Here is a 72,089-nt window from a genome sequence, read left to right on the forward strand (position 1 = left end):
TCGTTTAGTGCACCTTCTGGGCGCTCAGCGCACTTCCTCTTGGTTGGAATTGGGCTTAGCGCAGCTTCGGGCCGCTTAGCGCAATTCCCCTCGGTTGGAATTGCGCTTAGCATGCCATTCTTGCTTAGTGGGAGACCAAAAGTTATTATTTTCAAGATCCCAACGGTCAGACTGTAGAAAAATGTCTTAGGGATATCTAGACAAAATTTGATGACGATCCAACGATTAGCGAATCCGATATCGCAATTTTATTGAACTAGGTTTTGGTAAAATCTAAAATCTCATACTTTCAACTTAGCTCAACATCTATATCAAGAAATTCACACATGACTAGTTCAAGGCATACTTCAACTCATTCAAGTCTATCATGTAGTCAAATAACACAAAATCAAATATAATTACTAATAATATATATATATATATATATATATATATATATATATATATATATATATATATATATCAGGGTGTTACATTATATGTATATATAACCTATCCCAAGACTTGCTAAGGAACTAACCCAAGACTTTCAAAGAAAAAAAATTTAACTTGCTAAGGAACTGACCCAAAACTTCCCAAGAGATGTACTATTTTACCAAAAGCAACACCTGTGAGTTCAAAGATTAAAGATGGACATTTAGACAAATTCTTCCCATTAGAAGTATTGATAACTTTCACTTGAATTTCATCCAATTGCTCTAACCTTGATTCCTTGACACCTAACCCACATAAATAGAAACTCATAATTAGTGATAATAGCAACATTTGTTGCATCTTTCATAAAAAGAAAATTTCACACTAAAACCATCATGACTTGTTTCTGCTATAAATCATAATGGAATTTGGGTGAGACATTTTGTCAAACACCTCATAAGCAAAATAGATTTCAACATTTCTTGAACATTTCATCAATGTTGTTCAACAATATCCATATGCTTAGATGGTGTACGGGAGCTTGCAATTTTTTTGGTCTATCAATCAATGGTCATTGTTGCTTTTGTAACCTAAGACTTCTAGAAATCATAATGGAATTTGGGTGAAGCATTTAGTTAAACACCTCATAAGAAAAACAGATTTCAACAATTTTAAGTAGAATTTGTTTTTATGATATAAGAAGCAAAAACAAGACTAAAAAAACATCAGCAAAAAATTGGAACGTATATCAAATAAAAAGTCCATATGTAATGAGAAGAAAGAAGCAACTTCAAACTTGATTTGTCACATTGAAATACCTGTGAGTGCGGCGCGATAGTGGTGGTGCAACAATGCTGTTTGGTGGTAGTTGGAGTTTGGTCATGGTGGATGAAGGGTGGAGAATGGTTCTGGTGGAAGATGATGCGGTACGACGATGTTGGTGGGTAATGCTATTTGTGTGAAATGAGTGGAGAATAGTTTCAAAATTCAAAATGAGGGCAAAGTTGTGCACATCTATTCAACAATATCCAAATGGTGCAAGAGGGAGAGGATTTTGAAATTCAAAAAGCTGGAAAAAAAAAGAGTGGATTGACAAAAATGGCTTCCAATTGGACAAGTATCAATTTGTTTAGGGAGTTGCTAGGTGCACCCAGCAATATTGCTGGTGCACCCAGCAATTTATTGAAAGGTCAATTTTGCCCTTCATTTAAAAACACAAAAAACTTTATCCCTCTTTCGGAAGCATTCTGTCTTCTCTCTTCCGCGAAAAAGCTTTTCTCCTCTCTTCTCTCTTCCGCGAAAAAGCATTCTGTCTTCTTCTCTTCTTCTCCGCGAGGCTTCTCCGGCTTCATCTTCTCCGCGAGGCTTGTCTTCCATTTGCATTCGAGGTAGGTGGCCTTCTTCTTAGCTTTCCTTTTGTTTTGCACTGTATGTGTAGCATTTAGGGTAGGTTAGTTGAACCTTAGGGTAGATGAACCTTAGGGTAAAGGACGCCGGAAAAAATGGCGGAAGCTTGGTGACGGTGAGCCTTCCGGAAGACCCGTTAGGGGTTCTTTCGGAACTTCCGGAAGAAGATCTTCCGGAAGATTTCCGGAAGAAGGGTTCTTCCGTAGGTAATGAAACGACTTCCGGAAGAACAGATCTTCCGAAAAACTCTCGGAACACCTCTTCCGGAATGTTTCCGGAAGATGTACTTGTTCCGGAAACATTCCGGAAGAGGGTTCTTCCGGATGACCTTTCAGAGGTTCCGGAAGCACTTTCCGGAAGAGCCTTCTTCCGGAATTGTTCCGGAAGAAGTACTTCTTCCGGAAGTAGTTTTTAAATTTTTTTTTTAAAAAAAAAATATTTTTTTTGTTAATTGTTTTTGTTAATTGTTTTAGTTTATTTTTTATATCATTTTAGTTGACTAATTTTCTAATTATTTAATTTAAAATTACTTATGTATTATTTTATAAATGAAGTAGTTTATTTGTATAAATAAAGTTGTGTATGTTTGGAAATATTTTGAAAGTAGTTGTTTTTTTTGTCTATAAATAATTTTTTTTATTTTATTATCAATAAAGTTGTTTATTTGATTATAAATGAAGTTGTTTAATTTTTTTTTAAAATTAAGTTGTGGATGTTTAGTAATGAATTATTTTTATATTAGTTGTGTTTTTTTTTATAAATGAAGTTGTTTATTTTTTTTTAAAAAAATTAACTTGTGGATGTTTACTAAGTAATTTAGTTGTGTTTTTTTTAGAAATGAAGTTTCTTATTTTTTTTTAAATTAAGAGTTGGATGTTTACTAATTAATTTTTTTTTACATTAGTTTTGTTTTTTTTATAAATGAAGTTTGTTTAATTTTTTTTTAAATTAAGTTGTGGATGTTTAGTAATGAATTATTTTTATATTAGTTGTGTTTTTTTTATAAATAATTGAAGTTGTTTATTTTTTTTAAAAAAAATTAACGTGTGGATGTTTACTAAGTAATTTAGTTGTGTTTTTTTTAGAAATGAAGTTTCTTATTTTTTTTTAAATTAAGAGTTGGATGTTTACTAATTAATTTTTTTTACATTAGTTGTGTTTTTTTTTTATAAATGAAGTTTGTTTAATTTTTTTTTAAAATTAAGTTGTGGATGTTTAGTAATGAATTATTTTTATATTAGTTGATTTTTTATAAAGAAAATTGTGTATATTTTGACCGAAAAAAATACGTGTTCGACATGATTTACAGATCATGGCCAGAACACGAGGTTTTAGGTCGTGCCATAGGTAGAGTTGTAGGCAGAGATAGAGCTGCTGACGAGGATGCTGGCGATGTTCCCGAGAGGCGTAGGCCTACTGCCTCAGCCCGTAGGCTACGCGTTCATCAGATGACTACGGAGGGACGTGATATGGCTGAGGACGTCGCTGACATGACTGATGATGTCCTTGAGTAGCCTACGGAGGCACCTGAGATGCGTGCGGACGCACAGGGTGCTGATAGTGGTGAGGGGTCAGATGGTGATGATGCTGCAGAGGGATTCCCTGGTGGTCCACGTGACCCGTCAGTGCTCACATCATTTGCCGAGCATGTTGCACATGCCGTGTGGAGTGGACAGGTATTTTAATTTGTTAATTATTTGTCATTGTTTATTTATTTGTTTATGATTAATTTTTTTTAATAATTGTATAATTTGTACTTCAAATCAGGAACGTCCTGATTTGAAGTTAGTGTCACATGGGAGGAAGCTGACACTGATTGGGAGGCCAGTGCCTGAGATTGAAGGCCTGGTGGCTGCCACAGGATTAAGTCCACTGATAGATTGTTCAGTTATTACTGGCGATCCTGGACTTATATCCGCATTTGTGGAGAGGTGGCATAGTGAGACTAGCACCTTCCACCTTCCAGTAGGAGAGCTGATGATCACATTGGATGATGTGTCGTCCATTCTACATTTGCCCATCACTGGCGCCTTGCACAGTTTCCACGCTCTTTCTACGGAGGAGGCCAGATTCTTGCTCACGGAGTTGCTGGAAGTGTCTGCGGAGGAGGCCAGAGCCGAGACAGCACTCACACGTGGAGCATATGTACGATTAGGATGGGTTCGTGACATTTATGAGACCAGATGTCAGGCCCGGCGGTGGATTGTCGCAGCTCGCGCTTATTTGCTGCACCTTGTCGGTTGCACTCTTTTTGCTAATAAGAGTGCAACATACGTGCATGTGGTCCACCTTGACGCTTTCCGGGACCTCGCTCATAGTGGTGGTTACGCTTGGGGGGTTGCCGCGCTGGTTCATATGTACGACCAGTTAGATGAGGCTTGTAGGACCACCACCCGACAGCTTGCGGGGTACTTGACGCTATTTCAGGTAAATTTTGTGTTTATTAATATGTTAGGTTCGATTATGATTTAAACATGTTTTTATGTTATGTTAACCTCAATTATTGTGTAGTGCTGGATCTATGAGCACTTCCCTAGTGTGCATCAGTGCGTGACTGACGATACATACCAGGAGACGTCCCCACGTGCTTCCCGGTGGTTGACGTCGAAGGCGCACATGAAGGGCATCACAGGAGCACCCTACAGGGCACGTTGTGATGGTTTGACCGTCACAGATGTGTCCTGGTTGTCGTACACGGAGCATCGGGGTGTTAGGGCGTTTCAGGAGATTTCATCGTTCCAGGGTCAGCTCAGATGGGGTCCTATGATCGTCGCAGTTCGACCGGAGTGGGTGGTACGCCAGTTCGGTTACATCCAGAGCATCCCTCCGCCGCCTGTTAGTGCACGATTGTCACAGGATCAGATAGATGACAGGTGGATGGAGTTTGCGGATCACTTACTACCTGCGGGTCAGCCTTGTTTAGTGCCTGGGCAGGTATCTGCGGATTACATTGAGTGGTTTTTCCGCATATCTCACCCTTTCATGACACCGACCCAGGCAGCTGACCAGCAGAGGGATGCACCAGCTGCAGACCCTGAGGACTACATACAGCCGCCCAGCCCCCAGGTTCCAGTGGCATTTGACCCCCCTCCATATGTGGTAAGATTATTTGCGCGTTTAATGTTTTATGAGTTGTTGTTTATTTTGAATTTCATAATAAATGTTTTTACTGACTTTGACAGGATGATTACGAGGGATATGAGGCGATTGCACAGAGGTTGGAGCGTGTGCTCAACCTTAGGATAATCACTGCAGGCACAGAGTTATATGACATTATGCAGGACTGCCTGACGATCGCAAGAGGGGGACCCAGTGCTGATGGGACGGTCAGGGCTCGTCAGAGACGCCGCACGGACCATTGATCATTGTATTTATTTTGTTGTGTTGTAGTTGACATGAATATTTGTAATTATTACAGTTTTTGTTTAATATAGTTGACGTGTTTTGCACAGTTTATTATTTTATAATATAGTTTGTTATTCCGATTGTTTGTGGTCCTTAAGCGAAGTTTACGGTTGTTTTAAATTTATTTTTAAAAAAAGGGAACCTAGAATCATGAGTTTTGTTTGTAAGAATTACATAAAAAATAAAAGTTTTTAAAATGATTAATAATTCATAAGTGAACCCTTTTTCCATGTTCAAGTACCCATGTTTGTAAGAATTACATAAATGAACCCTTTTTCCATGTTTGTAAGAATTACATAAAAAACATAAGTTTTTAGAATCATGAGTTTTGTTTGTAAGAATTACATAAATGAATCTTTTTTCCATGTTCAAGTACCCATGTTTGGGATTTTTTTGCGTGGGTGTGTCTGTGCCCTGAGACAATGGAGGGCAGCCATTTCTCATGTTTGGACGTCAAAGAATCCAAAAAAAATAGTCCCGTTCCCCAGTTCCGTCAACTAACACGTCAAAACAAAGCCTCAAAATCCAAAAAAATAGGAAATGAACCCTTTTTCCATGTTCAAGTACCCATGTTTGGGATTTTTTTGCGTGGGTGTGTCTGTGCCCTGAGACAATGGAGGGCGGCCATTTCTCATGTTTGGACGTCAAAGAATCCAAAAAAAATAGTCCCGTTCCCCAGTTCCGTCAACTAACACGTCAAAACAAAGCCTCAAAATCCAAAAAAATAGGAAATGAACCCTTTTTCCATGTTCAAGTACCCATGTTTGGGATTTTTTTGCGTGGGTGTGCCTGTGCCCTGAGACAATGGAGGGCGGCCATTTCTCATGTTTGGACGTCAAAGAATCCAAAAAAAATAGTCCCGTTCCATGGTTCCGTCAACTAACACGTCAAAACAAAGCCTCAAAATCCAAAAAAATAGGAAATGAACCCTTTTTCCATGTTCAAGTACCCATGTTTGGGATTTTTTTGCATGGGTGTGCCTGTGCCCTGAGACAATGGAGGGCGGCCATTTCTCATGTTTGGACGTCAAAGAATCCAAAAAAAATAGTCCCGTTCCATGGTTCCGTCAACTAACACGTCAAAACAAAGCCTCAAAATCCAAAAAAATAGGAAATGAACCCTTTTTCCATGTTCAAGTACCCATGTTTGGGATTTTTTTGCGTGGGTGTGCCTGTGCCCTGAGACAATGGAGGGCGGCCATTTCTCATGTTTGGACGTCAAAGAATCCAAAAAAAATAGTCCCGTTCCATGGTTCCGTCAACTAACACGTCAAAACAAAGCCTCAAAATCCAAAAAAATAGGAAATGAACCCTTTTTCCATGTTCAAGTACCCATGTTTGGGATTTTTTTGCGTGGGTGTGCCTGTGCCCTGAGACAATGGAGGGCGGCCATTTCTCATGTTTGGACGTCAAAGAATCCAAAAAAAATAGTCCCGTTCCCCAGTTCCGTCAACTAACACGTCAAAACAAAGTCTCAAAATCCAAAAAACTACGAAATGAACCCTTTTAACAATTAAATTTTTGGACCACTGAAACAACGCATTCAACTTTATTATGGGAATTAAACACGCCGTAAACATATAAAGGTTACATCAACAAAAAAACAAAAAATTAAACATGACATTCAGTTGTTTAGCGACGTCCCACTGACCTCGTCTTCAACATATTTAGTAAAGACAGCTAAAATTTCTATTGGTCCATATTTTTTCCAGTAGTTAGATTGTACTAACACCTTCAGCAGTTCTTCGTTGGTGATCAGCTCATTTATTTCATATTTTATAACCGTATCTGAATACTCAAACCGAGCTGGTTGGCGGAAAAACAATCGTCTTACCGTTTGTGATTCGTGAATTCCAAGAGGGGGGATCCCTTTAGGTGCAACTTGCTTGATTAAATTCTTTAGTTCATCGATGGTACATGTTGAAGGAATTTGAAATTTCTTAGGATTTTTTCCTGTGAACGCGCAACCAACAAATTTGTTCTGCGGTGGCATGTTCCATTTGCCGTTGTAATACAGGATCGCGTCATGAATACGAGGCATAGTGCGTTCAAGTAAGTTTATTATTCCATCTGGTGTTCTTCCAACGGTGCATAATAACTCAATCGGACCAACACAAGAAAATTGATCATTACACATTAACATTGTGTTGACATCGTCATCATTTATCAATTTGATACACTCAAAGCGAATTTGGTTACCTGTATCGGTTAATGGCTTCCGGTAGTGAATTTCATCCAAAAATTGTTTGTCGGATAGCTGAAGGGTATTGTGTATTCTGGTTTTTAGGCTTGCAAAATCACACCTATTTGGTACTCGAATGGGCACCGGAGTTGAAGTTTGGAAGTAAACCCCAGTATCATTGTGAATAATCGATCCATTTGGATAAATGAAAGCCAACCTTGAGTTGACAATCGTCTGACTGCTAGTTTCTCCTAGAAATGCCATAGTTTGTGTATCAGTTGGGAGATTATTTGAAAGCAAGATAATGTGTGATTTAGTAGCCTAGTCTGCCATATATATAGATGGTTGTGACCAAGCCTTTGTTTAACTTTGTTTACAAAAAAATAGACACGCGTAAATGTGTAGTCAAGTCAGCCAATGTGTTGTCGCTAATGTGTAGTCAAGTCAACCAATGTGTTGTTGAGCGACTGCTAGTTTCAAAATGTGTACTGAAGTCAACCAATGTGTTGTCACGCTCAAACTGTAACACGCATGCATGTCATTATGTGTTGTCAATTATGACAATGATGTATGCTGTACGCGTAAATGATTTTTGTTGGACCAACAATTTCCTTGCTTAACCAAACGAGTAGTTGATAATATTAATTGGTTAGTGACGGGTTACAACGAATTATATCGCATAATGAATACAAATAAATAAACAATGAATGTTTAGTCTTCATTTAGGTCTACATAGTGTGTTTTGATTGACATCAAGCTTGTGTATTCCTGCATTCTACTAATATATGGAATTGCCCATTGCTTTGCCTGAGAATAACAATTGGTTGACCACAACAGCGCTGGGGGCGGCAACGGACAATGGTCTTTCAAATAAACCTGTTGTACATGAACAAACATTATATCATGCGCTGACCGTGCCAAACGAACAAGCGAAGTCATTGCATAATTGTTACACTAACTATATTCAATGTACCTGAACAAAATGATTTCCAAACACGTGACCGACACATATGATGCGGTGGCCAGAAGAGTCAGGTGGTGGTTGACTTCTAAGAGGGAAAAATGTCATGCTTTGTTGTTGGGACAACGATACAAGGATTACGTTATACCGTGAAGCAATCACATATCCCATGTCTGTTATATCCATCCACTTGTCCACACTAACCTGAATGAACCAAACATACACATGTAAGTAATTTAAACATTGTTATTAAAAAAAATTAACCTAAAAACATACCTTTGAAAATCCATCAACAAGTAGGGACAACTTTAATTGTTCAAATCTCTCTGTGCCACCGAAGAGGTTCATGTACTCATGCGACCACCTGCCAAGTTCTTTAAGCAATTCATTACGCACTAACGGCCACGAATCTTCCCCTATACCTAATAAAGCGCCAATGGACCGATATCCACAGTTACCGTCCGCTTTCACATCCACAACGTCACGAATGAAACCTTGAAAGAATGACGCAAATTGATCCAACATCGGGATGATCCTTGTTGGCTGACGCGGTTGAGAACATGATGCACTTCGTTTCACTGGAGAGTTGCTGCTTTGAACAGAATGAAAAGCATCAACATACTCCCAGTAAGACGGATCACGCTTTGTGGATGTTTGACTTCTTTTCATCGGTTTCTTCGGTGCACCTTTAGTGTTCACCTTTGATGGAGGAGGGCACATAGAGTTATGATCAGGGTATGCGATTTCTCGAAGTTTACTCTTCAGATTTACTTTGCCAGCCACATCAAGTTCATCAAACCTTTTAGATATGACCTCTATTTCTTCCTTGATGGTGACTTCCGTCTCACATAACCCTTGGTCTGAAAAGCAAAGTCTCCTCCAAAAAAGATGGACTGACTCCAATGGGATGCTGCTAGCAGTATACCTAGAAAGCTCACATGCACAAGGAAGCCCGTGCGTGCTTCTCATCACACAACCACAAGAAGAGAGATTGTTGCCGAGATAACGTAGACGGTCAATCTCAGAAGCAATCTGATTTAAAGCATCCCTCGAAACCATCCCAAGAAGCCTCTTGTATAAGGTTTTTTTATATACATGGCCAACCACATGCGTACTGGTTTCAAAGGATGCTTTAATTTCGACGTGTTGCAGCGTGATCATGTTGTTCATGGCATCCCAAACACTACATAGGTCTCCAACGCTATTTTGTAGTACTCTTTTGAGAGCCCAATGAGCTGATTCAACCCTACATTTAAAATACACAACAAACATGAAAATATACAACAATTAAATACCATTTAATATTAATCGTTACTAACAAATAAAATCAGTTGTTAATACCTGTTTGTTGTTGTGTTGCCTAGGTGCATGACCTTATTCGTCCATGCTGTAATAAATTTTTCCTTGTGGGGGATAATCCATGTGTCGTTAACATAGTCAACGAACATCGGCCAAGGCGAACAAGCAACTTGAAACTTCTGATATGACTCATGGAACTCGTATTCGGACGGACAATCAACCAAAGTACCCCAGTTATCCATTACATAGTCCCACGCATTATTTTCCCCGATTAAAGATTTGCACTTCGCCTTCACATTCTTATCGATATGAAACCTGCACAACAAATTAGTAGACTCGGGAAACACAGTTTTCACTGCATTCATCAGTGCTAGGTCTCTGTCAGTGACAATAACAAGAGGGAGGCGATCGTGTCTTAAAAATAGGCCTCGAAATCGTTCCAAAGCCCATACAATATTATTAACACGCTCAGCCTCCAGATATGCAAACCCAGCAGAGAATGTCATCGCCGTTGGTGTCACTCCAACAAAGTCAAGTAGTGGGAGTCTGCACCTGTTTGTTTTGTAGGTACTGTCTATAAAAAACACCAGATGACATGCATTGCATAACTTTACTGCATCTGGGTGACACCAAAACAGATCACGCACCACAACTTCATCCTTCAATCTATGCCAATGAATGTATTGATCACGTTCGAGAAGCTTCATCAGATGCTGCATTTCGGTATCAGCTCCTCTTATTGAAGAACGATATGCACTTCTTGCATTGTAAATTTGCTTTATCGTGGTGTAACTGTCGGCATTGTGTTCCTTCAACGTTAGCAAGATGTTTTTCGGTTTCACCATCGACTTTGTCATATCAGCAATAATTTTCTTTTCTTCCTTAGTCAATCGCCCGGCGTATGGATGTCCAACTAAGGACTTCGCCAATTCATGATTATGAATCCCACAGATCAACTTCACCATCCAACCTTCCCCTCCACGCACTGGTTTCCCACGAAGCCTGAAGGGACAACCACATTTCCTACTCCCGGTGTCTTTTCTAACGAATTCTTTATTTCTACACTTGTACGTACCACTCCTTTCACACCCAATTAACACAAATGAACTTCTTCCTCTGCTACCGGTCTCTGTGTCAGATCTCATAATCACTGCAACAAATCCATTTTCATGGGCAACTGTTCGAGCCCATTGCAAAACATCATCTCGAGTAGCGAATACCTACAACGCAACCCTAACACATTAATTTTCATACAAACCATCAATTCAACCAATGACTCAAATTATCTATGATTACCTGAGATGTATTAAAAGCATTTGAACAATCGACATGTGGTTCATTCACTCCACATTCTTCTTGATTATCATAATCATAATCCATATGAACTTCTTGTGACATCGCAAAGTCATACCTCCATTGATCTTCGTCCATCTTAAGGACATATGCATCATACACAAGTACATTCAAATTATCATATAACCACATCCAAAAATTTACTACACCTTAAATAACAAACATATTAATAGGACATATGCATCATACACGACTATATTAAAATTATCACTATATTCTAAATTTATAACTACATTATTTACTTAAACTAAACTTATCACTATAATAAACAACTAATAAAACATTTTTGTACCATTATACATTTAAGTTACCTAAATCATTTAATATTATACCATTATACCTAATTAAATTATCCACAACATATATAAAACAGAAATACAAAAAATTATAAAACAGAAATATATATATATATATATATATATATATATATATATATATATATATATATATATATATATATCATTATAAAACAAAAAAATTATTAAATGAATTTTATTGTTATAAATTTTAATGTCCACAATATATACCATTATACCTAATTAAACAAATAATCCATTATTAAACAAATATATATATATAAATTATAAAACATAAATAAAAAAAAATCTAATAATTTAACATTCCGGAAGACCTTCTTCCGGAAGTTACTGAGGCCTATTCTGGAAGAAGTGGTTCCGGAAGTGTCTTCCGGAAGCACTTCTTCCGGAAAAGGCGTTAGTGCCTAAAATTTCTTCCGGATACACATTTTTTTTACTACTTTTCTTCTCTAAAAAGTAGCCGGAAAAGAAAAAAAATACCCATAAAAGCGTACCTCCGACAAAATAGGAAGAACAACCACTAACAAAACTTCAAATACCGAACACGGGACCACCGAATCTCTAAATACTTCACGGGACCACCACCAAAATAGCGAAAGCGCAACCGGAAGAAACAAAGCAACCGGAAGAAACAAAGCAGAAGAAAGCGAAAGGCAGTAAAAAGAAGCGAAGAAAGCGAAAGCGCAGTAGAAAGAAGCGTTTACGCGTTAATTTAAAGAAAATTACACAAGGGCAAAATCGTCATTACATACGCATTAAATATTATTTTATTTTTACTTATTATTATAAAATGAAAATTCTTATTTCGTTACATACGTTCACTAATTATTTAATTATTTATGTATAATAATATTAATTATTTTATAATTTAGTTTATCCATTAAAAGTAAATTATATTATCAAATATTTTTTTTTTTAAAAAAAGTTCAGTTCCGGAAGAAGGTTCTTCCGGAAGTTTCCGGAAGAACCTTCTTCCGGAAGTTTCCGGAAGAACCTTCTTCCGGAAACTTCCGGATGACGATCTTCCGGACGAAGTTTGTGACTACTTCCGGAATTCCCAAATTCTTTTTCCGGAAGAAGTCTTTTTCCGGAAACTTTCCGGAAAAGCTTGTTCCGAAAAGTTTACGGAAATACTTCTTCCGGAAGAAGAATTATTGAAGGGCAATTTTGCCACTTCACTGTTTGCTGGGTGCCCCAGCAATAATGCTGGGTGCACGTAGCAACTCCCATTTGTTTAGGTTGTTCAATTTTATAAAATAACCGTCTATTATTTGCTTATAATAAAAGTAGATTTGAACAAATTTTTGGATCTGCTAGGTAAAAAATAAACTCGTCACCCCGAGTACGGAAGAACCGAACAGAGAAAAATATTATTCAAACAAGTAGACAAAATATAAAAAAGCACCAATATGAATATGGAAAAATATGATAAAAACAAAAAGTAAAAACGACAAAGCAATAGTCGTTTCATTCATTTCCCTTGACTAGTAGATGCACCAAGAAGTAATAGACCCCACCACCGACCCCTTGCCGCATTTGTACGGCACTCCGGCAGAAGCCATAGTTTAATAAAAAGGCAGCAAAAAGCACGCACTGTAACCGCTCCTCCACCTGAAGAGTGAAGACCAAACCCACCATGGACAGCAGAAACGTCGTCGTTTGCGACAACGGAACCGGCGTACTTCTCATCTCTCTCTCTCTCTCTCACACACACACACACACACACACCCCTTTGCATTGCAACGGATCTTGCAAAATCCGTCAAATTAGTACATCCTTTACTTCCCCGGATCCGAACGGTGTTATATTTTTGATGTTGTAATATTTATTCTTATTATTTGTGAATTGTGAATGCAGTATGTGAAGTGTGGTTTTGCTGGGGAGAATTTCCCCACATCGGTTTTTCCCTGTGTGGTGGGAAGGCCAATGCTCCGTTACGAAGAATCGCTCACCGAGCAAGCGCTTAAGGTATATCCCAAACCCAATAATTCACTATTAAACCATATTATAAGAAGTGGTTGTTATTATTGTGATTATTATTATTATTGTGACTTTGATTATGATATGAACTTAGATTGGTTCTTTGTGTTGTGTTGTGTTGTGTTTAGGATATTGTTGTTGGTGAAGGGTGTGCAGACTTGCGGCATCAGCTTGATATATCTTATCCTGTGAACAATGGCATTGTGCAAAACTGGGATGATATGTGTCATGTTTGGGATCACGCGTTTTTCAATGAATTGAAGGTGACTTTCTGAATGTTCTTTCAAGTGTTGCTTTGTCAGTTGGTAAAATGGTTATTTTTTGACAGGTTAATCCACCAGACTGTAAGATTTTACTCACTGATCCGCCTCTTAATCCTTCCAAGAATCGCGAAAAAATGGTTTGTTTACTGATTCTGTTGCCTTTGTTTTAGCAAATAAAAGAGCTAATATATCCTATATTAGTTATTGAATTTAGTTAGAATGCATTCATAATGTAAAGTTTTTTACATTGTGATCTAATCATAGATTGCCATATAGGTTAAGATTGTTGACTTTTGTAATAATTACTTTAAAAATCATATATAAGGTGATTTCCGTTTAGTTGATAGTATAGAAGTTTTTATAATGATGGTGTGTGAAAATTAAACTCTTAATTACTTTAAATATTATTGTTTTATGTGATTTGGCTTCACAGGTTGAGACAATGTTTGAGAAGTACAATTTTGCTGGAGTGTTTATCCAAATTCAAGCTGTTCTAACATTATATGCTCAAGGTGCTTATAGAGATGAGTGAAGGTTGATGTTTTGTTTTTCTTTATAATCTCACCCTGATTGTAATTTACTCCCCATAACTCTTATTACCCATTTTTGGAAATACTGACTCTAATTATAACATGTAGTTGTTTATAAACTGTAGTTTTATACTCTGTTATAGTCTTACACAACATATCTGGTCAAATTACGTGTCATAATTTGCAAAGATTTGTTTGTAAAATAGGGAGTTTCGCTTTGTGCCTTCTATCAACTTGCACTTTAACATTTCTTTACTTGTCTCAGGTTTGCTGACTGGATTAGTTATTGACTCAGGCGATGGTGTCACTCATGTGGTAATTAATTAGCTTCTGTGCCACTTAATTATTATGCTGACCACTATAATAACACTAGGTTTTATCTTTTTTTTTTTAAATCTCTGTTTTTGATTTCTTTGAATGACATTTGGTACAGTCAATATTTACTTCATGTCAGTTGTATATAACAACACTTAGATGAATTGGGTAATGTAACTAAATCAAACATTTGACAATGTCACATATCTTTCTAAATATTTTATGTTATTCTTAACAAGTAATCAAATATTGATACAGAAATACTATGTTGTGCGGCAATCTATATTGGAAAGTTGGTAATGGATGAGCTTGCTGGATTCTAAACTGTTGGATGCTCATTAGTTAACTATCACCCTTGCATTTTATGTGAATTTCATATTTTCCTTCTTTCAGTTCGGTGCATGAACATCATCATTAGTTTGTTTAGCATTGTTCATATTTAAGGATTGGATTGCTAATTTATTTGTTATCAATATTATAGCAGTGTTTTACTGTAATGTTGTGTGTCAATGTAGATCACACCTCATGCTATTTATAATATGGAAAAGGAAATCAACATTGATTACAAGATCAATCAATTACTGATTAATTACTCCCCTCAAGCTGGAGCATATGTGAGATATGAACCAAGCTTGTTACAAATGTGGTAAACCCGATAGAAACTAAAGGTAGTTCGAGTTGTGTGGTTGGGCCAGATAAACATGGCTCGGTGGCAGCCAACGAAGGCTCGCAATGACGATGGAGACCAATGTGACGCTCGCCGGATATGGTCACGCATTGTGTGCGTGAACTTCATGCGCTCGGGCCCTGCGTGAGGCTGCGTGCAGTGGTGTTTTTGAGTTGGCTGCACATGTGGACGACATGGTGGTCTTTGGCGATGACGACGGGTACTGCTCACCCGTGAAAAAGCAGAAAGGTCCGCTGGGGACACCTTGAGGCAGAGGGAGAGAAGATAAGTGTGATGCTGGCTGGAGATGTGTCATGCGTCGTGTGCATGAACTTCACGCGCCAGGGCCCTGCCTGGGGTCGTGGCGGTGGTGTTTTAGTTGGCAGCGCACATGGATGATGAGACGATCTGCGGAGAGGTTGCTGAAAAAGGTTAAACAGGTTGCTGGAAAGAGACGAAGCACGATAGTTCGGTCGCTGGATTGTGGATCAGCCAAACAACGACAAAACAGAGGCAAATAACAGCCAAATGGGCCCAAACAAAGGCCAAACAGGTTCGTCAAAGGAGAAGGAGGATGGTGAGGAGGTCATCGGAGAAAGGGTTGTGCAAAAACAATGCCACGTGCCAGAAAGGGGATCGCGGGTGAGCGTCACGCGCTGAGCGTGGCAGTGTGTGCAGCGGTAGAAGTGGTCATGGTCGACGGTGTTGGATTCGCTGGAGAGAAGGGCTTCTAATCGGAGGGTCACACCGGCGAGATGGCAGCGCTGTGATAGTGTAAGGGTGCTCGCAGTGTGTGTGCTACTGTTCACATGAAAGGAATGCTGTGGCGAAAAGGGGAAAAATTGTTGGAAAGAGGGACGTTAGCAGAGAGGTCCACTGGAATGCAGAAACAGTCACCGCAAGACGTAGACAAGCAGAAAACCATTGGGGACCAAGTGGAAACAGGTCGTCGGAAGGCGAACAAAGCAGAGAGGTCCACCGGGATGTGGAAATAGGTCGCTGAAATAGGACTACTAGTAGAGAGGTCCATCGAGGACCTACTGTCCTTGGTGGAGAACAACTTTCGTTATTCCTCTGTCAAGAATAACCTAAGCTTTGATACCATATAACAGTGTTTTATTGTAATGTTGTGTGTCAATGTAGAACATACCTCATGCTATTTTTAATATGGAAAAGGGAATCAATATCGATTACAAGATCAATCCATTACTGATTAATAGGAAATAGAATATTCTAATAATAATATAATATCAGGAATAATATCAAAACATAATCTCTCAAATGTATTATATATAATTTTATAAAAATGATTTGTTCGATGAAAGCTTTAAATTCCATGGTGGATTTGTGAGCTTGTACATTAACATTTAAATAATTTTTAAAGAGTGTTAAACTTACTTTTACACTGGTGTTAGTTGATTTGAATTCTAAATATATGTATATTGGTGTTATAACAATCAACTTGTCGGCACAAATTAGAAATAGTGTTACAATTCCTCTGTCACCCGCAATGCCTTCATTGTTGATATTAACCCAACTTCCTTCAGTCTGAATGCATAATGTTTCTTTTTTCTTTCATGTATATGGGTCAGCAGCTATCAGTATACCAAGTGTCTAAGCCATACACTAGTCTGAAAGTGAAATGTTGTGACTTGTGATTCTTTATTTCCATTTATTGAGAATGGGGACCCCTCTATTATATTTCCTTTTTTCTGAATGTTTATGAAGCATAATTTATGAATGAAACACTAACTGTTCGCCAATCACGCACACAAGTGTTATGTTGTACAACCCATGGTTTAAGAGAGCAAAAGGTGGTTAACAAGTTCAGTATGTTGGCATTACAGTGTTACCTAATTATTATTTAAAGTATACATTCCAAAGCTGTTAATAATGAAAGTTTTTTTTTCCAGGTTCCAGTTGTTGATGGCTATTCTTTCCCTCATCTAACTAAACGAATGAATGTTGCTGGTCGACATATAACCTCCTATCTTGTTGATTTGCTTTCAAGGAGGGGGTAGGGGCTAACTCCTTTCATTTCAGTTGTAATATCTTATGTCTGCTTCAATTCTAACTGGAACATAATTTTCTTTCCTTAAGGTATGCATTAAATAGGACTGCTGATTTTGAGACTGTCAGGGAAATCAAAGAGAAGCTATGCTATATTAGGTTGGCTTCAAATCTCAAGCCACCTTTGATTTCCTGTGTCCTTTAATCTTTCCTTAACAGGTACAACTATTTTCCTGCAGTTATGACTACAAGAGGGAATATCAGTTGGGGCTTGAGACCACTATCCTTGTTAAGAATTATACTGTAAGTTGATATCCTGGATTTCTTGAAATCTTTATGTGACTAGTTCCGTGTAAATAATTATTGATTTAGTTGGCAATTCTGGTTAAAATGGCTTGCCTGAAGATAGAGGGACAGGAGACTCATGTTTTGCTGTTCCTTTAATCTGTTCTTTGATGTATTTCTTTTCATATGCTTTTCAAGACTTTCTGTAACTACATTCATATTTCTTGTGCCATAACGCATGCATGTAATATATAGGATTTATTATTTTATTACTATTGTTGTTGTCCACTCACTAGTAGTGCATTTGGTTTAAAGGATGGAAGGAGAGGGTTCCCTTGTTTGGTTTGGTCCAAGAGAAGTGGAGGGGAGGGAAAATATGAGTAATATATTGTTAACCCTTATAAGCATTAGTGAAGGGGATGGGGGGTAAAATAAAATCTTATCATAATTCAGTCAGCATAGTAAAAAAATTATAAACCACTTCCCCTCCCCTTCAAATCCCCCTAATATTGGAAGGGAGGAAAAAATAGAAGAGGAGAGATATGGCCTCCTCATTCCCCGTTCCTCGCTTCTTAATTTCTGAACTAAACGAGGTAGGATTTAAAAAATCTCTCCCCTCCCTTCCAAATTTCACGTATGCATAAGGTAATTATCATTAATATTGTTAGAATATATGAAAAATATCTAATATTATTCTTTTCTCAGAATCTTAGATTATCCTTTAGGATTAATTTCCCTTTATCCTCATTATCTCTTAGAATTGGTTACCATATTTTCTTATCTCATTATTTGTTTCCTACATAGTTAGGATCATGATTAGTACAATTAAGGGTTAGTGCTCTAGGTTTTATGACCACATCATCACATCATATCAACTCAATATCAATCTGATAATAGTCTTTCCTTTTCTTCCCTTTATACATATTGATTTACCCCTCTGAATCAGCTTCCAGATGGAAGGGTCATTAAAGTAGGCACTGAAAGGTTCCAGGCTCCCGAGGCTCTTTTCACTCCGGTAGGTATTTGGTGCCCATTTGACTTATGTTTTCTATTGTTAAAGTCACATATAGATATATTCTTTATTTTCTGTCTCTTTAATTGACAACTCTTCAAAGTTCAAAATTCAAATCCTATCAGAATCATTATGGCAATTTTTTTTAAACATAGCTAAAGTATTTTCATGATGTGCTTGTGCAATTCTAGCAAGTGTATAAGTGTATATTAGAGTATGATAAGGAGCTGCAGTTATTCAACTGCAGTCTCATCTAGCTTCTAGTAGAAGTTAGTTAGTTATTAGTAGTTAGTTAGTCAGTCAATTCTGTTAACAGAATTGACTATATATACTCTTTGTAAATCTGAAATTACTTGGGTTAGTAAATGATATTTTACTTCTTCATTTCTCCTTTCTCTCTCTCTCTCTCTCTTTCTCTCTCAGACTAGAAACTTTATGATGGTATCCAGAGCTTAGTTGATCATCAATGATGACAAACTCTATCTCTTCTTCTTCCACTTCCGCTTTTCCAAATTTGATCTCACAGAAGCTTGATGATTTGGATTTCTTACTATGGCGACAGAAAATTGAACTTGTCATCAAGTCACACGAACGTCAAAGGTTCATCGCGAATCAGCAAATTCCCTTATGATTCCTTACTGAAGTGGATCGTGATGCAGGAGTTGAGAATCCTGCATACGAGGCGTGGGAACAGCAAGACCAGGTTCTTCTTGCCTGGTTGCAATCGACTCTGTCCACGTCGTTCCTATCTCGGATCATTGGATGCGTCCATTCCTATGAGGTTTGGGAATGGATCCATGATTATTTCCACAAACAGATGCAAGCCAGAGCAAGGCAACTTCGAACTGAGTTGCTTGCAATGATCCTTGAAGATAAGTCCATGTGCGAGTTTCTGCTCAGGATCAAAGCAATTTCCGATGCACTTGTGTTACGAACCAGAAACAGAGAACTAAATGTAACAGTGAAAAAAAAAGAAGATCACAGGGCTTTATTGATTGTAATAAAAAGATGAAGACAATTACAGAAAGTGGAATAACAATTCCTGGATTTCTGACTCAGAGCTAGGCCCCGTTTAGGAAGTTAACACTTCCTAACCATTCTAGTGACTTAATACAATCCAAGATAAATTCCCATTCCCTTTCCTACTCCTTATATAACAGAACTACTCAACTAGGCCCTCACTCCAAGACCACGTCACTCCCATAACTAACTAGCCACTAATTCCCTTCTTGCCCCTTCTAGAATACACCTGCCATATCCTAGGCTTATTTGTCTCATTATGAATCAGCTGCTCACGTGGCAATGCTGCCTGGGACCTATCAATACTCCCCTCTTCAGCTGCAATCTTGTCCTCAAGATTGAATTTAGGGAACTGACTTTTCATCATGATTGCTTCTTCCCATGTGGCTTCTTCAGCAGTTTTTCCCTTCCATTGAATCAGTACTTGCTTGCTCTCCTCTCCCTGTTGTCGTACTTTCCTAGTGGCCAAAACAGCTGCAGGTTCATACTCTTCCATCTGATCTTCCTCCAGCAGTTCAGGTAATTCCTCCTCTTCCTGATAATTTCCCACTGCCTTCTTAAGTAGAGACACATGGAACACCGGGTGTACTCTGGACCCTACAGGTAGCTTCAACTTATAGGCAACAGCACCAATCCTTTCTAAAATAGGGTAAGGCCCATAATACCTTGCTGACAATTTGGCATTAATCCTTGTCACCACTGATTTCTGCCTATGCGCTCTGAGCTTAACAAACACCCACTCCCCCACAGCAAAGCTCTTGTCCAGCCTCTTCTTGTCTGCTTGGTTCTTCATCCTTTCTTGTGCCTTTAGCAGTTGGTTTTCAATTGTCTCAGAGCCTCATCTCTGTCAATCAATTCTCTTTGCACTGCCTCTACTCTTGTCTCTCCTTGTAACCATCTTGTCAACTTAGGTGGCGGCCTCCCATACACAATCTCAAATGGAGTCTTCTCAGTAGCAGCATGGTAATTAGTGTTGAACCAATATTCAGCCCAATGCACCCATGATACCCATGTTTTGGGCTGATCAGCAATGAAGCACCGTAAATAGGTCTCCAAGCACCTATTCACCACCTCTGTCTGCCCATCAGATTCTGGATGATATGCTGAACTCATCTTCAACTGTGTTCCCTGCATCCTAAACAACTCTCTCCAGAAACTGCTCATGAACAGGGGATCCCACTGACAATGGAAAGTGGTATCCCATGCAACTTCACCACCTCTTTGCAGAAAATCTCAGCTATACTTCTGGCTGTATAAGGGTGTTTGAGAGGGACGAAGTGTGAGTATTTGGACAGCCTGTCCACCACCACCAATATGGCCTCAAACCCCTTAGACTTGGGTAATCCAGAGATAAAGTCCATGGAGATGTCCTCCCATACCTGTTCAGGCACCGGTAAAGGCTGTAATAGCCCTCCTGGAGATGTAGCTAAATATTTTTGCCTTTGACATACATCACAGCTCCTGACATATTCCTGTACAGCTCCCTTCATCCCAATCCAATACACATTAGCAGCAATTCTCCTGTAAGTCTTGTAAAATCCAGAATGGCCTCCTTGTGGGGTAGCATGGAACTCTCTCAAAAGAGTAGGGATGAGCTGTGATTTGCTAGATATGACCAATCTGCCATCATAAAATAAAACTCCCTGCTTATACTCATATCCTGGTTTGGCTCCAGAATCTTGCTGCAACTGCCTAATGATGTCCTGTAACTTGGGATCTTGGTTAATTTCCTCCTTAACTTGCTGCTCCTGATCCCATTGTGCACAAGATGTGATTTGATTCAATTCTGTCCCTTCATGCATCCTGGACAACGCATCAGCTCCTTTATTCAATTTTCCTTGTTTATACACAATCTCAAAATCGTAGCCCAACAACTTGGCTGCCCAATTCTGTTGCTCTGCTGTCACAATTCTCTGCTGCATCAGTTGTTTCAGACTTTTTTGATCAGTGGAAACTATAAACTTCCTCCCTAAAAGATAAGGTCTCCAGTGCTGTATTGCTAACACTACTGCCATCAATTCTTTCTCATAAGCAGATTTCGTCAAATTCCTCGCTCCCAACGCCTTACTAAAGTATGCAACGGGCTTCTTGTCTTGCATTAAAATTGCTCCTATACCACCACCAGAGGCATCACACTCAATCACAAACCCTTTTGAAAAGTCTGGTAAAGACAGAACTGGAGATGTAGTCAATCTCTCCTTCAACTCATCAAATGCCTTCTGCGCTTCCGCTCCCCACTTGAAATTATCTTTCTTGGTTAATTCAGTTAGGGGTTTAGCTATCTTCCCATAATCCCTTATGAACTTTCTGTAATAACCAGTGAGCCCCAAAAATCCTCTCACTCCCTTTACATTCTTAGGAGTAGGCCATGCCATCACACTCTTCACCTTGTTTGGATCTACAGCCACTCCCTCTTCAGTTATCATATGACCCAAATACTCCACCGTTTTCTGAGCGAAATAGCATTTCTTTTTGTTAGCTACTAGGCTGTGTTGAGCCAGCAACTGCAACACCTCCTTCAAATGCTTCGCGTGAGCCTCCCATCCTCTACTATAAATTAGTATGTCATCAAAAAACACCAGCACACACTTTCTCAGTAACGGACGAAAAACATCATTCATGAGGCTTTGGAAAGTTGAAGGAGCATTCATGAGCCCAAAAGGCATCACCAAAAACTCATAATGCCCCTCATGTGTTCTAAAGGCTGTTTTACCAATATCAGACTCCTTAACCCTTACTTGATGGTATCCAGACTTTAAATCCAACTTGGAATAAAAGTTGGCACCATGTAGCTCGTCAAGTAACTCCTCAATAACAGGGATAGGAAATTTATCCGGAATTGTCACTTTATTGAGTGCTCTATAATCAATGCACATCCTCCATGTATTGTCCTTTTTTTTGACTAGAATCACGGGGCTGGAAAAAGAACTGGTGCTGTGTCTGATGACCCCTGCTGCCAGCATCTCTTGGACTTGTTTCTCAATTTCATTCTTGTGATGATGGGGATACCTGTATGGTCTCACATTTACTGCTCCATGATTCTCTAACAAGTTAATGGCGTGCTCCTTGTTCCTTCTAGGAGGAAGACCAAAGGGCTCTTGGAACACTTGTGCATATTGTTCTAAAATTAAACCCAACTCCTTTTGTTGGTGTGCAGTCAGCCTTGTCCCTCCTTCTACTCCTCTCTTCTCCATCCCCCATAACTCCTTTGGTTTGTTGAACTTTGGCTTAGACAGGATGCACTGCAGCGCCACCAATTCCCTTTCACACCCATCAATTCCTTGCAATATAACCCATTTCTTATTGCTCCAAAAACTCATCGTCTGCTGACGCCAATTCACAATCATATCCCCTAAGGTCTTGAGCCACTCCATTCCCAGCACGACATCTATTCCTCCCAATTCAAACAGGTGCATCTCTGGAGATAACTTGAACTCACCAATGTTCAATTCCAACCCTTTAACCACGCCTTGAGATTGAGACCGAGAGCCATCTCCAAGCTTGATGCTCATGGATGGGGTTTCTTCTATGGACCACTCCATCTTGTGTACCAACTTCTGGGAAACGAAGTTGTGCGTCGCACCACTATCCACCAAGATTAACACCGGAACACCACATATCCTCCCCTGCAGCTTGACCGTTTTATGGTTCTCATACGCAATGTGATTCAAGTTCAGAACACACATTTCAGCCTTATCGTCTTCATCAGACTCTTCCACCTCTACTGCTATTACCTTCGCCTCCGCCTCCTCGTCGTCGTCATCCTCCAACACCAGAATCTTCAGATGTTTTTCAGGACACTTGTGCATGGGGTGGAAAGCGCCTCCACATTTGAAACAAAGTCCTTTCTGTTTCCTTTCCATCATCTCCTGATAAGATAAATGTGTGAATCCCCTTTCTCGTGGTCCATTGCGCCTCTTATGATTATGGGCCATTTTATCTCCCTTAGGCCCAACTCCACTTCTTTTCTCTTCTTCCTGTCCTTTTACCATGACCCAGTCAGTGCTTCCTTTACCCGACCCATGGGAACTGGGCCGGTGTGACCCATTCCCAGATTTGGACCCACGGTAAAAACCCGACCCGGTGCCCTTAATCTCCTTCTCCACTGCTCTTGTCACTTGCAAGAGCTTCGTTCTACTCATCTCCCCCATCGCTGCCAAACTCCTCACCTTCCCACGGATCTCCGTCTTCAACCCATGTAAAAAATACCCCAGGAACTGTTTATCTGGAAGTCTAGGTATCTGTGCTGTGAGATACTCAAACTCAGTGATATATTCATCCACAGTCCCTTCTTGCTTCAACTCCGTCAGCTGTTCATACACGTCACCTTCCCCATGACCTCCATACCTTCCGAGCAGTTCATCCTTCAGATTTTCCCAAGACAGATCCTCATTTTCCCCAATTAGTGAATTGAAAAAATGGATCGTCGGACCCTCCATACATAGTTGCGCCAACCTCACCTTGATCTCCGGTGTGGTATCCTGAACTCGAAAATAGATCTCGGCGCGTGAGATCCACCCTGTCGGATCCTCGCCGGTGAAAGATGGTAATTCTATCTTCTTCACTGCGTGACGAAACTCCGCTAGCGATTCTTCCCGGATCCTGTTGGTATGCACCCTCTTTGACTCCTTCGTCTCCAACAACGGCGTATTCGCCGGTGTTCCCTTCACCGATCCTCCAGGACCTTCCTCCTCAAACATCGTCTTCCCCAGACACTTCTCAAGCATTGCAAGCAGATTCGCATGGTTCTCCCTCACCGCATTCTGTACGTTAGCAAGTGTGGTACGTACTTCTGAGATCTCACTTTCTAGAGCTTCGACCTTAGCTTCCATCTGTTTGATCGTCGTTTTCTTGACCGGTGGCATTCACTGGTTCCCCGTCGGAGATCCGACAGGTCGGACCAATTTGTTACGAACCAGAAACAGAGAACTAAATGTAACAGTGAAAAAAAAAGAAGATCACAGGGCTTTATTGATTGTAATAAAAAGATGAAGACAATTACAGAAAGTGGAATAACAATTCCTGGATTTCTGACTCAGAGCTAGGCCCCGTTTAGGAAGTTAACACTTCCTAACCATTCTAGTGACTTAATACAATCCAAGATAAATTCCCATTCCCTTTCCTACTCCTTATATAACAGAACTACTCAACTAGGCCCTCACTCCAAGACCACGTCACTCCCATAACTAACTAGTCACTAATTCCCTTCTTGCCCCTTCTAGATTACACCTGCCATATCCTAGGCTTATTTGTCTCATTATGAATCAGCTGCTCACGTGGCAATGCTGCCTGGGACCTATCAACTTGCCTCTGTTGGAAGTCCAATTTCTCTTCAGGAACACATTGATGCTATACTTGAAGGACTTCCGCAAGATTACCTTTCAGTAATCTCAGTTATAGAAAGTAAATTTCATCCGCTTCCTATTGAAGAAGTTGAAGCACTGTTGCTAGCCCACGAAACTCAACTGCTGAAGTTTCGAAAACATACTTCTAAATTGCCTTCGATTAATCTTACTCAGGTGAACCCTAACTCTCCTTCACCGTTTGGTTCTGATTCTTATGCAGCGTCAAACAAGTCCTCACAACAGTATGATTCATTTGGTCATGGAAGTTTTAACCGCGGTGACCGTTGTGGTGGTGGTGGCGGCAGTCGTGGCCGTGGGGGAGGACACTTTGCAAATTTTCAATGTCAAGTATGTTACAAATATGGTCATACTGCATCTGTCTGTCACTACAGGCTTGACCATGGCTGTCAACCCAATCCTTCACTCACTCTACATGATCCTTCAAATCAAGGAAATACTCAGACTAACAACTTTAGTCAAAATCAGTATTCTAGTCAAGGAAATGGTTCTGGTCAAAATAACTATGGATGTGGTCAAAATAACTATGGACAGAACAATGGTTTCAGATCATCAAATTCATGGAGTCAAGGTACCAAGCAGAACAGGTCAATGCAAAACAATCAGAATCAACAGCCTCCAAGTGCAATGATTGCAAACTTCAATTCTAACTTTCAGACTGGTACCCCTACAACTTGGATACCACCTCATTTCATGTGACAGGGGAATCACAGAATATACAGCAACTCAGTCCCTTTGAAGGTCCAGACCAAATTTATATTGGTAATGGACAAGGTTTGCCTATTCATTCCACTGGTTCTTCCACTTTCATTTCTCCTATTAATTCAAAAGTGTCTCTATCCTTGAATCAGCTTCTTCATGTGCCTACTATAACAAAAAATCTAATCAGTGTCAGTAAATTTGCTCTAGATAATGGTGTATATTTTGAATTTCATCCTAATCATTGTCTTGTGAAATCACCGGGAGCCAATGAGATCTTGCTTCAAGGCTCACTTGGACCTGATGGTTTATATGTCTTCCCAAACCTTCATCTCCAAAGTTCAATTGCTGCCAGTTCAGCTTCTTGCTTTGTTTCAAATTCTGTAACCAATATCTGTTCTGATGTAAATAATCTCAATTTTGATGTAAAAACTACTTCTGTTGCACGTGCATGTACTAGAACAGGCTCTCAAACTCTTTGGCACCTTAGATTGGGCCACCCTAGTTCTAATGTTTTGAGACTTGTTCTTAATCATTGTAAGATTCCCATCTTTAATAAAAATGTCTTCGAATTTTGTACTGCTTGCTGTGTTGGTAAATCTCCCAGATTACCTGCCTCTTTGTCTGAAACAGTTTATAATCAACCTTTGGAATTAATATATAGTGATCCATGGGGTCCTGCTCACATTCCTTCCAAAAATGGTTTTCACTATTACATAACCTTTTTTGATGCCTATTCTAGGTTGACATGGATTTATTTGCTTAAAAATAAATCAGAAACCTTCACTGTTTTCCAACAGTTCAAGTTAATGGCTGAACTTTAGTTTGATTCCAAAATTAGAAGTGTTCAAACAGACTGGGGAGGGGAGTTCAGACCTCTAACCAAGTTTTTAGCAAGCTAGGGTATCACTCTCAGATTGATCTGTCCTCACACTCATCACCAAAATGGTGTAGTGGAGAGGAAACACAGACATATTGTGGAATGATTCACTCTTCTTAAACAAGCCTCCCTACCTCTCAAGTTCTGGGATTTTGCTTTCGCTACAGCAGTATATTTGATTAATAGATTACCTACCACCTCTCTGAATTTTAATGTTCCTTATACTGTTTTATTCAACAAAAGTCCAGATTATAACTTCCTTAAAGCCTTTGGTTGCTCTTGTTTCCCCTTCCTTAGACCTTACAATCGTCACAAACTTGAATTTAGGTCTCATGAGTGTGTTTTTCTGGGGTATTCCACATCTCATAAGGGTTACAAGTGTCTTTCTCCTACTGGCAAACTTTTCATCTCCAAGGATGTTGTTTTCAATGAAGTCAAATTTCCTTATTCAGATCTGTTTTTGTCTTCCTCTAAGTCTGAATCACCCCCCTATTAACCCCACTTCTTTAATTCCCTCCATACCTATCGTTCCTCAACCCATTTCTTCTCTATCCCCCTCTAGCAATTCTATTGCTAGTCCTACTTCTGTTGATCCCACAGCGGATTCAAATTCCAATTCTAGTCCTCCTATCAGTGCTGATTCTAGTCCTACTATTGAACCTGAGGCTCCTAGTCCTATCTTGGAAGCTGGATCCACTTTTGTGCAAGACAATTCTCCTCAGTCATAAGCTTTGTCTCCCTCTGAAGCATCACACAGTGCAGCATTGGAGAATGTTCCTGCAGTTAATTTTCATCCTATGCAGACCAGATCAAAGTCTGGAATTCATTTACCAAGCCTTTATCCAACTCTGTTGCTTGCTCACTGGGAACCCAAGTCTGTAAAGCAAGCCTTGACTGATTCAAAATGGTTTACTGCAATGAAACAAGAATATGAGGCACTGATGAATAACAAGACCTGGGATTTGGTTTCCCTTCCATCCAATAGGAAAGCAGTGGTTGCAAATGGGTGTTCAGAGTAAAAGAAAATGCAGATGGGACTGTCAATAGATACAAAGCTAGACTAGTAAGGATTTCATCAAGTGGCTGGTTCTGATTTCAATTAAACTTTTTCCCGTCATCAAACCTGTTACAGTAAGGTTGATTCTAACCTTGGGTCTAACCAATAAGTGGGAACTCTTTCAACTTATGTTAACAATGCCTTCTTAAATGGTTTTCTAGAGGAAACCATCTATATGCAGCTACCCCCTGGATTTGAAAACCCCAATACCTCTCTTGTTTGTAAATTGAATAAGGCTCTATTTGGGCTTAAGCAAGCACCAAGACAGTGGTTTGATAGACTAAAATCTACACTCTTGCATCTTGGTTTTTCTGCAAGCAAGTGTGACCCATCTCTCTTTGTTTTCAAAGATACCTCTCATATCATTTATCTTTTGGTGTATGTTGATGATATTATAATCACTGGCAGTTCTGTCAACTTAGTCCAGCAATTTACTGTCAAACTTCACTCTAATTTTTCCCTTAAACTACCTGGGAAGCTGGATTATTTTTTGGGAATTGAAGTCAAGACCCTAACTGATGGCTCTATTCTTCTAACTCAAAGAAAATATATAAGAGATCTTCTACAGAAAACTAAAATGGCTGAGGCCCAACCTATTGCTTCCCCAATGGTTTCTGGATGCAAGCTCACTAAAACAGGAGCAGACCTCTTCTCTGATCCTCTTGAAGCCAAGTAGTTGGAGCTCTCCAATACTCCACTATAACCAGACCTGAGCTAAGTTTTGCTGTAAACAAAGTCTGTCAATTCATGGCCAATCCTCTTGAAACTCACTGGACAGCAGTGAAAAGAATTCTCAGGTATCTAAAAGGTTCTTTACACCATGGCCTACTTCTCAAAGCTGCTACTCCAGGAGTTCCCATTCCTATTAAGGCCCTATGTGATGCAGATTGGGCTTCTGACCCTGATGATTGCAGATCTACTTCAGGAGCTGCTATTTATTTTGGCCCTAACCTTATTTCTTGGTGGTCTAAGAAGCAACAGATTGTTGCAGGATCAAGTACTGAAGCTGAGTATCGAAGCCTAGCTCAATCTACAGCTGAAGTAGTGTGGATTCAAACTCTACTGACTGAACTCTATTCCTTTCACTACTCCAGCAATCTTCTGTGATAATCAAAGTGCTGTTGCCATCATTCATAACCCTGTTCTTCACTCCAGGACAAAGCAAATGGAGATTGATATTTTCTTTGTTCAGGAGAAAGTTCTGGCTTAGAAACTGCAAGTCTATCACATTCCTGCCATTGATCAATGGGCAGATGCCTTGACAAAAGCTCTATCTCCAACCAGATTTCTTTTGTTGAGATCCAAACTCAATGTCCTTGAGCCTCCTCCAAAGACTCAACCCCATTGAGTTTGAGGGGGGTATTAGAGTATTATAAGGAGCTGCAGTTATTCAACTGCAGTCTCATCTAGCTTCTAGTAGAAGTTAGTTAGTTAGTCAATTCTGTTAGACTCTCTAACAGAATTGTCTATATTTAGTCTTTGTAAATCTGAAGTTACTTGGGTTAGTAAATGATATTTTACTTCTTCATTTCTCTCTCTCTCTCTCTCTCTCTCTCTATCTCTTTCTCTTTCTCTCAGTAGAAACTCTATGAGTGTAATTTGCTGCCTTATGATTGCATGGCTTTTTCCTCTTCTCACAGGAACTTATAGATGTAGAAGGTGATGGAATGGCTGACATGGTTTTTCGCTGCATTCAGGAAATGGATATTGACAACCGGATGATGGTATGATATTTGAAATCTATATTCCTTGATATATTTTTCTTAGGTAAAAAGAGAAAATAATATCCAATTTAGGCTTGAAATGATTAGACTAACTTCCATAAATTGAAATTTAACAATGAAAGTGTAAAATAATATTACGGCTACCATTTCTGAGATGAAACCTATGACCAATATTAGATACACCACCTCTAATTTGAGTTCATTTCCTCCTAATTTTTATTGGTAAAATATTTTTCTTCTTCTTTGATAAGGCAGACCATAATTTTCTTCTTTGGTAATTGGAAAGATATTTTTCTTCTATCTTAAATTCTGCAAAATTAGAATGAGAAAAAGGGAGATCATGTTCCTTATGAGCTGAGGTAGCTCTCTATTAAATGCTGAAGATAACTGTAAATGACAATGCAGATTCTGCAAAACAACAGAATGCTGCAGCCATCCAATGCTTTCCTTGCTCAATATTTGCCTGCCCTCTCTTTCCTCCCGTACCCCCATCCATATTTATGCCACCCAATTCTGGTATCACAACATAATACCTTCTCCACTCAGGATGTAGACTTGCTCCCCAATAATAATTCCTGATAAGGCACCTCAGTTATGTGCTTAGGATTCAATTTCGACATGCTATCGTTACCTCAAAGCAATTCAGTATAGCTGTTTAGGCTGTTACAGCTTTCCATCTCTCTTCTAATGAACTCCATTGGCATGTTCTCTGCACTGATCATTTTCTCCAATTCCTCTTGCCTCTACGCATGTGGTCCATCACCTCCATTTAGCTCCCTCCTATTCAGCCTATTCTTTTTTCCTAGTATAAATGTGTCACATACCTCCATTTGCATGTGTCTTAAATTAGATAACTTTTAAGAGTCCTTTGCACTTTCTTATTGAATTTGGAGTTTCCATGTGATTAGTAGTGAATTACTCATGAGTTTAGTCTTCATTGTCGAAAAAGGAAAGAAGACTTCCATCTCCTAATTTTATTCAGACATAACATCTTTTTGGGTGTAAAGTAGTGTCAAACCAAACTACCCAACAAACATTAGCTCCTTTTTGAAAGGAGAGGATCCAGCCTAGCCTTCCAGTATGGCTACCTTGTGATGACTTCATTTCAGTCACTAGCCCTGCCTTACATGAATTTCCTTCTGTCTTCTGTCATTCCCAGCTAAAGTATTACAAGTCTCTCAAGCAGTTTTTGCCTCTCATTTACTCTTTGGCTGTCAATACTAAGGGACTCTTTGGCTTGAATGAAAAACACTTTATCTTGGTATAGAAATTTGAGCGGAAAATATAACCCAATTTTAGTCTGGGCTATTATTTTGTTGAGAAATATTGTCACTCTGTACTTAGTTTTCCACCTTCCCACCTACTCAACCAAACAAATCCTCAATCTTTGTATTAATCTTTTGATTTGTCACGTCACATCTCTAGTTACAAGATGGTATTTGTATTGGTTCATGGATCATGAGTCATGACTAAATTGCATTGTCATTTGCCATCTGTCCAAATAACTATAATAAAAATATTCCTTTATTTTGATAGAACCACTGCAGCTCTAGAGGGTCTTGCGCTTTTTATAATCTGCACAGAGCACTCCTGCTTCTGTCGTTGTATTTTGAAAATGTCATGCAATTTATTTATGCTGTGAAGTTGTCTTGCAGCTATATCAACACATAGTTTTAAGTGGAGGGAGCACCATGTATCCTGGATTACCAAGCCGGTAGTTTGTTATTTCTCCTTTGCCTTGGCTCTAATTGTCCTTAATCTTTGGTGTTGCTGAACTTTTTGGTTATTATTATTATTATTATTATTATTATTATTATTATTATTATATATATGTCCACACATGTATCACATGACACTAATCTCAATCCTTTAGTATGTAATTCTGCTAGATCCATGTCAATGTAATTTTTATTGACAGTTAATGTCATATCTGTATGGCTACATATTTGTGATTGCCTATTGTCCATTTTTCAGAATGTTTACAGTACCTCCTCGCACATTTTTCTTTGGCTGAAAGTACCTATTAGAACTTTATTGATTTTTTGAGAACTAATAACTGCGGATTCCTTTTTTTTATAGTTAAATTGATAAACTTTTCAATGTAGTTGTAAACTGGACATATTGCAAACTAGGGTACTTACCTAAGTATACCAATTTAAAGATCTAGTCATTTTGTTACGCATTAGGTAATATATTTCTGGATTCTAGATTGTTTTGAATATCAAGATTTAAATGAATTTTTTTGGATGTCCTTTTTCAGTTCTTTTCCTCCTTTTATCTGGTGGACATGCAGTCTGGTTTTCTAAAAATACTTCCCCCCCCCCCCCCCTCTCCCCCCCTCATAATGCGTTTTCAAGTTAAAGTTGATAAATCAATATTCTTCCTCTGTCCCCTTTTTTCAGATTGGAAAAAGAAATACTTGATCGTTATCTTGATGTTGTCCTGAAGGGTAACAGAGATGGATTGAAGGTAAGCTTAGGTTTTTTCTTTTCATTTTGCTTCTGCATGTGTATCCTATGTACCATGTGGATTATTGAAGACACATTTATTCTGTAATTTAAGCTTGCTTGTTAGTTTAGAAACAACCACCAAGTTTATCCTGTACTTATTTATTATTTAATACTACATATTAGCTAATAGAGTTACTTATCGGGACAAGCTATAGAATACCTCGAGAGAATTGTGTTTTTGGTTGAGTTAAATCTGCAGATATATACCTGAAAGGAAGGAAAAGGTTGGTGCTCTTGAATTAAATCTGGTTTTGTGGCCGCAAATTATGTTCCATGCCTTAAATTGTGAGATTTCCATCTCATGATTTTGAATCTTGATTGTAGCAAAATATTCTCCGCCCAATGTGATCTCACTAGAAAATTAAAAAGAATTAAATCTGAAGCTTATGTTTAGTCCCTCCGTTTATGGATCTATCTCTTTTCTTTTTGGTACTTCCTCCAAAAATGACAACAACAGACAAAAAGTTAAGGAAATAAATGGTGCTTTAAAGGAGAAAGAGAAACACTATGTGTGATGTGTGAGTTTGTAATCATGAATTATGCCAACTCATTGTTCCCTTATTCTTATCTTTTCTGTTCTGTTGGTGATCAGAAATTGCGACTAAGAATAGAGGATCCACCACGTAGGAAGCACATGGTATACCTTGGAGGTGCTGTGCTTGCAGGAATAATGAAGGTTTGGGTTAGCTGTTAATTTTGGTGGTCTCTTTTCAATTTTCATAGGTTTATGTGTCAATGTAGACGTGAAAGCTATTGGCATATTTTAAAACCCAGGATGCACCAGAGTTTTGGATTAACAGGGAAGATTATCTAGAAGAAGGAATTGCTTGTCTAAGCAGGTGTGGCCAGGCATGACTTTGAGGTCCATGATCGCTCTGAAAATGGGATATCAATTTTGGGAAGCAAAAGCGCACCAGAGGCTGAGTGATGAATATTCAAAGCTGTTAAAACTGCCTCCTCCTAAAATAGCTTGCATTAATTGCTGCTGGCCTTGTATAGCTGTCCCTATGGCTACTAGAGGCTAGTTGTGATTGTATACACACTTATGTTTTTGTGATAGGTACGACAAGAGAATTCTTGTATCTTGTTTTTGTAACAAGAATTGTGGCAACTATGTGGCATAATGTTGAATAAAGAGTAAATTGTAAATTTTTCTAACTGTTCCATGTTCGTTTTACTCTGTCGAGAGAGCTTGTAGTAAGGAATACTTTACACATATAAGTCGGCAATAGCCAACTAGTGGATTATATAATCTTGCTGTGCAAAATATTGGAGCTTTGTGTGCAACTGTGTTAAGGAATACGTTCACATCTATGTCTATATTTTAGTCAACATATAATTTTGTCTAAGTGTCAATCTGTGGTAATTTTATCCTTAAATTCTTAGTTTCATGATTTTGCTTTTAAATTTGTGATTTTCATTTTTCAAATTTTAATACTAAATTTTAAATTCAAATTATATAAATTACTCAATATTTTATTCGAGTTTGTTTAGTGGTATTTGTGGTCGATTGGTAGTAATGGTGGTGGGAGTGGAATAGGGGAAATGGAGGCGACAATGATGAAAGTTATAGCAATCATAGTCAATGATGGTAGGGATGATGGTTGTATTTATAATTTTAATAATAACCATAATGATAGTGACAATCATGGTGAGATAGTGGTTGACTAGTAATGACGGTAGGTATGATGGTGGTGGCTGATAGTTAATTATGATAATTATGATGATGGTAGCGATGACAACAATCGTTGGTGGTGATAATGATGACAACAATGACTGATTGATAGTAGAATAATAAGAGTAATGAGTGGGGACTAGACAATTGGATAGTGGCATTGATGCAAGTGATAAGAATAATTGTTAGTGATAATATTGATAAGAACAATAACTTGAGTCTTTAAAAAATGATGAGAGTTGAATAAATTATTTTTACAACTAAAAACTAAATACCAAAATAACTTTTTTCAAATAATAATTATTTCTAAATTGAGTTAACATTAATTTAGTTTCATTTTAGGTAAATACATTTTGTTTTGAATGGTACATTTACAAATAAAAAATTAAACTTGCAAGTACTCCTAATGTACCCTAAGTTTGTCAATTCCATGAAAAATTAGATTAATGCGACCTTGAAAAAAAATTGAAATTGAAATTTATTATCACAAAATTGGAAATTAAATCGACAAATTTGGAGACTTAGTTAATAAATGATCAATCTGTCATGAAGTTGATTAATTTAATACGCAAATTTGTCTATGTTGTGAACTTTGTGATTTCTACATCATAATTTATTTCTGGGTCGTTGTCTAATGCCTTCCTTGCGATACATGTCAACTTCGTGCTAGCAAGCAGATATGCTTGTGTTCGTTGAGATATATTTATCTAATAGGGTCAAAGTCTTCGGGATTTTTCAGTACCCAAGAAAAGCAAGGTCAGGTCTACAAGTTTAACAATTTTTGCATATCTGATTATAGTTGACTACAGCCTCTCAATGAAATTTCATTTTTGGGTTATCGGAACTTTTCTAATAAGCACGATCAATATTACCAAACCAAGTATCTTATGAGATAATATCCATGTTACTTAGACAATGAAAAGCGAAAACAACTTGGAATGTCACAAAAGTCTCTAGCGCCCCTCCAACTTTTGTAGACTTTCTAATACATGTTGATGTTCTCGTTCTAGTATTGTTTCATTATCATTTTTAAAATTAGGGACACAAGGCTAGGAAGGAAGCTGGATCAATTAACCTAAAATTAGGATTCTTTTGTTGTAGAGAGCATTGTTATTTGAAAATGGGAACCAAAGGATCAGTTTCTATCAATTCCTTGCAGAAAAAGGAAAACTGACAAGGGTGTCTCTATCTTTAATAATTTATCGGATATTGGATAGTGGGCTCTTGCACTATAATGGGGTAATTTTTTTTTAAATTACCAGAATGATATATTTTTAAAAAATTACGAAAATAGATAAATCGTGCCTTGAAGTATAATTTTTTTTTGAAAAAGAAATATAAATTTATATTCCAAAAAAACTATGAAGTACAGAACGACCCCTAGGGTCCAGTTTAAAAGAAACAAAGAAAACCAAAATTATATCATAAGGAGGTGAGCAATTTGCTCTCTATAATTCTTTTTCATCCATAATCGATGCACTACTATACCTATAATTTCATCAGCTATATCTGTCGTGTCAACTTTTTCATGAATTTTATTATTTCTATACTTCCAACATCTATACACCGTCTCCGCAAAAGATGTTTTTAGGAAACGACTCTTTCAATTCTTTCCTTTGCTCGTATCCTCTATCCAATCTAACTCTTGCAACCACCCTGCGGGTTCATGATCAACATTTAACCAATCCAGCACCTTTTTCCAAATAGCATACATTTCCCCGCATTCAAACAAAAGATGTTGAACCGTTTCAACCTCTTCACAGAACGCACACCGGACATCATTCACAATACCAAACCTATACAACCTTTCTTTCGTGGCCAATCTATTATGACAAGCTAGCCATAGAATAAACAAGGCTCTAGGCCGAGCTTCATTGTTAAAAAATACTTTCCTCCAAGATACCACTGGTTGGGGCTCCAACAGCCCATAGTAAAACTGGTTGACGCGAAATCTGTTGGTTTGGAGCAAATCTGTCCATTGAGCCATCTCTTGCACTTTCACCCTCTGCTTTAGAATTCCTTTCATAATCCAAGAGCAGGACGCTTTTATCGGCACTGTCATAATGTCTTCTCCTCTAGTGTAGTATGTATGAACCCATTGAATCCACAAGCTATCTTCTTTCTTATACAGATTCCAAAGTAGTTTGATTAAGCACGCCTTGTTCCAACTTTGGAAATTTATCACATTCAAACCACCTTGATTTTTTGGAGCACATACCTTATTCCACGCCACAGGACTTTTCTTCGTAACACAGCTTTTATCAGTCCAGAGGAAAGACCTGCAGATAGCCTCTATTCTACGAATCACACCCTTAGGAAGCGGTAAACACTGCATCCAGTAGTTTGCAGTTGCAAAAATGACGCTTCGCAGCAGCTGAACACGGCCTGAGTAACTAAGCGTATGGGCACTCCAATGATTTACCCTATCAAGGATTTTATCCACCAGCCCCACACACTGAGCATTGTTAAGCTTTCGGCTTGTCAACGGGATCCCACTATGAAGAAATTGTATTTTTTTTTCCAGAAAATTGTTACACTAAAATCATATATGTATATATGATGTCATTTTTTTAATTTTTTTATTATTAAAAGTTGAAATCGTATATGCACATACGATTTCAACATGTTTTTTTAATTATTTTAGAAATCGTGTATTTGAACATGATTTTTTTTTAATTATTTAAGAAATCATGTATTTGAACACTATGTTATTTTAGCTTGCTCCTCTTGTCGCCTATAGATAGACTTGTTTGTTGACATCACGTATAAGTTGTAAAATATTTAAAAGGCTTATCAACTTCCGTTTCACTCCCTTGGAAATAAGGATTACTCGTCTCAATATACGGGTCCAAATTTTGTTCCTGATCCTAACATGCGACGATTTTAATCAGGCAGACCAACTACTAGTCGTATACATAATAAAATGGACGAATTAGTTTCAAATAGACCGAATGTTCAGTGTATCGAAATGAAGGTCATTATTGTAGTAATTGTCCATATAGACAATGAATTATGTTGAATATCTTATAATATTTAATCTTTCAAGCATAATTAATTACTATATATTATTCAACTTATAAATTTCGTTCATATACCACTTTATTTTTAATATATTATTTAAAAAAAAAAATAAAAAATCATAAATTTTAACATCAAAATAAAACCCATTTAAAAAAACATAATTGAAATCGTGCACTATAATACAATTTCAATTTTTTTAAAAGAAAAAAAATATAAAAATCATGCCCTACCATACGATTTCATTAGAAAAGAAAAAAAAATTGAAATCATATTTTAACATTACATTTCAATTCTTAGAGAAAAAAATATTTAAAAAAAATAAAAAGTAAAATCGTGCTTTGATAAAAATAGTATATCAAACTATGATTTATCTATTTTCATAATTTTTTTTAAATATCCATTATGATAATTTATTTTAAAATCTGTCCATTTCCGTAATTAACTGGATAGTGTGTTCATTTTTGAAAAAAAAAAAAGGAAAACTGACAAAGGGTGTACGCGTTCAATTTTACCTTTATGATTTAAGTAAAAGTTAAAAGAAGCAAGTCTTTAAGTAAATATTAGAATTCTGTAAAAAAAAAAGAGAGTAAAAATTAGAATTAATAGCGTTCATTTCTATGTAAAAAATTACATGTATGATCTATTTTCAAACACACACTTTATCTAAATAATAAATAATGATTTAAGACTTTTCAAATGCAAAAGCAAACACTGAATAATGATAAGCATCTTGCTTGCCCTTTGTCAAATGGAAAATGTTCCGAAAGTCATACAGATTTTATTGGTTTGAATGATTGATTGATTTTTTTTTTTTGGTACACAGATTGATTGATATTAGGCAGATTTAACAAATGCATTAGGGGATAATTTAAAAGGAAAAATAAAAAAGTAAAGTACTCAATGCAATAAGTACTAAAGAAATAAAGAAATTTTTAATAATTTTTTTATCAAATAATTAAAAGTATTTAATAAAATACATTGAACGTAGAAAAAAAAACATTGGTGTGAATTAGAAATATTATAAGCGTTTTGCTTGCTCAGACACAGGGATGGTGTTCCAAAAGTCATATAAAGATTTTATTGGTGTGAATGATTGGTTGATATTAGGCACGTGTGAACAAATGCGTTGGGCATAAGTGAAGTATACAAAAAAAAAAAAACATTATATAAAAGTGAAGTATTAAATATGCTAAGAACTTAAAAAATATTTGGTCTTTTTTTTTAGTTAAATTTGATCTTAGTTCCTATACATTTAAATTTGTAATAGTTTATAATATATTTTGTAACAATTTAAAACTCCTAAAAATAGAATTTGTATATCGGTTAAAATTAATATTTGGTGACAATATTGAAAGAATGTATTTGAATTTAAACAATATTGAAACATCAACCCAAATGTATTTTAATCTACAAATTAAAATACATAGAAACCCTCAAAAGACCACATTGCTAACCTTAACCAACCCCAAATTCAACTCCCCAAAAACATGAAGAGTCATATCCCAATCACCAAATCAAATTCAAGGTTTGAATCCTCTTGGAACCAATTGTGAGTGATGTGAATTAATTTTAACAAAGGAGAAGCAACAAAACGAGGAACCAATTTGAGAAATGTTTAATGTTAACGAAAAAAATTAGATTTTCTAGATTAGAGGATGTTAGAACCAATTGAAGAAGCATATTAATTTGAAAAAAAAAAATCAAATGAAAGGGAAGGGGAGAACTAAAAGGCTTGGACATTCGAGAAGGAGAACCAAAAGGTTTGGGGGCTTCTTTATGTTGTTCTTGTCATATTTGGAACAGTGGAGGAGAAACAAACGCAAACTCAATTCACATTGCGATTTTAATTCTGAACACTTACCATAGGGTTCAGAGATGGGGATGAGTGATCGTGAGAGTGGATGTGAATTTGGTGAGGGAGGATAGTGGAGAAGGTGGAATTGATGGGGAATGGGTTAAAGTGGAGTTGAGGATCGAATCAGAAGTGGTGTTGGACACAAGAGGGAGGCAATAGAGAAAGGCCAGGGACGAGGAGATGAAATAATTAAGGGGAGAACTGGCTTTTGTTTCTGCTCGTAAGTGTTTTGATTTGCAAATGGGTTTTGATTTTTGTTTGAGTTTTTTTTTTTTTTTTTTTAAAATGTGGTTTGGTTGGTGTTTCAGTACTATTTGGATTCTAATAGTATGTTGTTGGTGCTTGAATAATTGATTTTGGGGTTGGTTCAAAGTTTGAGAGGGTTTAAACATGGAATTTTAGTTTGTGACAGTAAAAAGTTGTCACAAAATGTATTCTAAACCGTCACATTCAACCAACCTCAATCCATCATTTATTATGTCAACATGATCATTGATGAAATTAGGGGCAAAAAATATTGTTTTCTTTAGTTGGAAGACCAATTTCATCAATTTAAAAATGTAGAAACTAAGATCAAATTTGAATAAAATTAAAAAATACAGGACTAAAAATAATTTTTTCTTATAATTTATTATCAAAACACATATGCACTAAATAATAAAAGAGTGGAGATCCTCTTCGGTTATCGAAAAACTCATGAAAAGAGAAAGATACAAAATATTTGTAGGTCGGAGAGAACTTTAACCCATAATTAAAAAATTTATTTATAGAACACTTTAGGAAGAATTTTAAAATTAGGATGTTTTTGGATGAGCCTCATTAACTTTGAAATTAAGTGATTTATATTTAATTATATTTTTTTATTTTAAAAGCAGGTTAGTAAAGTTTTTATTTAATATTTTTTTTGTGAATTTTTATTTAATTCAAAAGTTAAACAAAGTTGTTTAAGCTCAAAATAATTTTTTAACCCAAAATTATTTCAACGTGAAATTATATACTGTTATATAAAAATTTCTCTTAAATCACATTAATTTATAATTTAATGCATTTTTAAATGATCTAGCATGTCTTTGAACACGCACTAAAACCATGGTACTGAAACACGATTATGCCACTTTTAAGTGCACTGCCAAAAATAATGATGTGGGAAAGCAACGACTAATTAAACAAAATATTAGGTTAGCAAATGTTGGATACCAACCACACCAAACAAGCCCATCTCCTTTCATCTTCTGACTTTGGTTCCTTATGTCTTTGGTCTCTTTACTAGTGGCCTACCCTCACCCATACACAGTCCATAGTGTACAAAAAAGTAAAAAAAAAAAAATAACAATCAAGTCTTAAAGATACCACGTATTTTTAGCATCTTGCACCGTTGTCTATGAACAACTACCTCTCACCTTCACATTATATTTATTTTCTTCCAATTGTTATGTTTTGAAACATCCTAAGGACTCCATCCATATCATACACATATACCTTGCAATTTTCTCTTAAAGAAACTCAGACCCTTATCATATTGTGTGAGGGACACCCCAGGTATGAGAAACACAACGCAACATAACATGTGTTCCTAATGATGTTTCCAACAACATTGCATGTTCTAGCCTTGAACTTTGACCATTTATCATACTCTTGAGACCCCTCTAGAGTGCTTTTGTTTCCATTCACTCAAACACATTTTTGATGTTTCTATTGTTCTTATTCTTTTTTTTGTGGTACAGGTTAATTATACTAAGTAGCTTGAGATGGAAATGGCTAATGAAAACGGTTTCCAACTTAGTGTGAAGCTAAGTGAACCAACTCTAGTTCCTCCTGCTGAAGAAACAAAGAAGGGTTTGTATTTCCTATCTAACCTTGACCAGAACATTGCCGTGATTGTGAGAACCGTTTATTGCTTCAAAACTGCTGAGAGGGGGAATGAGAAGGCTGGGGAAGTGATCAAGAATGCATTGAAGAAGGTTCTTGTCTATTATTACCCTCTTGCCGGGAGGCTTACAATAAGCTCAGAGGGTAAACTCATTGTGGACTGCACAGGGGAGGGTGCCTTGCTTGTGGAGGCTGAAGCAAACTGTTCAATGGAAGAGATTGGTGACATCACAAAGCCAGACCCTGGGACTCTTGGTAAGCTTGTTTATGACATTCCTGGAGCAAAACACATTCTTCAGATGCCTCCTTTGGTTGCTCAGGTAAGTTTTATGACTTTTTCTTGTACCTTGTTTTTAATGTCCCTGAGGAGTTTGTTTGTTTTGTGATCCATAAGGCTGAGGTGTTTATAAGCAAATATTTAAGTGCACTAATGTAGAGACTAGACTAGTGATATGACATCTAGCATTTATCAAGCTCTTTGTAGGAATTTTTATGTGGCAGTTATTTTGAATGTCTCTTAAACGGTTAGCAACAAAGTATTTTTTGGGCTAAACTAAAGGAGTGCTATTGATAAAAAAAAAAGGGGTGCTAGTATTCCCCTAATTAAAATTGGTTTTGGTTTGTGAATGTTTATCAAAACAGTACAACTTTTTTAATGCTAAGGATAGCCAGTTTATGCATTTTGCAAGTACTTGAGTTACTATTTCTGGAGGGAAAATGTTACACTTATTATTTTGTATAGGTATAAAGAAAATAGAGATAGAGAGAAAAAAATAACAGAAGAGAGAAAATAAATTTTTTTTTTGCACAGTAAAGAGAGAAAATAATAAATGTAATAAATGATGTGATGAAAAATGAAGAGAAACAGAAAAAAATGTGGAAGTGAGATGAAAAAGAAGATTAATGTATGAAAATAATAATAATAATAATAATAATAATCCATTTCTGTATCAGTACTATAACATCACAGCATCTCTTAATCACTTATCCTTTTCCCTATACTTGTGATAAACAATCAATTCCTTTCTAAACTAAAAGACTGAAAATGATTGAAGAGATGGCCCCTCACTTTGAATTGGTGAGTATTGCAGTTTTGAAAGAAAGTGTCAACTCTATATTCCAGGTGACCAAGTTCAAATGTGGAGGCTTTGCTCTTGGGCTGTGCATGAACCACTGCATGTTTGATGGCATTGGTGCAATGGAATTTGTGAACTCTTGGGGAGAAGCAGCCAGAGACTTGCCACTCTCAATCCCCCCAGTGATAGACAGAAGCATACTCAAGGCAAGAAGCCCTCCAAAGATAGAGCACCTGCACCAAGAATTTGCTGACATTGAAGACAAGTCCAACACAAATAGCTTATATGAAGATGAGATGGTCTACAGGTCCTTCTGCATTGAACCTGAGAGGCTAAAGCAGCTGAAGATGAAAGCCATGGAAGATGGAGCACTTGAGAAATGCACAACATTTGAAGTCCTCTCAGCATTTGTGTGGATAGCAAGAACCAAGGCACTGAAGATGCTGCCTGACCAACAAACAAAGCTTCTTTTTGCTGTAGATGGGAGGGCCAAGTTCAACCCCACTCTCCCAAAAGGGTACTTTGGGAATGGAATTGTGCTAACAAATTCTGTGTGCCAAGCTGGTGAGCTAACAGAAAAGCCCTTCTCATTTGGAGTGAGGCTCATTCAAGATGCAATCAAGATGGTCACAGACAGTTACATGAGATCAGCTATTGATTACTTTGAGGTGACAAGAGCAAGGCCTTCTCTTGCTTGCACCCTTCTCATCACAACTTGGTCTAGGCTTTCCTTTCACACCACTGATTTTGGATGGGGTGAACCTGCTCTGTCAGGGCCAGTGTCACTGCCAGAGAAGGAAGTGATTCTGTTTCTCTCTCATGGCCAAGAGAGGAGAAACATCAATGTGCTTCTTGGTTTGCCTGCTCCTGTCATGAAGATTTTCCAAGATTTGATGCAGATGTAATTAGGGTTATACATATATATCTTATGTGATTCAGTTATTTTTCTAAGCTTATTATTATTATTATTATGTTGTTGTTGTTGTTTCCTGAAAGAAAAAAGAGAGTACTAATTCTGTTGATGAATTTGTTGGTGCTAATCAATAATTGAAGACTTATATTTTGTTGGTGAATATAATTTATACGGAAAAGTTCCTGCAGTTGAAGAAACATTTCGGTGCTTTATAGGGTGACAAAGTTTTTTTTCCCGAGGTGAGATACTGAGTTTCTTGTTAGGTAATCTAAATTTCTCTAATCATTTAAAAATAGAACTTATGGAAAAAACGCAATCCATTAGAAGTTTTATATATTCAACACCTACCAAAACATCTTGACTTGAGTTTTTGCAATTAATTTGATTTAACCTTATCTTGTCTATTAGTTCTTTCTCAATTTAAAGCATATTAAACTAATTGATTTAAATTGATTAAGCTGGCATATATGCCTACTGGTTTGCTTTAGATATATGCAATGTAATGGTGACAAGGATGCAGTGTTTTCTTCTTCTTCTTTCCTTTTTTTTAAGGTTTAATTACCCATTTAGATATATGCAATCTAATTACCCATTTAATTTATATAGTTTCTAAATTTATCCCTTTTAATTCTTAAGTGAATTTTTTTAGTCCCAAAATTTACATTTTAATTCTTAAAAGATCCCTGTCATTAAAAATCTTTAATTGACAAAGTTAAAAAATTTTAATGACAGAGACTTTCTAGGAATTAAAATGCGAACTTTAGAAGCTAAAAAAAACCTATTTATTAAATTTTAGGAACTAAAAAATCCACTTATTAACTATAGGAACTAAAAGAAATAAATTTAGAAACTATAGGGACTAAATGGATGATTAAACATTTTTTAATTAACATATATGGTGTAGTACTACATCATATATGCCGAGGGCGCTGCACCAAACAGCATCGTGGTGACAGAGGATGTTTCACCAAAAGGCAATGCAACGAAGGACATTGTTGCCCCAAATAACGTCGTCATTGTGGAAGACGAAGAAGCATCAAACGACATCGTTGTGACACTGAAAAGTGCAGAAAAGGAAGAGGAAGCCAAGGAGAAGGAGGGTGCACAGGAAGAAGAAGCGGAGGAGAAAGAGAGAGGGGATGGAGAAGAGGACATGGCTTATGTAGGGTTTGCGGAGAAGAGGACACGCACGGACAATTTTGTAATTAGAGAGAATAAAAACCACAACAGTTTGACGTAAAATTATCTTGATTTTCATTCTCTCTAATTACAAAATTCCCACCGCATGATATTTGAAGACGATTCCGCATAATCATCTTGAAGACGGTTCCGCATAATCATCTTAGAATGTGCTTGTTAACAACCATTTTTTTTATAGTGAGTTTATTCAATTATATATCTTTGTTTGAGATGATCTTATTCATCTTCCAACTCACATTGAAATTCGGACATGAAAAAAGAATAATTAAAAAATATCAAATATCAAAAGGATATATTGTTTCGAAAAAAAAAGGATTTACCTTATGTTGTATATTTTCTTTTACCTTATAAAATAATTAGTGTTAAGAAGCCAGTTTGTATGTTTATGGGAAGACAATTATTTAACTTTCGGTCATAATATGATTTGCTCGTGTAAAAAAATTTCAACTTCTGTAAAAATGAATATTTTTGCATGACTATACCTCTAAATAAGGAATGATTAGCTTGTTATATTTTTTTTTGTCTCAAAAACTATTATCAACTATCACATTCAATTCTGTTCAACTAGATACAGGAGGAGACATGGACGGTCACATAAAGGTTGATAGCATTATCCGTCTATTCAAAATGTTGAAATTTTTTAGGAGATTTTTTAAAAGATTATGAAATTATATATATTAACTTGTGATTAATTAAATTATTACAAAATCAAAACTACCACGAATTCTAATTGTTCACGAACGAAAAGTATGATTGAACAAAAGCTACAAACTATATTGTTGTCAATGGCTTTTATGTGAAACCGAAGATTACCTTCTGGATTCTGGTTGTGAAGGCGCTCATTCATGTCCCATTTATGCTGCATTTATGGGATCAAAACATATAAGAAGTAACAACAAAACATTATTTACTACTAAATTTCTCTTATCACATCTAGATTTTTCTGTGAATTTTAAACAAAAGAAATTCCTCTGTAAATAAGTTTTCTGTGAAATTTCCTATACATTTTGATTCTTAATTAGGTAATAATATATTCACAAATAATAAGTTTTTTTTTGTAAGTTTTGAAATTCATAGGAAATTTCCTACAGGTTTTTTCCCAGAAAATTTATCGATTTTGGCAGGATTTTTGTAGGAAAATGGTGTTTCTAAGAATTTTCTTATAAATTTTCACGAAAAATATATGCAGGAAATATTCTAGTGGAAAAAATCTATAGAAAGTTCTGCAGGAAATATTCCTGCAGATTTTAAATGCACGGAAAATATCACGGTAACTTCTAATGAATTTCTAAATTTCTAAGTAATCTTTCCACATTTTTTTAAAAAATTTGCAAGTAATTTTCTTGCAGATTTATAATCTGCAGGAAATTTCACATATTAACTCACAATTTTTTTTAAATAAATGATAGGTAAATTTTAAAAAGTCATCCAGATATACATATTATTTTAATTTATTTTCTAAGTAATATATTACTCCAGAAAATTTTAATATTATTATCCTTTTATTTATGTAAAATAATATTTTTATTATGAAGTATTAATAAAATTTTAAAATATATTATAAAATAATTGCTACTAACATTGTATACACACACTTTTAATAATAATCCATTTATATAATGTCTAAGAATACTTTTCATTTGAATATTTATATAATGTCTAATAATCCATTTACGAGCAAAAAATATGTATTACACAATAAAATAAATTAAAATTCATTCAGAAAAGGAAAATAACTCTGTTGAGTTTCTCTGCTTTGCCTCTGCTATGCTACCTTCATCTTCTGCTCTGATTGTCCCCCGAACTTGCGAGTCAGCCATGGCATCACTGCCATAGTCTAAGCAAGTTTTCGGTTAAATAGTAACTCTGTTCAGTATTTACTGTATTAAAGATTTGTAATGTATTATACTCATTATTCTAAATCGTTCAAAATCTTTCTTTAATTCCTACGGATAAAAAAAGTATTTTTTCTTCTATTTACTAGATGAACCTCTTTGGACTTTCTTTTGGAACCTCCAGATGAATCCTGTTAAATAATATGAACTTTCTTATTTCACTGAAGGTAATTTAGTCTTGTTACTTTTGATTTTCTATTTCCCTCTTTTTACTTTGCACATTCAGACTTTTGCATTATTGAATAGAGTTCCAACTCTTTATCTCCTTTTGCACTCTTCTTTTTCTTCTTCTCTTTCTTATATATTTGCATTGTTTACAAATCCATCCTCAAATATTCTTAAAATGAATCCGACCTTAAACTAAACAAATCAAAAGTTTGATAAAAAAAACTCTTTAGAATTTTGAGTTTGATCCTAATTATATATCTTAGAATTTAAGTTGAATCAAATTTAATTATAAATATCTTCAACACAATTATGCAGCCTGCCGTTTAGAGACAGCTCCCAACTGGCAACCATTTCTTTAATATACGTGACAAACCGACAATCTTACTGCGTCTCACAATCACTTAAGATAAAGTCAGTAATTAGCTTTAAATAAAATGAATCATAATTCACCAAAGGAACAGAACAGGAAGCTGTGATCCAATCCATTGCAGCTGAAATAATGCTAGTAATGTGAATTGCTGGATCCCATCCCATCCTTGAAGAATCCACATACCCAATCCTCGCTAATGGTTAATTGTAGGAAACAAATAATATTATATGGGAAATGAAATACACACGTTTTCCTTGTTCAGTTCACTGAATTAACATTCAGTCCGCCCCAATCGATTGTGTTGTTTTACATCACAAGACGTGTTCTTATACTTTTTCGCTGGAAAAACCAAGGTCCTCTATATTGCACATATATGATTGTTGTTGATACGAATAGAGGTAAGGAGCTGCAAACAGTAAGGCCCAAGAAACAAAGCAACACTCTCATTCATAGTGAATAATAAATCATGCACGCATGCAGATACGTAGGGGGCACAACACTAGCATAATATCTTCTAGAAGAAGTTTAATAAAGGAATATCATTAGGATATTGTTGAATCTGTTAGCTTTCTGGTAGACCGTTAGCTTTCTGTTATACCTCTGGAATAGCAACTATAAATGTAAGAAAAACCTATGTGAATAAAGGAGAAGAAGAAGCATTTCCTCTACTCTTTCTATCTCTTGCTCTCATCTATTTCTTTAGGGAGGTTACTTGGGCCTCGAAAACCAAGTGTAACATTGGTGCTTTCATTGCACAACAATGGCGGACGCAATGCGCTCCAAGATATCATCAGATCATCTCGAAGATGCAATTGCGAAACTCACAGCTTCGCAACTCGCCATGAATTCGAAGATTGATGATCTCCTTCACCGTATGTCACAACTCGAAGCGAACCAGCAACCGCCGCAAACGCCGCCGTCTTTGTCGACAGGACAGACGCCACCGTCGCACAGTCCATTGCATCGTATGAAGCTTGACGTGCCTCGATTTGACGGCTCGATCCAACTGGTTGAACCTTCAAGATCACGCAATTTTTCGAGTATCACTCCACGCTTGATCAGGAACGCTTGACAATAGTTTCGTTCTACATGGAAGGGTAAGCTCTTGCATGGTTCCAATGGATGCACCACAATGCGCAACTCTCCTCGTGGTCAGCGTTTCTCCATGCACTGCACTCTCGTTTTGCTTCGTCTACATATGAGGATCCCACAGGTTTGTTGTGCAAGCTTCAACAACGTTCGTCGGTAAGCGCTTATTTGTCCGAATTCGAGTCTCTGGCGAATCGTATAGTGGGCCTTCCAGCATCGTTTGTGCAGAGTTGCTTCATTTCGGGGTTGAGACCAACCATTCGCCGGGAGGTGCAAGTCCTCCAGCCAATTTCGCTAGCCCAGGCAGTTTCGTATGCTCGTCTCTAGGAAGAGAAGATCCTGGATGCTCACCGGCCTTTATCAGATCACTCACCCTCGACCACTGCATGAACCACCATGACCACACACTCATCATCAGCCAACTCCACACCACCTCTTTTGCCAACACCAGTGCACACATCATCGTCCATTCCCTTCAAACGACTCACGCCAGAAGAGCTCGCAGTTCGCCGGGAAAAGGGATTGTGCTTCCAGTGTGACGAGAAGTTTTCTCGGGGTCACAAATATGCATCGTCCTTGTTCCTACTGATCACAGAGGATATGGTTCCATGTTAGAGTCAGTTCAACCGCATGCACCGTCACCAATGCTGGATTTGTTGCCGGAACCACCGTCGATGCAACTTATTTCAAGTTAGGCAAACGATATTGCGACCCTTTCCGTCGTCACCTTGAGGACAAGGTGGTGTTTGAAACCCGCGGGAATGATACGAATAGTGGTAAGGAGCTGCAAATAGTAAGGCCCAAGAAGCAAAGCAACACTCCATTCATAGTGAATAGCAAATCATGCACACATGTAGGTACGTAGGGGGCACAACACTAGCATAATATCTTCTAGAAGAAGTTTAATAAAGGAATATCATTAGAATATTGTTGAATATGTTAGCTTTCTATTAGACCATTAGCTTTCTGTTATACCTCTGGAATAACAATTATAAATGTAAGAAAAGTCTCTGTGAATAAAGGAGAAGAAGAAGCATTTCCTCTACTCTCTCTCTATCTCTCACTCTCGTCTATTTCTTTAGGGAGGTTACTTGGGTCTCGAAAACAAGTGTAACAATTGTCAATGGCTTTTTTTATATATGTGAAACTGATGACTTGCCTTCTGGATTCATCTTGCATTTCTTCTGGTTCTGAATTCTCATTAATGCAGGACCGGTCCTAAACTAGGGCCAGAAATTTTCATTATAATAATTTAATGTCATGCATTTGATTTTCTCGATTTCTCACCTCCTCCATTTTAGCTTCCCAATTCACAAATGACAAATCCCAACCAAAATTTAAGTTTAGCAATTAAAGAGAATCTCCGATTAATAAAAATTTGAGCCAATCCGCCATTATCTAGCTAACGAGGAAATATTGTTTTTTATTATAAATTCTCACCTCCTCCATTTTAGCTTCCCAATGACAAATCCCAATCGAAATTGAAGTTTAGCAATTAAAGAGAATCTCCACTTAATGAAAATCTAAGCCAATGCGCCATTATCTAGTTAATGAAAATCTAAGCCAATGGAAGTAAAGAAAAGAATCAAGAAAAAAAGAAGAAAAGATATTATTGATACAACTACCAAGTACCAACTTGTGATTAACCAAAGTCTCATGACTTGTGAATTGCATCCAAAGTGAAATTCCGTGACATACTGTGAGTATGAATGTCTAATTGATTTTAAGTTTATTTTAATAGTGACTAATTTAGTATAATTTTTTATTATCATTATTACAATGTTTGAATTTAACTTTTGAAATTAGCAAACGTTCAAGCAAGCATTCAACTTCGACTTCTACTGTTCTACTTCCAAGTGCTATTGTTCTCTTTTGTGTGTGTTAATTGACTATTTGATTTATATTTTATAAGATGATGTCTAAAAAGAATTTAACTGGAAGTGAAAAAAGAAAAAAAAAAGAGAAAATGAGAGGAAGATTTAATTAGATCACGATGGGCTATTGATAAATTTGTTCTTAAAAATGTAGGGTCTGATGAAAATATAGATCAATTAAATGAAAATATGAATAATGAAAATCATACAAGTGAAAATGAGACAATGGAATTAATTATTCAAGTGAGCCTATTATTATGCCAAATGCATCCAATGATGAAAATATTAACATGGGTGAAGAACAATCAATTCCCACATTAGATATATATGATCCTAGAAATATGAAAATATTAACATGGTTGGTTTATTCCAAATATCTTGACAAAGTATGTTATTTTTGTTGTAAGTTGTTCAAATATGAAAATAATAAAAGTCTGTTTGCGAATGAAGGCTTTAGAGATTGGAGGCATATTAGTAAGAGACTTAAACAACATGAAAATAGTTTTAAACATATGAATAACATGATTACTTGGAAAGAATTAAGAGAAAGTTTGGATAAGAATCAAACAATTGATAAGAATTTGGAACAGGAAATAATGAAAGAGAAAGAATGTTGAAGACAAGCTTTAATTAGAAAATTTCCAGCGGTAAAATGTGTTGCTAAACATAATTTGACATTTCGGGGATCAAATGAAAAATTATATCAAGATAACAATGGATTTTTTTAGGACTAATTGAGATGATTGCAGATTTCGATGTGATAATGCAAGATCATGTTAGACATATTCAAAATCGTGAAATTCATTATCATTATCTTGAGTATAAAATTCAAAATGAGTTGATCTCTCTTTTGGATCACAGTGTTAGAAGTTCCATCGTAAAAAATATTAAAGAAGGAAAACATTTTTCTTTAATTCTTGATTGTACCCCCGATGTTTGTCATCCAGAACAAATGACTCTAATAATACGATGTGTAAATATGTCAAATAATAAAATAAAAATTGAAGAATACTTTTTAGAATTTTTAAAAGTGAACGACACATCAAGATTAAGACTTTTTAATGAATTACAAGATGTTTTAAAGTCTCTTGATCTTAATGTTGATGATGTAAGAGGTCAAGGATATGATAATGGTTCTAATATGAAAGGAAAACACCTAGGAGTTCAAAAATGATTTCTTGAAATAAATCCAAGAGCAATATATATGCTTTGTGCTTGTCATAGTCTTAATCTTACTTAGTGATATGACATATTCTTGTATTAAAGTTGTTTCATTTTTTGGAGTTGTTCAACGCATATATTCATTATTTTCAAGTTCTCCAAAAAGATGGAAAATTTTGCTTGATAATGTTCTTGGGTTAACTTTAAAATCTTTATCTAATACTCGTTGGGAAAGTCAAATAAAAAGTGTTAAAGCTATTAGATTTCAAGGTCCACTATTAAGATTGGCTTTGGTGGAATTGTATAAATCTTGTGATGATGCCAAGTTAAAGAGTGAAGTTGAGAGTTTAGTTAATACAATTGAGAGTTTGGAGTTTTTGCTTGGTATGATATCTTATTTGTTATTAATGTGGTGAGTAAGAAATTACAATCTAAGTCTATATGCATTGACACTACCATAAAGAAAATAGAGAGTGTTTTATTATATTTTGAAAAGTATAGAAATGAAGGTTTCACATCTAGTATGAATGTTGCTAAAAGTGTTGCCCTTGAAATGAATGTAGAGCCTACTTTTCCAACAAAACAACATGTTATTAGGAAAAAAAAATTGATGAAAATAATCAAATTGAAGAAATTAAGTTAGCTGATGAGTCATTTAGAGTCAATTATTTTTAGTTGTTGTAGACATGACAATTATATCTTTAAAGAGCAGATTTGAGCAATTAAAGTCATTTGATAATATTTTTGGATTTTTGTTTGATTCAAAGAAATTAAAGTCATTAGAAGATAATAACTTAAGAAAATATTGTGCTCATGTCCACTCTACCTTTTCCCATGACAATTTAACGGATGTTGATTTAGAAGATTGTTTTTTTTAATTGAAAGTGTTGCAGATGACTTTGCCTGATAACTTAATGACATCCATTAAAATTCTTGAGTTTGTCTAAGCTGCGGATTGCTATCCAAATGTGTAAATTGTTTATAGAATATTATTAACTATTCTTGTGACTGTAGCATCAACTGAAAGGAGTTTTCAAAGCTGAAACTAGTAAAAACTTATTTGAGATCATCAATGTCACAAAAAAGGTTGAATAGTTTAGCAATTTTTATCTATTGAAAAAGATATGTTAGAAAATATTGATGTTAATGCTATTATTAATAATTTTGCATCTCGAAATGCTAGAAGAAATCATTTTTCACTATAATTTGTGTATTTGTTTTATAGGTGATGAGTGAAGTAACAACTATGTTAATGATGAAGCATAACATAGGAGTTGATTGAAGAAAAATGTTGTAAATAATCCATATTTATTATTTTGTCATGGGCCTACAAAATGTTAGGACCGACCCTAATTAATGATGTTCCTTATGCTGCATTTAATTAATTATACAATAAGATAATTTTAACAATGAAATAGCATGATCAAAACTGAGCACATACAATTCTATTTTTGACAATGAAATAAATATGAAAATATTATACTCACTTTCACTTTTTTCTTCTTCTTAATTTTCCACCACAATATTTTCTTTCACAATTGGCAGCAACAAACTCTCCAACTCGATCATTCGTGTAAAGAGCATCACGAGTTGATACCTAAATGGATTGATCCTTTTGAAGCTACATTAGTTATAGGGAATTAAGTATGTGATTGTGGGGTTGGATGATGTCTCTTTTGACATGCTACTCTTAGCTAGATGACTAAAATCTACATAAGGGATATCTCATCATGAGTTGAAGAAAGCAACATTAATTAGTATTTTAATGCACATGCATAAAATTATGTTGAAATTAAGACTCAATTTTTTTCTCAATGGTGAACTTCTTCCTATTGATGGTTTATCTGTGTACTCTTAACTAACTTTGGTCTTCTTAGTTTAAGGGTTTCATGCCTCTCTTTGGTTGAGATTCTTGGAAAAGAGGATGAAATATAATGGTATTAAATTGTTAAAATTAGTAAAAATATACGAGGATGAAATATAGTAAATACTAGTGTAGTATATTTTATCATATACCATTGTTTATCTTCATTTTGGTGTAGTGTATCTATCATCTTTACCATCTTTACTGATGATTAGTCTTCATTGAGAAATCTGGCTAGCCACCTTTAGTGGGTCTATCCTCCCAACCATATTTTTCCATCCACAAGGTTAAAGTGGATTGGATTGTCTTAGGTGATCACAATATGCGGTTATTCCACATGTTTACTCTAGCCCGATAGAAGCACAATCGTATTGAAGTGCTTATGGGTAGCAATGGGGACTAAGAGTCAAATAAGGGGTAGTTGAAATTGATTATGACATCTCACTTCCAAAGCATCTTCAAGTAGACCCTTGTGCAACCTTGTCTGTTTAGGGGTGACTTTTTGGTTTTATCCCTTGATTAGTTTAGGATTCTGGAAAGACCTTTTGCTCTTGAAGAGGTGAAAAGTTTGCCTTTGGTTTTATCTCACTCAAGGATTGCACCCTTTGTTTTTCCAATCCAAGTAGGACATCATCGAGCCTTTTCTTCATGATCAGATTTGCTTAGTCTTTAACCATCCTGAGGAAATTTGAATGAGATTCTCATATTTTTGATCTCTAAGGTGGAGAGCCTGATGGCATTAAAGAATGTCTGCCTTATCAGCCTTTGTAACACCAGTTACAAAGTCATTATTAAAATGATTGCAACTCGTTTTAAGGAGCACATGAACTATCTTATTTGGCCCAAGCAGTGCAGTTTCATCTTGAGTAGGCAAGGTATTGATTATGTCATTATTGCGAAAGAGGTGTTCCACTCCATGCAAACCATGTGAGGCAAGATCGATTGTGTTGCCACAAAGGTAGGTTTGGATAAGGCTTACGATATAATCAGTTGGGTTTTTCTCAAAGATACTTCGGGGGATGTGGGATTTTCTTACGATTTTTGTCAACCTCATTCTTCAATGTGTATTGACCTCAACTATGAGCATCATTTTTAATGATGAGCAAACTCAGAACTTTTACCTTGTATGTGGTCTCCTCTCCCCATACCTCTTTGTTCTTTGTGTTGAGAGGTTGGGACAACTAATTGGTAGAGAGATGGAAGTTCGTAGGTGGACTCCTATTTCTCTAGCCCAAAATGTTCCCTTTATGTCCCACTTGTTCTTTGTGAACAATCTTATCTTGTTTAGGAAGCAACTACTACCCAAATTAAGGTCATGGTGCGCTATTTGAATGATTTTTGTGTTGCGTCTGCGGGGGGTGATTTCTTTGGAGAAGTCTAAGATTCTGGTATCACGTAACATTCATGGTTCCAGGGCCCAATCCTTGAGTGAGATAGCTGGGATTCAGTTGACTTTTGATCTCGATAGGTATCTGGGCATGCCGTTGCTCCATTCTTAGAAATTGACCTTTACCACTTTATCTTGGATAATGCCAAGAAGAGGCTTGGTAGTTGGAGGGCTCGTTCCTTATCTTTTGCTAGTAGAGCTACTTTGATCCAGGTTGTGATGTCAGCTCTCCCTACTTACACGATGCAAACACTTTTGCTGCCCATACATATTTGTAAGGAGTTGGAAAAGATGATGCGTTGTTTTCTTTGGGGGATGAAAATGTGGTTCATGAATGCCAGTGTCTCTTGGAAGGACATTGGTAACTCCAAGGACTTTGGTGGAATGGGCTTTAAAGATATTTATCTTTTCAATAAGGCGATGGTGATGAAGTTAGGTTAGGGCCTCATCATTAAGCCTAATGCTTTGTGGGTTAGGGTGTTGAGGTCCAAGTATAATTGTTAGGTATATTTCTTTTGGTCAAGTGTAACCAAGTTTCGAAATAATAATAGGACTTGCATCCAAGTCGTCTCCCAAAGGACTAGTGTATATTCTGGCTATTAGGACTTAGAAACTAAGGTTTGGTAGAAGTATTTATCAATTGATTGTATTAGAATGCGTAAAAGAACAAACGTAAGAGTAAAATCAAATAAAAGAGAATAGTTAAAGAAATAATCATAGTATTGTTGTGAGAATTGAGGGCTTGAATGGTTAGTTTCTTGTTAATTACATAAGTCTGAATATTTTTTATTTTTACTAACAAAAACACAGGCACGATTGTGTATCCGCATTTCTATTGCGTTAATACATTTTTTTATTATGCATTGGTGAGTATAATAAATTATTAATTTTTTGAATAATTTATTTTGTGCTTGATAAATTTTTATCTGTAAGTTATTTTTTATTCTGTCATTTTTAGTTTATTAATTTTTTTTCTCAACACATGTCCATCTCAACGCATTTTGTTTGTTTTGATAGGATGTTAATTTTCCTTGGTTTTCAATGCAATAATCTTGATCAATCTAGTTATTCATGCAACTTATCCCTAATTCATAGTTATATTTTAACCCTAATGTCTTAGGTGAAAGACTCTAAGTTATTTAGATTAATTTCCAATGTCTTGACAAATCAATCTAAATAACCAACATTAATACTTAAGAATTAATGGAGTCTAATTAGTATTAACCTATGTCTAAAATCAACGACAATTAGGTACCTTTCTCAATTCGGGCATCCAACGAATGTCTGTTGACTAAACTATTAATTCCTAATATCAAGTAATAGGTGATCAATCTAAAATAAGCATTAAGAGAAGGAGAATAATAATAAATAAGAATAAATGTATTAAAAGAGAGTATTACATGAAATTAGGTTCAACTTATCCAACCCTGATAGATGAGGAGATTAATTACTCATAGCTTGATTACAATTCCCAAGTTCAATTATACAAATGTGTAATGAATCAAAACTATGAGCTCAAGGAATAGTTCTTTCTATCTCAGCAAGTTGTTGTCCGAATCGCATTAGAAGGCCCCTTCAATTGCATCTCAATTTTTTAATATTTTGCTTTAGGCTTGGGCTTGATGCGAGGAGCTCGCTTAAGTGTGAGTAACATATAGCTCAAGCGAGATCTTTTGATAAATCGTAGTTTAGCTACTGACTCTCCTCGCTTAAGTGCACATAATGTCACACTTAAGCGAGGTCTTTGTGACCCGTCTTTGGGCTTAATCGAGGGCCTCTAGTGAATCAAAGGTTGCTCATTGACTTAGCTTGCTTAAGAGCATAACATGCCACACTTAAGTGAGCTTGACTTCATCATCCATCTTCGAGGTGCCTCTCACTCAAGTGTTGAGGCAAGTTTGCTTGAGCGAGGCATGTCAATGTCTTCTTCAAGCACACAACAAGCCATACTTAAGCGAGTAGAACTCAACTTGTGTTCCTGATTCAATTTCCTGTAAAAACATACACAAAAACATTAAAAAGTCCTAATACTAATAACCTAAAGATCCTATGTGATAATTTCTAATTTATCCTAATTTTGAGTTAAAACAAGGTTCAATGTATCAAATATGCTTGATAATCGCCTCAATCATGTATGAAATTAAAGCAAATTTAGCAATTATCAATAATGTTGGGAGCTCTTTGATCCCTAGAGTTAAGGGAAAGGATTTTTCTTTTGAGGTCGGATGAGCTATGTAGGTCACTTGTAGTTTTGTTTGGGAGGCTGGTAGATGGGTTGTTAGGAATGAAAGCAATGTCTTATTTTGGGATGACTCTTGGCTACCTTTTGGGATTGTTCTAAAGAAATTTAGTATAGGGTTTCCTCTTGAGGAGTTTCAAAAATCTATTTGCCATTATCTTGCTAATGATGGCTAGCTATGAAGCATGGGGACACCTGCTAGGTGGCATTCCCCGTTTATGGTACTGCACGGGGAGGAGGACGGGATAGGTATAGCCGGGGGAGGGCTAGGGGACGTCGTTAACTTATTGGATACGGCTGACCAAGACGGGGACATTGGCTTCATTTTGTGGGGGCGTATTGGGGACAATGGTGGCCTACACGTTCGTCCCCACAGTCCCAGGGGAAGGTTTTGTTGAAGACATTGTTGGAGAGGTTGAGGTAGCGGAGGCTGGAGAAGGTGGAGAAAGCAGGAGGAATGGGGCCGAAGAATTTGTTTGCGGCGAGGGAGAGGTTGAAGAGGAATGGGAGGTGGGCAACGTTGGCGGAGAGCGTGGTGGAGAGGTCCATTTCGGTGAAGTTGAGGGTGGTGACGTGGTGGTGGTTGTCGCTGATGACGTCGAACTAGGAGCAATAAGGGATGGAGGCATTCCACGAAGACAGAACGGGTGGTGTGGCGTCAGTAATGGCTAAATGGAGAGAGAGAAGGGCGCAATATGACAGTATTCTGAGATTGAGGCAGAAAGGGTTTCACGGGAATGAAAGACATAAATATCTCTTGCTTCTTTAATTCTATATATGCAAATAATATGGTCTTTGTCATTCAACAATTAAGTATTAAGAAACCATATTACAACTATTATTATATTTATAAATTATAATAAAAAAATGGTGTAGATAATTTAATGAGTTTAATAAAATAGGTTTCGAATTTTAAAATAAATCGTTAACAAATCATTTTTTGTTAAATTAATAGCAAATAAATGAACTCCCTTAAAAAAGCAAATAAATAAACAATGTTTAAATAGAATTTTTAATAACAATACGTGAAATTTTGCCTTTTCTTAGCTGTATCTTGAGATTTTTAGATTTACTATTTTTCTTACTCCTATATGTTCCCGTCCCCGTTTTGGTGTATCCTAGGTGGCCAGTGGGATGTGTAGCTTTTTAGGCAATGGATCATTTTATTTGGAGGCTGATGGTTGCTTCTCTACGAAGTCGGCTTATAAAACGTAGTCTGGGCAGCATAGTGGGGTCCAAAATTCGTGTTGGATGGATATTTGGAAAGGTAATGTATCCCTAAGGGTAAAGGCTTTTCTTTGGAAAGTTCATCGTTATGCTTTGCCTACAAGAGCCTTCCTTCTTCAGAGAGATGTTGTGCGGACTGATAGTTGTCCTTTGTGTGCCTCGACATCTGAGAATATTTTCCATATCATCAGGGATTGTCCCTTTGCTCGTCAAATTTGGGAGAGGCTGGGGATTTTAGGTTATGATTAGCTTTATGCTATCAATAATATCCATAGTTGGATTTAAAGGAAGGTATGCATGGCGCTTCACCTTGTTATCTAACCTTTGGTATTATTGTTTACAACATTTGGCATGGGCAAAAGGTTTTCATTGTATTCTCCTAGAGTGTGACTCTAGAGTGGCTGTCTATTTGGTCTTGCATCTCGATAATACCCAACACCGTTTTTGGAACTCGGTTTCCAACATCAGAGATTGGTTGTCTCGAGATTGGACTGTGAGGATTCATGTGTATGGGGAGGTTACAAAACATATTTACTATGACGCGTTAACAACATCGGTTGATTAAACCCGTCTTTAAAATTAATGAAATGACAGTATTGTAATTAAATTATAAATTTAAGGACGATACAAACACGGTTTTACCGGACAGTCTTTGAATGACTATACTTTTTTTTTTCTCTCTTATTTTATCGGGCAGCACAGACCCAGCTTTAATTACTGTCTCGCTTTTCTCACTTTTGCTCTCTCTCTTCTCGCTTTCTCTCTCTGGCGGAGGATGGCGTCGTTTGCACTTTCGCATTTGGGGTAATGGGAAGCGTTCTGAGAGTGTGAACGACGACGCTGTGGAGGCTGAAAATCCCGGTGGCGCCGCATATGAAGGTCGGAAATCATGGCAGCGTCACATTTGGAGGTCGGAAATTGCGGCGGCAACGCTTCACGGAGGTTCCCAACAACTGATGGTTTTTCTTTCTTTCTTCCTCTATTTTTTTTCCCTTTGCACTATTTTTTTTGTCGTTACAAATTTTTTTATTTGACAAAGACTGTGTTGGCATCTATAGTTGGGATTTTTGAGGCTTGTGGGTTCTATTATTGTTTTTTGCTCTTTATTGTGCTGATTGACTGAGTGTGTTAATGTTGAAAGAGTGATTTTGAGTTCTGACAGAGAAGGTTGGAGCATGAAGGCAGTGTCGGAGATCGATAAAATTTCAGATCTGAAAGTGAAAACCAAAAGAGTCTTGGCTTTGCTATTAATTTTAGTTCTAGGATTTATACCCCTAATTTTGCTTTTCCAATATTAATCCTTTTCTTTTCTCAATTTTATTTATGTGTTTTTCATAAAGTTTCCTTTTCGAATAATGACTGATAATTTGAAAAAACTGATATTTGTCTTTCTTTTCAATCATATTAATATTATTCTTCATTTGGAGATCTTTTCTGTTGATATGGTGTTCATACTGCAGTATGCTGGAGTATATCAATTTTGCATTCATTCTTTACATAGTAGAATGGCTAACAAGTATTGGTAAATTTAATTTTTCTTCAATGGGATCTCTGTTGTTAGGTTCTGAATTTGATTGTGGGGCATATTGATTGAGTCGTTAACCTACCTCTTTTGTGTATTATTTTGAGTAGTTTTGGGTAACAACCTTGGTGATCTCTTCAATGGAATTCCATCACCTTTGATGATCTCTTCAAGGTTACTATCTTTCTGAATTTGTTGCTGGAATACTTGGGATTTGGCTTAGTGGAGGTGTTGCTGTTCCGCTTGCAACCAGCTATCCAGAAGTAGAGCTCTTGTATGTGATTAATAATTTGGTATGCTTTGAAATCCCTATTCTTGCATTTGTTTAACATTTGGATGGCTTGCGAACTTTATGAAGTTCAGGCCTCCTTAATCAGCCCTTGAATTTGTCTTCATATATTTTATTTGAACTTTCAAATATCTGATTTATCTATGGATAAGCCTTTGTTAATTACACGAGTCATGACTGAAATATGCTTTGGAAGTATACCTTAAATATTATAAATTAAGTTTTATTGGATGTTCAGTTCAGACATGAATGAGAAATTCTTCTATTCATTGGTCCCTAACAAAATAATCCATATTGCTTTTGGATTAGTTTTTATACTTGTGTTGCCTGTCATTTATTAGTCTCACGGTCGCTTCTGCAAGTATGTCCACTCTCAAGGAACAAAATGTGTATTATATAGGTTGGCAGATTTAATATGGTTATTGTTTTTCATTAATCATCCATACTTTTTCCCAACCTTTCCATTGCTCCTTTGTTTTTTCCTTCTAAGATAGCAATCTTGGACACCATTTTCCTTCCTCTGCTTCATAACGGACCCCATGTCTTTTGCTATAGTCCAAGTGTTTGTTGCCTCCTTCAAGGTCTCACTTGAAACAGAATTCGAAACCTGTTGCATTGTATGACCAGCATCCTTTTTTCTGTTATTTCTGTCCCACGAGACCACCTCTTTAAGCCCATTCCCACCTTTAAAATAGGTGATCCATTCTCTTTTGATGCAACTGGATCTTCAGAGTTGGCCCAATTCTCCTTTCTGGTCACTATGTTATTTTCCCTTCCTATACCACCACCGGACTTCAAAGGCCCGATTTCCCCTTTCTGTTTTCTATTTCTACTATAAACCATCAGTACATAATTAGGCCCATTACGTAGGCCCAAAGCTGGTATTCTCTTAATATTCTCTTAATATGGTTATTGTGATATAGATTGAGTCTCATGTATCTAAGAAAAAAAGAATTGGTTATGAGTTAACTAACAGATTAGTTAAACCATTTAATTATTGCCTTTGTGTTGTACTTCTGCTTTGCGGATTAAATCTTAATAAAAATTTGATATAATTTGGCTGTAGGATGTATCTGCAATACTAAGTACTGAAGATCATAGTGAAATAATGCAAAGCATAGCCAATAAAAGCTCTTCTCAGTTTTTTCATCTTCCACTTGTTCTCAACAAGTCTTCTGAGAAAAGCAGAGATGACCATTCGCAGAATGGGGGAATTCATACAGATAAAATTTTGTTGGATAATTTTGGAAGATCAAGTAAGAAAATCAGTTTCAGTTTTTATAAATGGATAGGTTGACTTTTTTGTTCACAAGTTTTAGACAGTTAGTTCTTTGTTTTCAACTCCATTCGCATAGGTGAAGATCCAGCACTGATTTTGTACACTAGTGGGACTACAGGTAAACCTAAGGGAGTTGTTCATACACACAAAAGCATCATTTCCCAGGTATGCTCTGTGATTAACTCTAGTTACATTTAATACTTTGATTATCAAATCATGCACACACAAAGTACTGTTTATGATGTAATTTTAATCAAATGCAATTTAATCCTTGTTGTCTGGAGCAAGGCAGTCCATTCCTATTTTGTTATTAATTTTGTATTTTTTTTAAATCTTGTCTTGATTTAAGGTCCAAACTTTGACAAAAGCATGGGAGTACACATCTGCTGATCAGTTTCTGCATTGTCTACCACTACATCATATCCTTGAAAGTTTTTGTGTATAAATTATTCAATATTTTTCTAATTATTTAAAACATTTGGGATATCTTTATTACGTCAGTCCTTAACATATATAATATACATGTTCATGGGTTTTTCAATGGTTTAATGGCCCCTCTCTATGCAGGCTCCACGGTAATATATTATCTTCACTTCTGCTTGCGAAGAAAATACAAAACTAAAACAAGAGAAAAAGAAATCTTAACTTTTGTTCTAGTGGCCTCTAAATAGACAGTATCCATTTTAAATATTTTATTGTGGCTAAGAATTTAATTGTCTTGTTGAAGGTTGAGTTTTTGCCAAAATTTAGTGTGAGAGGAGTTTGGCAGAGATGGCGTGAGTCATATCCAACTGATGGTTCTAAGGCCGAAGATGCTATAACTGTGTTCACTGGAGTAAGTGTAATTCTTATTAGCATTGTTCTTGTATCTGATATGGTTCACTCTCATGGTACCTTGGTTTGTGTATATAACCTAAGCTTGGCTGAAAATAATTATGTTTACTGCTATAATCATACAAAGACAGCATTTATAGTCCATATGATGGCGATAAAACTAATAGAGGCAAGTGGCATAACAACCAAAATCTCCACAACCCATACAAATTGTTCAGAAGAGTTTCGTTCACATTTTTGATGGAGATTTTGGTTGTTATGCCACTAGTCATTAACTTATCATTGTTGATATAATTGAAAATGGTTTAATTAAAAATTTGGTAATGGAGTAAAATGCACGCACACTCCAAATATTGGTCAGATTAACAATCATATAAAATTATTGATCATTAATAAATTATCAAATATTTTAAGGGATAAGATATCAAATGATACATTCCGTACATAGTCACTTTCAGGTTAAAATATAATATTTTAGTAAAAAATAATAAAATTAATAATAATAATAATAATTAAGAGAAAAAAATACTTTTAAAAATGAGAAAAAAATTGATGGTGAATAAGTTTTCAATTCAAGGGAAGACATACAGTGAGTGGATACATGATTCCAATCCCTCTAACAATACCGTTAAGATATATATATAATTCTTTTATTTCTTATAGTTTTCTAGTTGAAATAAAATATATTTAACCTATAATTTCTTTTAGTTGTAATTCATATAAATTTTTCATTTGTGTTTAATCTCCACACCATGAATGACGACTAGAGAATGGAGGAGAGAGAGAGAGAGAGATTTGTTTGAAATTTACAACGCTAGTTGAATCCACCTTTTTTTTTTTATGGATTGTTTGCAATTTTAAGGATCATGATGAGCCGCAATTTAAAACCTTGGACTGTTCGCTTGTTTTTTTTTTTGTTTATTTATTTATTGGTACGTTTTTAATTGTCTTGATTAGTTCTCAAATTTGGTTTTCGGCTTGGTTGAAAACTATGTTTGGTTGCTCAGAAAATAGGGTTGGTGGGAATAAGCTGTAGAATTTTCTGAAGAAAATAGAGTTTGTGAGAGTTGATAAGGAGTTTTTTTTTTATTGTTCAGAAGAGTTTCGTTCTCCTAATTAGTGTATTGGTGTATTATTTTGATGTGACATTCTTCTAATTTATATGTGTGATTTATGATTCAGGTATATACCAATGTGATATAAATTTGAAGGGGAAATTATAAATTTAGCATAAATAATAATAAAAAAATTCATTATTCTACATCGGTTGAGTGATAAATGATGTAGAAACCCTTCAAATTCTACATCGGTTGACCTATAACCGATGTAGAAACCTTGCCATTAGTACTCATTCTACATCGGTTGACCGGTTGACTGATAACTGATGTAGAAACTCTACCATTCAACATCGGTTTCAACCTTAGAACCGATGTAGAAAGTTCACATTCTACATTGGGTGAGCTACACAACCGATGTAGAAAGGCCACCCTTCAAAGACGGTTGTCGGTATTCAACGACACTATGTTACCACCACGCGTTGTAACCGATGTAGAAAGGCCATTAGAACCGATGTAGAAGGCCTTTTTTTTAGTAGTGTTAATGTCATCGCAGATTGGTTCATGAATTGGGGTTACTCTTTATCTCTTAGTACCTCTGAATTTTTGGATCCTCCTGTGGGGGTCCGTTTGTTGCTTTTGCATGATGTTTTTAGAGTAGCATCTCCTGGGTTAATTCTTTGTTAGTTTTTCAGGGCATTTCTCCAACGTTGGCAAAAAATATATATATTATACTCACATCCCCTTTGTAGGTTACACTGACACTCTCTTAAATGTTTAAAAATATTACACTAATACCCATGTAAGATAGGTTAGTGTAATAGTTAAAAAAAACAAATAATGTTGGCATAATTTCACAAAAGCTCACGGAGTGATTAATATAATTTACTCTAAATCAATTTATATTTTTAATAATATAATTAAAACAATTTTTTCTTCTCCCTTTTCCTTTTGTGGCCGAGAGCTACATATGAAAAAATTAATCTATTTTTCTTTTATCGATCTATCATCCTAATCATTGATACATGATTTTAAGCAATCATAAGCATCATCTTATCATATAAATCAGCCAAAACTTCTAAAAAAAACTTCGCAGTTAAAGAACCTAATTAATATTTATATCATTTTCTTTTAAAAAAACTAAATCATTAAAAATAATAGCTAGCTTTAAAAGCGAAGCCTGCCTCTGTTTAAAAAAAAGAAAAGAAAAAGCGTAGCTTGCCTTGCCATTGATGTAATGTTAATAAGAAAATAATGCAATTCTATTGCCCATTTGAATCTTCACAGTTGACGCTTCAATCAATTAGTGACATTGGCAGTGTGGCCTTAACTATAGGTAATCTGTAAGTTTATAGGCAATCCTGAAAAACATATTTGGAATATGTTTGTGTATATTTTTTGGATTACCTATAAATTAAACTTAAAAATTAGTTGTTCCGATCTAGACAACAACATAACTTATGGATTATGCGATCCAAACAACAACAAAAAAATTTCTAATCCAAAACTTGTAGCTATGACAGGTTTGAAAACACACTAGTCATCCTCACAAGCAAATCCCTTTTTCCCATTCTCGCACAATTGATAACCTCCCAAGTCTCGCTTTTCTCGTGACCTCATCAAGAACCACAACCAAGAATTTGCTGCTTTGGTGGCTATCGACGACAAGGGATTTCTTGTTCAAAAGCATACCCAACACCTATTTGAGCCTTAAATCACTTGTTCTCGTGCAACACACTCACCTCTGTTGCCGTTAGAATTGCGACTTGATCTTAGACCTCATGATGGCGGTGAAGTAGTTTAGCAATGGTAGTGCAAGATCCACCTCTGGCTTATGTACAACACCCCTTTGTCATTGTGCATGAGGACGTAGTCGTGGTTGATTGCAAATAGGAACCCGACGGCGGAGGCGTGGCCATTGACGACGATGATGATCGACATAGGGAGGGATATGAGCGCCACATGAGGATGACGAAGGGAGGGAGGTGCACTAGGGTTTGAGAGTGGGGTAGGGGTGCCTCGCTCGTGAGTAAAAGAGATAAAAGAAGGGTATTTTTGTCTATTCATGTTGTTTTAAGTTTTTGTGGGGTGTAGATAAAAAAAGGAGTGCAAGAAGCATTTTAACTGGCCTTGCCATAAACACGACTCCTATTGCATGCAGCCATGAGCGTCATCAAAATGTCGAAGCATATAGTAGTTCATAGGCCATACTTGTCCATCTAGCTAGCAAATCCAACACTCCAGATGTATAAAAGAAAGGTAGGGGATGGAAGGGAATAAACTTACTGGGGAAAATTTCCCCTACACGCACAATATAAAGGATAAAACGTACACAAATAAAAACCACAAATAGATATAGAAAAAGATACAAATTTAACGTAGTTTGATATTTCCTTTTTACATTACTGGAACATTTCAACAAATGTTCACTATTTCAAACAAGTTTATAAATTTTCTAGATAAACTTGAGAAAACCTTTCCTATTATATTTTTTTTTGGACATACTTGAGAAACTCTCTCCATTACAAGTTTTCCAAATGAACTTGAGAATCCTTTCCTATTACACAATCCCTCTTCATTTTGGATGGTGATCCCCTCTTCAAGTCAGGTGGTTCTTCTCACTTCATATATGATTGTTTATATAACAAAGATCTATGGTTCTATTCATAAATAGAACTTAGTGGACTTTAACTATCCCACCTCTTTGCTTTCCCTCTTATTATGTTTGTGGAGTTCTCCAAGAGTCAAGGTATATTCCACTACCTTTTAGAATGCATCTCATAAAATATTCATTCACTTGAATTAACATCTAAAAATTTGGATTAATTTTCCAAAAACAGATTTAATATTATAGAAAAGAGACCAAAATAACAACAAAGAAAGCATGAAAATTCACAGTTTGGAAACCATACAAACTCCACAATTTAGGGTTACCAAGGACTGCATTTCCTACACCAAAATAGTTCCATCTAGCAAGCAAAAGCAAGGGTTTTCCTTCCATGCCTCACCATAAATCATGGCTTGAAGAGTTTCCCTCCCCTCACCTTTATAGCTCATGGGAGATGGTAGTTGAAGGTGAGTTGATGGTACTTCCTTTGCCTTTTGATTACCATGATTTTTTCCTCCAAAATTAAAGCAAGAAATCAATTTTTGCATGTAGGATACTAAGAGATAAATGGAATGGGAGAGAAGAAAGAAAATTGAAGTTTGCTGATGGGCGAATAAAAGAGAGAGAGAGAGAAAATGAATTATGAATCACTTACTCTACATGAACACCGCGACACGGATACGAACACCAAGACACAACTAATGACCAAAATATGATACACCACGACACAAATTATGTATATAAATTAAGAATTAATATTAATATGGTTGACATTCTAAAAACAAAGTTGTTAATGATTACATTTTTCATATAATATTGAATTAATGAGTTTCACGATAAAATACTGAAAGGGAAAATTTCACAATGCAATCTTTACAAAAGAAAAAAAAATCCAACATAAGATGAATCATTAAAAGTTAAAATAACTAATTGGTGAAGGGACAAGGGAAGGGGAAGATATCACAAGTTTGAATCCCTTTAACTAACATTTGTAACAAAACTAGCAAATTAACATTTGCTGATAAAAAAACTTTTTTATCTTATTTATTTTATTTCTTTGTATGATAAGAGTGTCTAAGAAGTGTTTAGCCAAGAGTAAGTGTTGGTTTACTCTTTAGACTCTTGCCTAAGCCATGTTAGAGAGGTGTCCAAGCTGTGTCAAAAAGGTATTCGAGCCGAAAAAATATATTGTTTAATTGCAAGTTGCAACATGATTGCAAGGTGTTTAAGGTGTCTAAGGTGTGTTTGACAAGTGGCATGTCTGAAAAGTGTCTGACATGTCGATATGTTGTTCTACAAAAAGGTATGAGTGCTTCCTAATGAATGAATTTTTTTGCATAACTATGTTGTTGATGTGAAATATCTATCGATTTTGTGAATAACTATTCTCTCTCTTGATCACATTTTTTTTTCATTTATATAACTCGAGTCTAAAACCTTATTTAAGGAGACTAAAACATATTCAATTCAGACCAACGACTTGTTGATAGAGAATGAGAAAATTTGAGAGAGTATACAATTTTTTCACCGAGTGGAAGTGTATAAATATTAGAAATAATAAATACAAAATAAAATGTTAAAAAATATAGTATTGTGAGTTATTAAGGGACATTATTCTTGTCTAAGAGGCGTTGTTCCTTTTTATGTAACCACTAAACATTTGAAGGGTTATTGATATTATGATCATTTAAAGTTTTAATTGAGAAGTTATATGTAATGATTATAGGTTTCTCTACAATAAATAGAATATAAATTGGATTCTTGCCCCTCATTGAGAATTTAAAATTGATTTCCAAAAATCATAATTTTCTGAAAATATTTTTTTATTAATTGCATACAAAACATAAAAATGATAGTTTCTCATTTTATGATTCCTGAGAAACTAAATATTTTTCGTCTATCAAATGTCCCCTAAATATAAAGTAAATTTAAATTTTCATACATGATAGAAAACATCTTCTATACGCACCATACTAGGAAAAAGACCATCCATAAGAAGAAAATAATTTCGTTTTCTTAAAAGCTTTTATTTTCAGAAATTTGTTCCAAGATTGGATTAAGATTCCCCTCACTTGTTTTCGAAACTACATGGGATCTAACATTGTTTAAAGTTATATATAACCATGTGTTGTTAGTGGAAGCCGATGGGTACAAACTGCACTGGGGCAGTTCATATATATTTGAATTCTTGAGGATCCATATCCTTCATAAGCCATAGATTGATGTTGGAAATGTAGAGTTCCAAATAGTTCAAAGTTTGATTACTCAGGCATCAGGTTGGAACATTTGTCAACCAATTTTATATGAAAGCTATCCATCATGAAATTTTATCAAAAAAATTACAAATCATCCTTTTTAATTATATGTAGAGGTTGACCTTAGTATAGACTAGGGGGCTCACACATCACAGAGGCACACACACATTCCAAGTTGCACTCACTGTAAGGACTGAAAATAATCTTAAACCTACTTCCTTTAAGGTAATTATATATAACCTTCTATCATTAAGTATTTTGGATAAATTTCTTTGTAAGAACTTCTAAAAAAAAGAAAATAAAAAAAGGTTTCCATAAATTAAAGTTAGCTTATACATAAGTTAATTTGAAGAAATTCTATCATTAATTTTTCTAAAAAAATATTTCTAATTCATGTAAGCTAATTTTAACTTAGGTAGAAGTTTATTTTATTTGTCTTTTTTATTTTCTCCTCATATAAGTGTTTATAATTTTTTTTATCCAAATAGGCTTAATATATCAAATACTCTATTAAAATCTATAACTTTTCTTTATTACTCTTTCTCTATTAATCTATTACATCATATCACTTATTGTTTTTATATTTATCTTTTTATTTCTTTTTCTCATGTTAAATGGTAGAGTTGTCCATTCATAATTTCCCTTATATATAATTAACGTAGCATGTGCCCTGCTTACTTATTTCGGTAAATAATAGAATAAGTTAGTAAGGTGAAATTCTAACTTTAATAAGCAAATAATACCAAAAACGCTTAAAGGATGCGTCTATTTTGTGCTAATAATAGTATAAGTTAGCATGTGCCGAGCCATGCTGGCATGTACAATTCACTGACTTTTAGATGGTTCAGCTATTCAACTCTCTTCTTGATTTTATTGCCTCCAGCCACCCAGAGTGAAGAATTTCCAGATTTTGATTACTGCCATTACAAATCAGTTCGAGAGTTTGGCGATTACTGTGCTTGCATTGTATTGTTTTGCATATTTTGTAGGATAATCCTGTTTTCTAGCTGCCACTTCAGCAGTTAGTTTGCTTATGTTCTCATTTTTTTTTTCAATGGTGAGGTAAAACCTATGACTTCATGTAGACTATCCAGTCGATAGAATCTATAACTTCATGTAAATTATCGAACTCCACACTACTAGGTAAACTCTAATAGGTTGTTAACACTGCTCTTTAACACTCATTATCACAATTTTATCTGTTGAATCAAGTTTATTAAATTATATTTCACTTTTTATTTAATAAGTCTCATAAGTTGAATTAAATATATTAAAATTATGTTTCATTTCTTATATAATGAGTCTCATACAACATTATGACACATTTCAGCCATTAAATATAGCAGTTTTGTTGAGCATTGTTTAATAAATGAAAAGTCTAATATTTAATATTATTAGTATATTTTCACTATTATTTCTAACTTTTTTTTTTATTGATTTCAATAAAAGCCATTATTCCTTAACTATTGCCATAAATGTGATAGGGTGGACTGAAAAGGTTTTGTTAAAAAGTGTGTTTTGTTATTGTTCTTGATTCTCATTTGTTGATTAGGCCATTCTGGCTTTGGTGGCATCGATCTTCCACAGTGGAGCTAAATAAATAAGGACTGGAGGAACAATATTTGATAATTATCTGACATATTCTTTTTACGGTTTCTGGAGTTAATGGCAAGTTGCATCATGCTTGAGGGCCCGTCTATCTATAATGGACAAAGAACAATTACCCTATGATGTTGAGGCAAATCTTAAAAGTAATAGAGAAGGATCTTCCTAACATTAGGAATTTTGGATTTCAGTTATGTGACCTTGTTTGGCTATTTTCATATAATGCTATGTCATCAATCAGTTGTCTATTTGCAGTTAGCAAATAGTAGTTTGGAGCATAGCTAATAGCCAATTAGTGTCTGTTAGTATTGAGGAAGAAGAAAATATACAATTTAATTCTTGAAAAATGTTACTTTGATCATTGAAAGTTTCACATAAACCAGTTGGCCTCCTTAAAGGGATGAACTTTTGTTAGCAACTTGGCAACTATAGTGGGTGAATTTGTTAGAAAATTGACAGCTTTAGGGACCTAAGGTTCTAGAAATTACCAAACCAAGAAGTAACATTTTGAAGAAGCAAATTGCATATTTACTCCATAGGATTTGATTCTGCACTGAAAATTCCCCCGTTTATTTTGATATATGCCCTGTTTCTCCCTTGTCTTTTGACAAAGTGTCTATCTATATGGGAAATATAATAATATACATAACATTAACTAGTTTATTCATATTGTTGCTTTTTTGAATAAGTTGCTTGCTCTTTACAATTTCAGGAGAGAGAAATTATATACATCTAGTAGTACATTTTAACAAGGACTAATCAGCTTCTTAAATAAAAACAAGGAAAATCTCTCACATCCAAACTCTACTAGCATGATATTTTTTCTAACATAGCATGATATGAAAACAGTGTTACCAAACAAAATAATGCAGCAAAACAATGAAGAGAGAGAGAGACAAGAGATCTATGGTTCTATGCCCTTAATGGGCTGCAAAAAGACAACATATAGTTTTTTTTTTCATTTTATTTTCTTGGAATTTGTATGTATACACAAGTGACCAAAGTACTAGGCCTACTTGTGTAAGCTGCTTCTTTTAATTACCACACAAGGTGATGTCCCTCTTGGATGGTCTGAAAGTCAAAGCATTGAAGCTGTATATGCAGAGATTGGCTCTTCTTGCTTTGATTGCTATCACATTAGAAGTGGTTTTGTAGCCAGGAACATTGCAAGCAGAGGATGAACTACCTATTAAGCTTGCTTGGCAAGAAGACACAACTGCAGAATCTTCTGCACATTTCACTCCATCCACTGAAGGGATTTCCAGCTTGTACATCCCATACTTATTGGTAGTTCTGTTCACTGAAAGTGAAATCTGCTCAGAGGTTTTCTCTGAAAGTGCTTTGAACATGCAATCTACCTTGACCTCAGCACCTGCATGGAGATAATTATGAAAATTAAAAGAAAAACAAAAAGTATAAGATGCACCCCATTTGAACTAAAGTGTGTGTTTGGGAAAGCAATTGTTTTTTCAAGACAAAAGAAAAGCAATTGTTTCTTTATTTAATAATTTAGTAATTAGTACCAACAAACATTTCTTTTGGTTCCCACATGTGTACTCTTTATAGACAATATTATCAAGACATTTTCAGACACTAATCTCTCTACAAAGATTAGACAATCCTGATCAAGACATTGTCAAACACACTAGATATAAACATCTTTCTTAATAAAAATAAAAATAAGCAACTCAATGTTTCAACACAAGTTACATTACAAATTACAACACCATGTAACATTCTAAGTAGATGTTTTTGAGAGTTATCACCTGGCAAGAAGTAGCTGTGTCTGGAAAAGCTGTTGTTGGAGCAGAAATCACAATACACAAAACCCATCACACTGATTTGTGAGATGGGGAACCTGGTTTTCCCTGGAAGCTTGGGTCTTTCAGGCTCAACTTCCAAAAACTGAGTAAAGAGGGGCAAAAGAACCAAGAGGGTTATGGAATTCATGGCCAACTTTGTTAAAAATGGAGGGAAGAGTCCGAATGGTGTCTTTATGATGATGAGCAGCAGCAAGAGCTTTGCTTTCAGAGCATTAACATTTAGCTGCTAGTAGTAGAAGAAGATGATGAGTATTTGTTTTTGGGGTGTGGATAAAGAGGGGCAGTGGTTAGTGGAGAACCAACTTCAAGCAAAAAGTCGGAAATAATTTTTTTTTTTTTCACAAGAAACAAAGACATGTGAATGTTGTTTGGCAAGACATGGAGCTCATGAGTAGGAGAGAGAAGGGATAAGCAGATTCTTTTGTTGGGGAAGAACAGGATAGCTCCTATTGGGGAAGTTGGGAAATGGGGTTGTGTTTAAATAGAGATACCGGTTGGGAAAATGCCAAGGTAGGCACATAAATAAAAAGGGAAGTGTAGTAATGAAGGATTGTAACTTGTCACGGTTTTATCTATTGCCTTATTAATAAGGTGATACTAACAATATGTTTGATTTTATGATGTTTGATTTTATGATTTAGATATAGTAAGTGTGTTTGGTTTCATGTTTTAGATTTAATGTCAGATGTAATTTTCAAAAGCTAATAATTATTAACATGTCTGGATACGCGTCAATTAGGCTTGGATGCACGTCCTCTTGATGCAACAAGAACTAACTTCTGAATTAATTTTAACATTTAACGTGAATTTGTTAGTTAACGTGAGGTGTAAACATAGAACCAAACAAACACTAAAACTTCCACGTTCCAAACTATTCTTAATGTGTTTCCAAGCATGTTATAACTATTACAATGTTAATTGCGGGAATAGCACTGAGCAAAGTAAAAATGAGTTTAAAACATTCCGTGCTTTAGTGCATGGCATTAAGCACACAGCAGGTTCTAGACCAAGTTCTAGTGTACTAGTCCAGTGCATTTATATCACTTACTCATTTACTGAGTGCATTTACCAATACCAATTGCTTGTGTGCATGTGACTATGGCTGACATGACATAAAAGGGTAAGGCATTGAAGAAAAGCGTGAAGCATTGGGGAGGGGGGTTGGAGCATTCATGTCATTCATGTGCACTTCAGAACAGAGAAAGTGTCATTTAAGAGAAGGCATTAATAGGTGAAATTGCTACTGGTCCCTTGATCAAATTAAATTGTTACACGGTACAAAGTTTTGCTACATAATAGTGCTTCCCTTTTCTCTTTCTACAAAAGGAGGGCAAATGCAGTCAGCAAGCTGAATCTCCCCGGCTTGATCCGATCAATGTATTAATTAAAAAAAAGGACTATATATATGGAAGATTTTAAAATATGTTCTCTAAACTAACTTTTTCAAACAATAACAGATCCTTTTATAATATAACTATATGAGAAAATAAGTCTTGCATTAATAATATAAAATATTTTTACATCATCATTCGATGATAATTCTTTATGAGATGTTTTCTCTTCATTATGAGATGAGTGTTTTTGGGAGTTTTTTGAGCCTCTTTCTTTTTCTAAGTGTACCCTCTCCCTAAGGTTAACCGTTACAGGCATATTTTTTCTTCTCGCTCGTTTCCATGGAGATACCGAATGTCAATGGTCTTAACATACAAGATGATGATGGAGATCTAGAGTTCAACATTGCTCTAGCACCAAAGGATGTCATAGATTGGTCACTATGTTTGGTTGTAGATTCCTCACTGATCGCATTATTCATTTCCAAATAATGAAAGAAAGAATGACATTGGTTTGGAGACCTAAGTGTGGAGTGGAAATTACTGAAGTCAAATATGGAATTTTCCTTTTTCGATTCTTCTTCCACTTGGTTGTCCAACGAATACTCAAAGGTAGACCTTGGAGTTTTGACAAACACCTCCTAATCCTTGGAGTCATTAAGGAAGGAGCCAATCCAACAACCATCCCTTTATTCTTGGTCCCCTTTTGGATTCAGATGCACAATCTGCCTTTAGGGTTCATGTCTCAAGAAGTTGGGCAAAGCATAGGTAACTACATTGGAACATTCTTAGAGTATGATGAAAAGAATAGTTCCAATCTTTTACGTTCCTTCAGGCACATTAGGGTCTTAATGGATGTTTGAAAGCCATTGAAAAAAAAATCAATGAATGCCAAGAAGAAAGGTGGAGAACCTACAGAAGTCTTCTTCAATTATGAAAGACTTGGATCATTT

General features: G+C 35.9%; 3 protein-coding genes and 1 long non-coding RNA gene across 4 annotated transcripts; 2 read left to right on the plus strand and 2 right to left on the minus strand.

Moving 5' to 3' along the window:
• Positions 1-8,183: 8,183 nt before the first annotated feature.
• On the minus strand, positions 8,184-8,443 carry LOC121174090 (uncharacterized). The gene is made up of 2 exons (XR_005889855.1): positions 8,381-8,443; positions 8,184-8,283 (listed from the first exon to the last, which is right to left on the minus strand). It is a non-coding gene; the product is annotated as an uncharacterized lncRNA (long non-coding RNA).
• Positions 8,444-12,816: 4,373 nt separating this feature from the next.
• Positions 12,817-32,919, plus strand: LOC100803980 (actin-related protein 2). The gene is made up of 15 exons (XM_003553907.5): positions 12,817-13,015; positions 13,195-13,305; positions 13,446-13,580; positions 13,646-13,717; positions 14,014-14,092; positions 14,376-14,425; positions 17,006-17,109; positions 17,193-17,261; positions 17,342-17,405; positions 18,334-18,402; positions 29,059-29,142; positions 30,798-30,856; positions 31,545-31,611; positions 32,245-32,328; positions 32,427-32,919. Exons 1-15 carry the CDS (start codon positions 12,974-12,976, stop codon positions 32,505-32,507), a joined length of 1,170 nt encoding a protein of 389 aa, XP_003553955.1. The 5' UTR covers positions 12,817-12,973; the 3' UTR covers positions 32,508-32,919.
• A 6,571-nt stretch (positions 32,920-39,490) lies between these two features.
• Positions 39,491-42,260, plus strand: LOC100804504 (omega-hydroxypalmitate O-feruloyl transferase). The gene is made up of 3 exons (XM_003553908.5): positions 39,491-39,742; positions 39,928-40,392; positions 41,196-42,260. Exons 2-3 carry the CDS (start codon positions 39,952-39,954, stop codon positions 42,051-42,053), a joined length of 1,299 nt encoding a protein of 432 aa, XP_003553956.1. The 5' UTR covers positions 39,491-39,742; positions 39,928-39,951; the 3' UTR covers positions 42,054-42,260.
• A 26,681-nt stretch (positions 42,261-68,941) lies between these two features.
• Positions 68,942-70,019, minus strand: LOC100500029 (uncharacterized). Its single transcript, NM_001248901.2, is given in 2 exon segments — positions 68,942-69,354; positions 69,749-70,019. Coding segments are annotated over 2 exon segments (522 nt in total). The 5' UTR covers positions 69,933-70,019; the 3' UTR covers positions 68,942-69,016.
• Between the last annotated feature and the right edge of the window lie 2,070 nt (positions 70,020-72,089).

The sequence above is a fragment of the Glycine max genome, chromosome 19 (genome assembly GCF_000004515.6).
Source record: "Glycine max cultivar Williams 82 chromosome 19, Glycine_max_v4.0, whole genome shotgun sequence".
Classification (NCBI taxonomy): domain Eukaryota; kingdom Viridiplantae; phylum Streptophyta; class Magnoliopsida; order Fabales; family Fabaceae; genus Glycine; species Glycine max.

Excerpts from the sequence above, each read along its gene's own strand:
- LOC100803980 (XM_003553907.5), top strand. The coding sequence starts at position 12,974 with ATGGACAGCAGAAACGTCGTCGTTTGCGACAACGGAACCGGC. Across the intron at positions 13,016-13,194 it reads TTTGCGACAACGGAACCGGC|TATGTGAAGTGTGGTTTTGC; the intron begins GTACTTCTCATC and ends TTGTGAATGCAG. Across the intron at positions 17,262-17,341 it reads GAGAAGCTATGCTATATTAG|TTATGACTACAAGAGGGAAT; the intron begins GTTGGCTTCAAA and ends ATTTTCCTGCAG.
- LOC100804504 (XM_003553908.5), top strand. The coding sequence starts at position 39,952 with ATGGAAATGGCTAATGAAAACGGTTTCCAACTTAGTGTGAAGCTAAGT. Across the intron at positions 40,393-41,195 it reads TGCCTCCTTTGGTTGCTCAG|GTGACCAAGTTCAAATGTGG; the intron begins GTAAGTTTTATG and ends TCTATATTCCAG.